The 72,089-nt window shown below is 35.4% G+C and overlaps 2 protein-coding genes and 1 long non-coding RNA gene across 4 annotated transcripts in view; 2 read left to right on the forward strand and 1 right to left on the reverse strand.

Annotated features, from left to right (window-relative positions):
- Positions 1 to 36,488: 36,488 nt before the first annotated feature.
- LOC141664144 (uncharacterized) lies at positions 36,489 to 40,199 on the reverse strand. 2 transcript variants are annotated; one of them, XR_012551852.1, is made up of 5 exons: positions 39,697 to 40,199; positions 39,256 to 39,546; positions 39,084 to 39,149; positions 38,757 to 38,978; positions 36,489 to 36,749 (listed from the first exon to the last, which is right to left on the reverse strand). It is a non-coding gene; the product is annotated as an uncharacterized LOC141664144 (long non-coding RNA). The 2 variants fall into 2 exon arrangements; XR_012551851.1 differs by having other exon boundaries at positions 39,709 to 40,198.
- A 20,802-nt stretch (positions 40,200 to 61,001) lies between these two features.
- On the forward strand, positions 61,002 to 62,062 carry LOC141668523 (uncharacterized). Its single transcript, XM_074475422.1, has one exon. The coding sequence runs from the start codon at positions 61,159 to 61,161 to the stop codon at positions 61,894 to 61,896; it is 738 nt and encodes a 245-aa protein (XP_074331523.1). The 5' UTR covers positions 61,002 to 61,158; the 3' UTR covers positions 61,897 to 62,062.
- Positions 62,063 to 71,836: 9,774 nt separating this feature from the next.
- Positions 71,837 to 72,089, forward strand: part of LOC141665978 (uncharacterized) — a 711-nt gene continuing 458 nt past the window's right edge. The window contains exon 1 of the mRNA XM_074471965.1: positions 71,837 to 72,089. This exon is cut by the window's right edge and continues 458 nt beyond it. Within this exon, the coding sequence (XP_074328066.1) occupies positions 71,837 to 72,089 (253 nt within the window).

The raw sequence follows: 72,089 nt of genomic DNA on the forward strand, positions 1-72,089 counted from the left end.
TCTTTATTTTTCCTGCAAAAAGAAGCAAGATGGTTAGAGTTTCCACAGTTGTAACATTTCTTTCTAGGAGCATTAGGAACATGCATATAATTATTGCTTTTATTCACACCTTCCTTTCCATTCCTATTTTTCCTAGCTTCCTTTACCTTGTTCACATTTTTAATCCCTTTCAGCTTATGCTTAAGCTGCTTCTTTGTCATTAAGTCTATATTAACTTTGGCTGGTTTATCCTGTTTTAATTTTTCATAAGTTGACTTTTCTTTGACTTCTGTCCTAGACTCTTTCATCTTTTCAGAATCAGACTTTACAGTTTTTGCTACAAACTTAACATGATTTACCTTCGGCTTAGCAGTCTGTTTAACAATAATTGGCTCAATTTGCACAGTTCCTTTCTCACTTTTATCATCTCCATAACCTAAGCCCTATTTCCAGTTTCCACTACTTAGTAAATTTTGAGTTGTTCTGCCTGAGTTAGTCCAAGTTTTGATAATCTCTCTTTCCTTTTCTAAGTCAACTTTTAGAGATTCATTCAATTTTAACACTTCATCTCTAACATACAAAGCATCATCTCTTTCTTTCTTAGTTTGATAAAGAAAAACTAACTCCTTTTCTAAATAGTCATTTCTCTTTTTAAAAGCAAGATTTTCAGATGTTAATCTTTCACATGTTAAAGTCTGATCTCTATAACTAATGAACATGGTTTTAAGATATAATCTCAACTCAGTAATATCATCAGTATGAAAAGCATAAGTTATTTGAAGTACCTTCAATTCAGCAGTTTCAGTACTGCTATCAGCATTTGCCATCAAGGCATAGTTCACCTCATTTTCAAAATCTGAAATGTCTGTCCAGCTTTTCTTCTTTGTGACAAACGCCTTGCCTTTGTCACTTTTTTCTTTCTTGCAGTCAGGAGATATGTGGCCTCTTTCACCATAATTGTAGCATTTGACATTTGAGTTGTCTCCTCTGTCAGACTTTCCTTTTCCTTCAGACTTTCTGAATCCTTTCTTACCAGAACTTCCAACTTTCTTGGAAAACTTCTTTCCCTTTCTAAATTTCCTGTAGGCTATCTTTGTGATACCCTTCACCATAAGAGCACACAGTTGCATCATCTCTGCATCAACATCAACTTCAGCTAAACTTTCAGTTTCTGAATCATCATCATCAGAATCTGATGACTCTGAATCAAACTTTATGATGAGAGCCTTTCCTTTGCCACTTTTTGAGGCAACCACTTTAGGAGATTCCTCATCAGCTTTAAGAGCAAATGTCCTTGACTTTCTTCCATGCTTCTTGCTCCTTTGATCCATCTCAAGTTCATAAGTCTTGAGCATACCATAAATTTCATCAAGAATAGTAGACTTCAAATCTCAATTTTCAGGAAGAGCTAAAAGGAATTTTAGATTTGAATCTTCAAGATCATATTCCTTGTCCACCAGTGACAGATCATTCAAGAGTTTGACAAACCTGTCATATAAGTCAGTTAATGACTCATCAGCTTTTGAGTCAAAGTGCTCATACTCTTGAGTGAGTATAGTCCTCCTGTTCTTTTTGATTGCATCAGTTCCCTGACATCTTGTCTCCAAAGCATCCCATATCTCCTTTGCAGTCTTGCATCCAATTACCCTATTTGACAAGACATTATCAATGGCACTATGCAGCAAATTCCTTACCCTTGCATCATTGGCAATAGATGAGATGTCTTTAGCTGTGTAATCACCTTTTTCCTTTGGTATGGACTTGGTGATTGATCAGCAACTGCAACAGAGAGCTTGGTAGGCTTATATGGTCCTTCATTAATTCTGTCAAGGTATTCTGGATCTGTAGTTTCCACAAACATAGCCATCTTCACTTTCCATATGGGATACTCAAAAGGTCTCGGTATGGGAACTCTAATAGTCTCATACCGACTGTGGGTTTGGGTGTTTTGAGTTTTTTGAGTTTTGGTGGGCTTAGTTGGGTTTGTGTTTCTTCAGACATGATTGTTTGAATCTTTATTGTATGTGTGTTAACAGAAAAGCTCTGATACCACTTATTAGGTCACACAACACTGTAGAATGAGGTTGAATACAGTGTTTATACAATCAAATCGATTTCAACACAAGTATGTAACAAAGATCAAGTATATTCAATAAACTCTGTTACAATATGAACTGTTGTTCTCTCTCAGTGATGAACAAATATCACTAAGAGCTGCTAGGTTACAAAGAATAATGTTCTCGATAATGATAACGCATATAGTGTAAACCCTAAGTCTGTGTTTATATAGTACACAGTTACAAGATATATTCTAATTGATATAGAATATAATTCTATAACCTAAAATATATCAATCAAATATCTTTTACAAGTATTCTAGTCTTCTAACTCTTTCCATGCACATCTTCTATTGTTTTAGTCCAGATCTTCTCTCCTGTAAATCAGCCGCATTCCTTATCTGAAAGTCTTCCTGCACTTAAGTACTGATATGTATCTTCTGACACTTTAAGTTCTTTTATTAAGTTTTGACTTCAGTAAGTTCTGATTTCAGTAAGTCCTGATATGTCTTGTTGTTAAGTTCTGAAAACTAAACACAAATTATATTAGACATGACATCTCAAATATATCTAACACAGCTACAACCAAATTTTGGTCTTCTCCTGCACTAGCACCAGTAACCTCCACTGGTCTAGCAGGCTTCTTGAATACAATTGGACCATCATTGTCACTTTCAGTGTAGATGATTAATCAACCAGCCTAATATCAGCTCAAATTTTCCTTTTCTTTCTTTCTGCAATCTTCTTGACTTTTGGTACCGAGGAAACACTTTTCTTCCTTACTCCGCCTTTTTGCTCCAAAGATATAGGTCAGTGTGAAATATCCTTTAGACCTGATTTTCTCTGAGACAAATCAGACTTAGCTATTGTCTTTGATTTTACAACTGATTCCTTTTGAGAAGAATCAGAGGTGATATTGTGTTTCGATTTAAGTGTAGAAAAATGGACACTTTGGTCAGGAACAAGGTTGGATGTGCCATGTCCCACAGCGTCAAGATTTGGAAAATTATATTTGTCAGGCATTTTGTTAGACATAAAAACCCACAATTGCATAATACACAACGGCTTAGAATGAAACCTTTCATCAATGACCATCTATTGTTTCTTGAAATTTTGGTATATTAACTGTTCTTATTTTGACATAAAACACTCAAGTAAGTTTCACACATGTATTATCAAAATATCAAAGTTTAAACATGCAGTGTAAAAAGAGATATGAACAGTCATAGTATAAAGCACATAAAAGAAAAACAAGTTTTCTAACATGGATCAAACTTAATTATATCAACCAAAATATTTCATTGATATTAATGAAGATGGTTACAAAATTTAGAATTACAAAAGATTCCTAACTTCTAAAAGCTAGAACATATTCTATCTTCATCTTCTTTGTAGCCTCCTGACTCTTCAGAGCTTTACGACGGTAAATCCGCGAGATTGTATTTGGAATAAAAATAATGTTCTCTTGCAGCGTAAGAGCATCATTCTGACGCCTCTCAACTTCTTTGGCCCGTCGTTCCCCTTCAACAATAGCCTCCAGTTGGAAAAACTGAAGATCAGTCTGTTGTTCAAAGGACAGCTCCTCATAAACTGACGATGGAACATCATGAGGACTATGTATTTGGTGGTTAATCTTAAGTAATAGATACGACCCTCATCCAACTCAAAAACTCTAAGTCCCCACGGGTCATAATAGATACGACCCTCATCCAACTCAAAAGCGAGAAAGTAAACCCCACCCTCCGTGCGAGTAAAAAATTGGTCTGAATTCATGGTGAATGTTTTGAGAAGAAAAAAAATTATGTTTAGAGAGAGAGAGAGTGAAATGCTTGAACAAGATGTGATATTTCCAAGAGATAATAAGGATGATTTTATAGCCAAAACCTACTGGGAATCTAAAAAGATACTTTGATTAACCGTGTAATAATAAATACTACATGCATAATATTACGCGTATCTAGATAAATAAAACAAAGTTTCTTTACATGCACATATTCTCAATATAAAATGAATAATGATGACAAGTTTAACATGATTATCCAAAATAGAATAAACAAATTTGTAACACTTAAAAAATTACGAAAGAAATAATGTTATCGTCTTTTTCAAGAAAAGTCATGTCTTTTCCGTCACTCACTGGGATAAAATTTGTAAGCCGAAATCAAGAATTTAATCATGATTTCTCCCCCTTAGTATTTGCATTGTTGAAATTATTAGCAAAATCAAGAATCTTTTCTCCACTGACCAATCTGTCAAAAGTTGACAAATCATCAGCAATAAAAATTACAGGATTAGTTCCATGCAAAACTACCCCTGTAACTATGCTATCAGTTCCTGATAAATTTTACATTTCTCCCCCTCAACATGCATGTGCATTTCATCAGGATTTGCCTTCTTTCCTGATTTAAGACTTTTATCCACAAGTAGACCTCTTGCCAAATCTTTCTTCACCAATTCATTTAGATTATTAAAGTTTAGATGAGAAAGCTTCTTATGCCAAATCCAACTTTCATCTACTAATGCCTTGGTTACCAGAAAAGTTTCTGGACTATTAGTATTTGCATACAGTTTGGCTTCGTAAATATTTCCATGTCTATAAGCTTTGAAAAAAGCTTTCTTTGTGATCTTATGAACAACTTCACAGTGTGTATCATAGAACACGACATAGAAACCTATGTCAGTGATTTGACTAATGCTCAACAAGTTGTGCTTCAGTCCATCTATCAGAGCTACATTTGAGATGGTGACATTTCCAATGATAATATTGTCATATCCCGTTGTTTTTCCTACATTTTCATCTCCATAGGAAACCATTGGGCCAGCCTTCTCCTCATATTCTGACAACAGGGATTTAGTTCCAGTCATATGTGCTGAACAACCATTGTCCAAGACAAGCACATTCTTCTTGTTTCCCTGTAATCAGAAATATGGAAATCAGTTAGAATTTTTAAGAACCCGCACTTGTTGGGTCCTTCTTGACATCTTATGCATTCTTACATTAGCAGACCTCTTGTCAGGATTTGATCCGTCAGGATTTGATCCATCAGGATTTACTCCATCAGGATTTGTCTTAAAAATTTTGACTCTATAAGATGTATGCACATTCAGTTTAGTAGTTCTATTTAAAACATCACTTCTATTGAATTTTGGCAAGGGATCATAATTGTTGTGATACAAACTATGATAATCTTTACAAGTATTAATAGAATGCCAAATGCTACCACAGTGAGAATAAGGATTTTGTAGTTTATATAATACTGATCTACCACTAATATCATATTCACGAATATTAGAAACTTTCTTTTTAGGATTCCTGCAATCAATAGCAATATGATTAGTATTACCATAGTTAAAACAAGCTTTCCTAGGAGCATTAGGAATGTACTTATAGTTGTTTGCCTTGTTTATTCCTTGTTTTCCATTTCTTCCTCTCTTAGACCTAGGTTTGGGAGCCTTAGAAGTTACTTCACGCGTCTTCTTGTCTAACTGACTCTAAGAGAGAAGTCCTATGTTTTTAGCTTTCTTTTCTTGCATTTTAGGATCTTCTTTCTTCTTAGCAGGGACTCTAGGTTCAGCTTTCTCTTCAGCATTGTTCTTAGAGGTAGAACCAAATTCATAGACTGACTCAGCTCATCTTTCATCAGTAACAACAAACTTAACTGGGGTAGTGTTATTAATAGATTTATTGATATTCCTATCAGTAAATTTGTTATAACCTAAACATTCTTTCCAGTTTTTATCTCTGATAAAAGCATGAACTTTATTTTCTGAGGTCATCCAAGTTTTAAACACCTCTATTTCCTGTTCTAGAACTTTCTCTAGTCTAGCATATCTTATATTTATCAAAGTTTCATTATGTTGTGCCTTCTTACATGCTTTTTCATGCTCATTCATGCCAACTAACTTAGCTTCTCAGAAATCATTTCTTTCTTTAAGCCTCTTGTTATCAGCAATCAAACTATTACTTTCAATAGTCTTACTTTTAAATGTAACATACAAAAGAGTATAAGAAATTTTCAGTTCAGACAAATTGTCAATATCAACAGGAAATATAACTGAAGGTACCCTATCAGTTCCTGAGGCATTCTCTCCATGAGCTGCCATAAGTGCATATCATTCATCATCATTGTCAGTTCCTGATGAATTCATCCAGTCTCTGTTGGAGTTTATTGTGACCAAAGTTTTTCCGGTTGTCTTGGAGCACTCACTAGTCAGATGTCCCCTTTCATTACAATTTTAACATATCACCTTGTTCATGTCAAACTTCCTTTCCATATTGTACTGACCATCACTATTTCTGAACCTGTCTTTTCCTTGACCAGAAAACCTTCTATTGAAATCACCTTTTCTCTGTGGTTTTCCAAACCTCATCCTTCTGAAGCCTTTCACAAGAATTGCAGCCATTTCAACCACTTGAGGATCATCCATATCAATCTCAGAATCCTTGTCAGTATCTGTATCAGGATCTGATACATCATCAGTATCTGACTCTTCCACAATGTTCCTTCTCCTTGACCTCTCACTCATCTTTTCCTTGCCTTTGTGAGTCTCAGCATTAAGATCCACAGCCTTCATCTTCTGAACCTTTTCTATTCTTCCTTTGTTGGATCTCCAAGTCATGAGTCTTCAGCATCTCATACACTTCATCCAGATTCAGAGAATCGAGATCATATTGATGCCTGATTATTGAGGCCTGACTATCCCAATCTTCTGGAAGAGCTCGGAAACTTGATATTTGAGTATTATCTTTCATATTCTTTTCCAACCAATGATAGATCATTCAACAGTGTCAGAAATCTATCATAAATGTTAGTAATTGACTCATCAGCCTTGGCATCAAATTGCTCATATTCTTGCACAAAAACATCTTTTCTGTTTTTCTTGATTGCCATGTACCTTGACATTGTATCTCCAAGGCATCCCATAACTCCTTTGTAGTCTTGCAGGCAATAACTCTGTTTGACATTACATTGTCCAAACTGTTGTGTAACATATTCCTGACTTTAGTATCTTTAAACATCGCAACTTTTTCAGGATATGACCGCTTTGATTTTTCCTTTATGGCATAGTGTTCAGGAGCATATGTAGTCATAGCTACAATTTCCATAGGATATGGAGGTCCTGTTTTGATGATATCAACATATGAATCATCAATAGCTTCAAGAAACATAAACATCTTTACTCTCCATGTAGAGTAATTAGCTTTCTTCCGGATGGAAATTTTCATGCTTTCACACTTACTTCCAGACATCTTGACCTTTACAAATTAACAGTTAATTTGACCGCTCTGATACCACTTATTGCCCAGTAAAGTAATTGTTTAAGGGGGGTTGAATACAATTACTAAATAAATCGATATATATGAAAGTAAAGTAAGAAAAAATGAATTAAATAACAGTTTATATTGATCTTTAATAAACTGTTACAAAACTCTCTCAAGAACAATATTCTTAAGAGCTTCTAGGTTATACGAATACTCGAGTTGTGCACCACACATTATGATAACCTATTCTTGTTTATATACTACACAGCTACAAATCAGTCCTCTGTCAATTACAAGATATGTGATAATATAATTCTAACACTTTACATATCTAAATCAACCACGATCCTATAAATCAGCACCTTCTGATTTATCTCACAGTCTTGACTTATTATCCAAGTCATTCTCAATGGATAGCCTTGATCAACATATAAATGCTTTAGCTTCAACGGATAATCATTTATATATATCAACGGATGACTAACAATCGTCAACGGATGATATCGAAGCTTTCAACAGATAATCATATCACATCAGTTGATCATATCCTAATTGTTAGACAAATCCTGATCTTCGACTTAGCTAATTCTCAACATCTTGTTATGTACAGGCATGTTTTGCACAACACTTACTAGGCCTACTTTCTCTTTCTTGATCAAACTTATTTCTTCGTTCAACAATAAACAACTTCTTTTTAATCCATTCCCTTGTTACAAAAAAATTATATTTAAATTATAAGATTTCATGAAAGTAAATATCATGCGATGCACATTATATATATGTTATTATGTTTATTTGCTACTTTAATTATTTGAACAAAATTTTATATTTTATTTAATATTATTTATTGAAATAATATAAATTTTTACTAATATCTTTTGATTACTTGTTGTTATGCATATGTATAAAATTATCATAATTATATATTTTAATTTGGCCCATGATCCAAAATAGTGATCGTCTGATCCATCAAAACCCAAGCATCGATTAACAAATACTTATTATTGCTGTAAAAATTACGTAAATTTTGAATTTGCATTTAATATATGCATTTTCAAATTTTAAATTATAAGAACCTCGCATTAAATTACTCAATTTCGCTAAAAAAATAATTTTCTGATAAAATAATATGTTCACTTATAAGTAATTAAACAAACACTTTAATAACTTATAAAAAACAATTTACTTATAACTAAACTTACTTATTTTATGTAAAAACTAACTTATATTAAGATAAGTGAAACATGCTTGAAGAATTATTGTGGTTTTTTCAAAACTACGACTTTTTGATTATTATTCTTTTTTGCAATAATGAATTTTTAAAAAAAAATTAATTTGTAAAAATAGGATTATACAATTTTTTGGCAAAACTACGATTTTGCAACCCGATGCAACCTAAAATGCAACCAGATGCAACCTCAATTGCAACCAAAAAAAATTCAGTACTTTTTCAGAGAAGTTGCATATATGGTTGCTTTTGGTTGCAAACCATATTTTTGTATTTTTTTAAAGACGGTAAAATTGGAAACAATCTTTAAAAAAGCAGTATTTTTGATAATTTCTCACTTCACTCATTCAGTCTTTGCGTGTAGTTTAACTACACTCAGACATAGTTAAGTGACACAGTTAAGCATGGGCTAACGATTATGTCGTGTTGGAGAAAGATTTCACACAGGTTGGATACTTAGAGTTACGCTATCGTCTAAACTTGTAAACAATAATGCAAACATGCTAATAAGATCCGGTTTTTAAGCACTGTAGAATTATCACTTATAGTTTTTCATTAAAATAAGTTCTCTTGTCTGAAATTTATGTAAGATACTAATATTTTGACGATGTGCTATAATTAACATTCTACCCTCTTTATTTATTGATTGAATCTTTACAGATGCCATGATACAAGCTTAATTCCATCAATTGTATGTTCTTGTATTTGATTTTTTTAAATAGATTTTCAATATTATCATAAGTTTATTGAACATGAACAAGAAAAATATGAACTCATAAAGGAGAACGGTCGTGCCTTGCATGGGTTATAGGAACCGATAGACTGACAGTGTGTGTGTGTGTCTATATATATATATATATATATATATTGAGAGAGAGAGAGAGAGAAAGAGAAAAGAGAGAGAAAGCTACTCTAACGAGACGCTCCTTATTGTGAGAACTAAGAAATGGTCTTATTTTTGTAATAAAATTGAATAACAGGGACATATCTTATTATATACAAATAAATATAATTTTACGTGTCAAACACGCTCATTATTGCTTATTGAAAACTATCACCTAGTTACCGACATTATCATTGCTACAAACACTCCACTGTCTCTCCCCTCCACATCCACATCAACTACACCACTATTATAACCAATTGTAACACATCATCTACGCAGTCACTAGAGTCAGTAACTTCAAATCAAATTACCATAATAAATCATCATTACCACTATCATGACCTATATGGCTATATCAACACAAAATCACTGAATACAAAAACAAATGACTGAAATCTACACTATTATAATCAGATCTGTATACAAGTCAACAAAGAACACCTTCACAAATCACCATATTAAAAAGGTGATTTGTTCTTAAAAAGTAATTTGTATCTAAAAAAGGTGATTGTTATCTAAAAAAGTGATTATGTTCATGCAAGATTGTACCGATAATCCAGATTACAAATGACAAAAATAACTTTACCCAAAAATATTCAAAATTTGTAAAACTTTAATCCTCCATCAACAGACCATCAACTATCAGCAAATTAAAAACTCCCATATTTTTCATCTCCCACATCTTTTATATCAATTTATTCATAAGTCGCTTCTAGACCAAACTCAGGAAATGGTCATGTTCTCCGAAATAGAGTAAATCCCTGAAGTCTTATTTCACTTCAAATTTATGTCTCGATTTCTGGAATGATTTTTAGATAAAATGAGATATAGGGCCAATCAAAAGAAATTAAGTAATTAATATTGGAAAGAAGATAAGAAAACAGAGCTGAAATCATGCGAAGAGAGAGAGGGGGGAGGGGGGAGGGGGAGGGAAGGAGAGAGAGAGAGGAGGGAGGACGTGTATGAGATGAGAAAATAATAGATTGGGGTGGGTAGATCAGTATAGGCGGAAGAGAGATAATAACATATGAATATATGTACGTATTTTATGTGGTCCCCATAAAAAAATTATATAAAAATTGGACTGCTAAGATTGGGTCTTTGTTCTCATTTTAAGTAATGGTCTTATTTGAACATTTGTCGAATCCTTGCACCATCTGAGTCCCCTCTATGGCTTTTAATTAATTTACATAAACATAAACTTACACATACATCAGTAGTTTCAATTCAAAGGAGATTGAAAGTGAGAAGAAGAAAATGGAGATTTGCATGTGTATTTTGTTGATGTTGCTTAGGATTATAGAAAATTAATGTATGTTTTTTGTTCAATTAAGACTGAATTTTGCACCAAACGATCAATTGTCTAGTGACCCAAATAAATCTGCCTATTTTTCCATGTTGATCGACTAGCGCACAACAGAATTAATAAGGAAGGTACCTGTAATATTAATATGAATTAGTTGACGTGTATCTTGTGTGTGTGCATGTTTTTATTATATACATTCAAATGAATGCAGTCCTACAGTTCTTATATTTTCTGTTGAGAAATTAATTGAATCTCTCTGTTAGTTTTTTCTGATGTAACTTTAATTGTAACTAGTTCTTATTGATTAGTCTGTTGTTCATATTTTTGGAATTCAAGATTGTGTGATATTCTATTAATAGGAGCTGAGTACATGAGCATGTCTAATCAATATGTCCTTGTTTGTTTAAATGACATATGGCCTTGTGCTTGCAAAATATGATTATCATGCATGGGGCAATTAGTTACTGAATGAGGAAGACAATGTTGCATTTAAATTATGTTTATGACTGGTCATTTGTTTGATCATTTGGGTTAAAAGATTATCTTGATGATCAATCTCAATGGTTTTAATTTGTGTTTATGAATTGGTCATATTCTAGACCAATTGGATTTGAAAAATTAATTGATATCCAAACTTGTAACTTCTAAGATTCTGTATATAAGTAATCTTCTAAATTTATAGTAGTGTACAAATTTCTTTTAATCGTGATAATATATTTAGTTGAAGTCTTTTTAACTATTAATTCTGTCATATAATATCTCAGCAATCAAACTTCACATTTTGTGGAAAGTTATGATATTGACTACTTTGGTCACTTATAGTCTTGTTTGATTAATCTATAAGCCTCATAAGTTGTATACTAAATTAGGTAATTCCGGAAAATTTATATACAAGTAAGCTTACAAATCAGTTGTACACTAAATTAGGTTATTCCTGAATATTCAGATACATGTAAACTGAAAAAACCATAAGAATGTGCCAAATATGAAAGGAAGTGAAAGTATATGTTATTCGGGCGGCGATCTGTATGAAGTGTGGTATTTGATCCCTATAATAAATGGAGTATTATGATCACGTTTACGAGCGCAATTTAGATAACTAAGTTAATTTCATTTGAAAGTTCTATTTATTTTTATTACCATTTTCTTGTCTTGTATTGAATGAAATCTCCAACTTTTTAATTCATTTACTAGGTTTTGTCATTCATTAAGAGCAAAAAGAATATCAAAATTATGGCTTATTAATATAACCTATGAAAATCTAGCTCTGGTTTTATTTTTCCCTATATAAATATTAGTATAGAAATTATGAATTAAATCAAAATATGTTTGTTTAGATTTTTCCCCAAATGAAAAATTATAGTTTGCGTGTTAATGCAAATGTTCATGCACGACGAATGACAATTTTAATTACTTTGTAACCGTAAATTGCATCATTGCAGATGTATGTACATTTTAAGCAAAGAAACAAAAAAAGGAACAAGCATATAAAATAGTCGTGATATAGTTGAATAGATAAATTGATAGTTTGATCATGCATTCAGCGAACTTTATTATTTCCTATATTTATGCAAGGTGAAGTTTTTTTGGTGCACATAGTTTATCCACCAATTGCTTACTGCACAATATATGTCAGTACACTGCAATATAACTTTGCTCAAGAAAGTAGGGCATGTCTTCCTCACGAATTAAATTAATGCAATCCTATATATAAGTTGAGCATACTTATGGAAGATCATTTAGATGAAATAAAAGTGCAAGTTATAATAGATTGTAACATCTAAAGCATACCATTTGTTGCATTCCAATTCTCAAATTAACATTGTACTTAGTTTCATTGAAACACTTTACAATAAGTAAAGTTTAAAAAAGGGAGAGTTGGGCAATAAATTAGCAGTTAAATTGATAACACTGTACTCATTTATATAGGTCTGACAAACTCTTTTCTTTTCCAACTTTAATCTAACAATTCACTCTCTAATATCATTAAATCATCCATTTCTTTCGATACAGATAACTGTGTGTAGCTTAATTTTGTACAAGTGAAACATAAATTAGTCATGTCCAATACAATAATGAAATACTTTTACAAGTAACACTCCAAATGAAAGATTTACCACAGTAATTACAAATTTAAACTTATAATAAATATAGAAAAACATAATTGCTATAAAACTTTCTTAAAAAAACCTTTACAATGAAAAAAATATCTACTTTTCTATTTTACCAATTTATATTGTAGTGTTAATGTATCTTATAAATTGAGTTTGGATCCCTTTGAAATAACATTATCCCTACAAAAGACAAGGTCAATATTTGAAAAAATACAACGGTAACAAAAACATATAACTATTTTATTAGAAATTATTTTAAGAATTTCAGTAAATCTAATTCTTTCATTTAATTACTTATATTTTATATGTGTATAGGCGTCGCCCTTGACACCAACGAAATCAAGTTAAAGATATCTCAACTCAGTAAATACAACCACAATTAAAAAAAAAGGATGTCATGTGATTAATAAGTTCTACACCAATCGAAAATGATTTATATGTTCAATTTCTCTACAAATAAAGATTTAAGATGTAATACAGTGTTACAAAATTCAGTTCTAAAATTTAGTAAAGTTGTGTCTGGTTGATCTATTTTATAACAATTTCTTAAATATGCAAAAAAAATTATAGGATCGCCACGAGGTTATCGGAAAAGAACACACATAATTTATAAAAAAAATGTACAAAAAATATGATGCTAGACAAGACTAAAATTACTGCGAAAAGAATTTGCATATCAAAAAAACATACAACCACAAAAATATTATTGACTTAAAGTTTGGGTGTTAGAGATCTTAATTCACACAACACTGTTAAAGAGAGCTTCATATTTCCAGTAAATCTCGACTAAATCTGACATCACATAACATTGTTATAGAGAGTTTCATATTTCTAGTGAATTTTGATATTTACTTGAATTACCATGATTTACCAAAGTTAAAGAGTTGTACTGCAATTGTGGATGCAAAATAGCAGACACATTTATGCAAAAAAATTTGTGCAGTACACATGGGTGAGCATGCCTTTAAAAAAAAATTTGAAATTGGATTTTTAATTCAATTTAAAACATGCATTATGGAAAATATGCAGTACGATACACGAAGATACGCTACTCAGACATCCAAATGGCTACATAAAAGAATTGAAGCAATACAATTAGGCTAAATTAACTTTTTTAAATCTTATCCAAACATGGTCTACTATTTTCTAATTTTATATTCAAGATGCATTCAAACCATATATATCAAAATTAGTATGATACAGATTTTAATCGGTTCAATTTTATGCAAGAACACAAACCAAACTAATTACTGTACTTTCTAAAATTTGTAGCCACAACCAAACAAACTGATTAGTAAGGTTGCAATTTTTATAATTTTCAATTTGATTTTAATTTTCCTATCAATTTTTACTCATCACTGCTATTAGGTACTATTCATTCTAAATTCGATGATTTCAGTTACAAATTTATAAGAATATAGTTTAGATAAAAGGGATCTTAAAATTAACCTTAGAAAAATTCCATGAGGCAATTAAAAAAACTGTTATATCCATATTTCAAATAAAACAAGCCTTTTTTGTTACTTCTAAATTAAAACTAATTAATTAATTAACTATTCACATATCATGACTTTATATTGTATTAGGGTTTAAAAAGGAATACACGTATTCCTCGTAACGTTGACGTCGATAGTACTGTGATAGTAGAGTTGCTATCCGGTTTTGCTTAATTTATTGCACAACATGCATCTATATATCTCCCGTACTACATGTGTTTATACTAGTAACACGAACAGACTTGGACACCTTGGATATATTTTCAATGGCTAAGAGAAGGGAATTAATTGTTTACGTGCAAAAAGCGTGTTACACTGTACAATTTTTCGAAGACGTTAAGAATGTTAATTAAATGAGATTATACAAAGATACTGCCTAGTAATTGTGGATGATTTCTCAAAGTTTTCTTGGACATATTTTCTAAAATCCAAAGATGAAGCTATTGAAATCATCATCAATCACATAAGGCAAGTTAACAATCATCCTGATTTCAAAGTTAGATGAGTGACAATAGAACTGAGTTCAAGAATTCTGTGATGAGGTTGTTTTGTGAAGAGAATGGGATCATGCATGAGTTTCAGCAGCAAGAACCCCACAACAAAATGGAGTGGTGGAAAGGAAGAACATATCTCTTATTGGAGCTGCAAGAATAATGTTAGAAGAATCAAAGTTACCAAGATATTTTTGGGCAGAAGCTGTAAATACTGCATGCTACACTCAAAATATTTCTTTGGTTAATCAAGAAAAATGCATGATACTCTACCAATTGTTCAAGAACAGAAAGCCAACATTAAACTTTCTTCATGTCTTTGGCTGTAAATGCTATATCTTAAGGAATCAAATTGATCAGCATGGAAAGTTTGATGCCAAAGCAATTGAAGGCATTTTTGTTGGATATGCAGTTGGAAAAACATACAGAGTCTATAATCTCATAACCAACATTGTTGTGGAATCTTTGCATGTTGTGTTTGATGATAAAAAGATTGAAGGACTGCAAGATGGAGATTTCCATGAAAGCCTCAAATTTGATAATATTGAGATGATTTGTGATGATGAAAGTGATCAAGAACCAATATCTAAGGACAATGCATAAAAGTCTACAACTAATGAAGCACATAACTCAACATTCGTCGAAATACCAAATGCCTCATCCGTTGAAAGACAATCTGTGTGGCGCCCCAAAATCCGGGGTCAGGGATCTCAGAGGCCACGCCATCTAAACCACTACAAATCACATACCTCATACCACAATATATAAATACTCACACCTTATGACCCTACACTTATCACACACACACACTTACAGGTTATTGTCTTGGAAATGAACCATTCATAACTAGAGTAAATCAAACCACCAAGTGATAATTATTACAACCCAAAAGTAATTAAGTCTTACCGGGGGATAACCTTTAAGTAAGGCTAGTCTGTCGGCCAAATATATGTTTCTTGTTTGTTACCTTACATAAGTCATACTTATAAATAAGCCGAACTAAAAACAGCTGAAAACCAATCCAGCTTATTCGGACTACCTGCGGTACAACGCCAAATAACCTATGGAACAGTTGGCCACTTCCTACCCGTTTCCTGGCTGTGGTTCTCATGGTAGGCATCTTGATTCACTGTTGTGTTGTGTCAATTTAATAAAATAAGTGTGAGCTATAATGCTCAGCATAATAATGTATAGTATGAAAATGATTGTAATGATAAACTCACGTAAAACATCTTATAAGATAATTACGTTTTATTCGAACATAATTTTCCTTGGTGATACACACCTTCTTATGAAAACAATCCTTTAGTGGATTTTATTATCCTGCGAATACATTAAAAGTAGACCCAGCACCTAGGCTTGGGTTACGGTATTGCATCACAATTCCAATTGGCAGAATAGGACACTCGTTGGAGCCACCGCATACGATGATCAGTCACACTACGATAAAAGTAACCTTTTCTACTAGTAGAAGGACGACACCTTCGTATCCCGGTTATCATCCTTGCCGCATACGGGCTATGTGTCCTCATTTCGGGTATACACACACTTCACAGGTCCTTAGGTACATATTGTACCGTCTCCTACGGTACCAGTAGTCTATCCAATACACGAAGTACTTGGATCCTACCCCTCCTTTGTCCTTTAGGAAATCCTATCATATCTCGAGAACTTGAACCACATTGAAGTTTCCCCAAGCATTTTGCTTGTTGATAGAAACAGCTTGATTTATTAGTGTATAGATGTATATGTATACGTACTTCCGAATTTTTCGGAGGAAGTACTAAGGATGTGAGTTGACCGTTGTCAACAGATAATTAAATAAGGGGGAGAGTTTCTCTTTGAAACTATATTCAAAATATTTAAAAATAAGTCGAGATGATATTTTCGACGATCCGAAATTATTCGAATACTTTTCCGAAAATCAGAAAGTATTGTAAACCAAGTTCTATGATTTTTAAATCATAGATAAATCCTTTAATAAATAATAAATAATTAAATATTAATCGGTAAATAATTAAATCTCGAATGAGTTTACTTGAAAATAATATTTAAATAATATTCCTCAACTAATTTATGTTTACGTAATATAATAATCTTTAATATTTAATCGAGTTTGAAATAATAACGTTGGTGAATAATTCTTCCATAATAAATGAATAGTTAATAAATATTTCTTAATCGAACAATAAAGTATTGTTGAGGGAATACGATCTTTGGAAATCGTTTTAATAAAAGTTCGAGGTCTTTAATATTTTGTAAGTGGACGTCGAGTCTCTTTAAATCGTACTATTATGGACTTTTAATTGTCCTAATAATATCACCGGAATGATACCCGGATTTTCATCTCAAAATCTTGACCGACTCTCGGTCTTAAACTTATATGTCACGCTTAAAGCGGAATTAAATATTTTACGATATATACTTATCATACAACATCGCTATATTATGCGGAAAATTCATTTATTGCGTATCATGGAAAGCATGGTATTTATGCAATGATAATATAACAATCCTTTCACAACACAACAGTAATTGAGTTGGGTTCGTAAACTTGCATGGGTATCTCGAGGTGGAGGATGCTCTAGGTTCCGCTCGGAAATCTATAATCATAACACAATTCATTTCGTTAGGTCACGTTCTAATTTACGGCGACTCGCACTCATGTGCTACTTATTACGCACCCTCTCAACTTATATTACCCTTATTATTTCTTTAAGTCCTTATTAACATTATGGTCGCTTCTTTTTCTAAGTATCTTAAGTTCATTTTCATTTTCGTCGTCGGCTCTGCTTATGGATTCTACGGTTTCTAATCGCGCGGTCTCGGCTCCGATATTTTTATAAAATTGAAAAATCATTATTCTCACTTGAAATTTTTATGGCAGTTATGAAACTCAATATTCTACTCTCTGTAGAAATTTCATGATTTATGAAGCTTCTTAAGTCGATCCTTTATATTTTCATAGTTCATAATTCGCAACAGTTTTTGTCACGTAAATCACTTTTAGTAAAACGGTCATAACTTTTGATCCGTAAATCGGAATCACGCGATTCAAGCGCTAAACAATCCTTATAACATTGTCTATCATAATAAAGGTTATTTTTGAAGAAACTACAGCTTAAATATTCGGGAATTTCTGCAGAAACTTAAAGTTACGTTTTGTTCGTTTTAGCGAGATTACGTTTACGATTGGAGTTTCGTTTATGCTTTAAATCATTATACTACTACCAACAATGAACATATCATCATCAACACACTAACTCCTCTCAAGAACATCATGTTCTTGAGGCAACAGCAATTAACTTTAAATCTACTTAACTAAACATCAAGATTACCACAATACTCCCACCAAAACTATGTTTACAACTACATACTAAAAGGATCTTGAACTTAATCTTAAATAAAGTTGGGTTCAAAATTTTTACCTTTCTTGAGAGCTTGAGATGTGTTCTTGATGATGGTGAAGTATTGGGAGTGTTTAGTACGGTTTTCGGAACCTAAAACAACCATTGAAATCAAGAAACCAAAGAAGAGTTACTATTCACACTATTCATTATCAACTTTCTTGATTTTATTTCACCCATCAAACCTTGATAAAAAGAGCTTAAAGATTTATCATACCTTAGTTTGATTGTTAGAAAGCTTGAGAATTAATGGGAGGATTTATCCATGGCTAGAGCTTGAAGGTTTGATTTTGATTTCCTTGGTTGAAGGTGAAGGGCCGAATGGAGAGAAGTGGGAGAGAAAGAGAGAAAATTTGTATTGCTTCTTGGTTTCTTATTGGAATAATGAAAGTGATGGATTGTGATATCTTATATTGATTGATATTCTCTAGTTTATATCCTAGGATTAATTTTTGTTAGCAAATCTTGGGGACAAATCCAACTAGCTTCCTAGTTTACAAGCTAAGCCACTTGTTTAGCCCCTTTAGCTCACTATTTGCTTAGCCCTGATTGATCATCCTATCTCTAACTCCCTATTTGATAAAGTAACCATGGTTACTTTCTTACCATGGTTAGTTAGTGCGTTACGTTTATTTAATCATTTACGCGTTCGCTCGGTTGCTTAAACATTTTCGTAATACTTCTTCGTAAATGGTTCGCGACGTAATTCCTTTCGTATTTATTCCTTATGTTTTGAATTATCATACTTGGATATAAATCCGTAGGGTTTTAAATTTGTAATTATATTGTGATTCCCGTAATCCTTGATGATTCGTAAATATGGTCGTTTTTGAAAGTTCGTTTTCTTCGAAAACTAATTGCGTTTACATACACTCATTTAGTACGTATAATCATACTATCAACTCTGAAACTCATTTTCTCATGCACTACATAGTGTGGGCTAAAAAGTTTTTCCCCGTCCGTCAGGGTTACTATTCGTTAAACGTTTTACAAGGTCTCAAAAATTCGACTTATTACAGTCTTCCCCTCTAACAAGGATTCCGTCCCGGAATCAATTAGAAAATAAGTGGGGGTATCTATTCCTTATTATGTCCTCAAGTTCCCAAGTAGACTCTTCGAGATTTTGATTTCTCCACAAGATTCTAACCAGCTTCACAGTCTTGTTCCTCAGCACTTGTTCTTTTTGGTCCATTATCCTTACTGGCTGCTCGATGTGGGTCAGGTCTGGTTGTAAGTCTACCTGCTCGTATTCTATCACGTGTCGTGCATCTGCATGGTACTTCCGTAACATGGACACGTGGAACACATTGTGCACTTGTTGCAGATTAGGGGACAAGGAGAGCTCGTAAGCTAAAGGTCCTATTCTCCTCAAAATTTCAAAGGGTCCTATGAATCTGGGACTCAGCTTCCCTTTCTTCCCAAATCTCATCACTCCTTTCCACGAAGATACCTTCAATAGCACTGAATCTCCTACTTCATATTCTCTATCCTTTCTGGTCTGGTTGGCGTACTTCTTTTGTCTGTCCTGAGCTGCTACCAGTCTTTTCCTGATGAGTTCTACCATTTCCCTGGTCTGTTGGACTAACTCTGGTCCTATTATCTTGTGTTCTCCAACTTCATCCCAACATAGGAGAGAGCGACATCTCCTTCCATAAAGAGCTTCATACGGAGGCACTCCTATGCTAGCGTGATAGCTATTGTTGTAAGCAAATTCGATCAGGGGTAAGTGGTCATTCCAATTTCCTTTAAAATTAATGGCACATACTCGTAGCATATCCTCTAGGGTCTCAAATAGTTCTTTCGCTTTGTCCATCAGTCTGGGGGTGGTAAGCGGTACTAATGTTTAGTCTGGTGCCTACATAATCCTGTAAGCTTCTCCAAAATCGGGAATTAAACCTTGGGTCTCGATCTGATACTATGGCAACAGGGACGTCGTGTCTCATTATAATTTCCTTCAGGTAAATATCCACCAGCTTGTCTACGGTGTACCTTTCGTTGATTGGTAGGAAGTGTGCGGACTTGGTCAACCTATCTATGATAACCCATATGGCGTCGTGATTGGTCTTTGTCCTTGGTAGGCCTGTCACAAAATCCATGGCTATATGCTCCCATTTCCATTCCGGAATTTCCAGGGGCCGTAATAGTCCACTAGGTCGCTGATGTTCAGCCTTCATTCTCTGACATGTCAAGCACTTGCTGACCCACTCTGCTACTTTTCTCTTCATTTTAGGCCACCGATAATATTTCTTAAGGTCATGGTACATCTTCGTACTTCCTGGGTGGATTTAATATCTGGAGCTGTGCCCCTCGTGCAGCAGCTCGTCCTTTAACTCTTGCACATTTGGTATCCAAATTCGGGACACATACCTCATGATCCCTTTATCGTCCTTCTCGCATCTCACTTCCTCTCCGGTCAATGTTCCTCTTTCTTCACTCATCTTCTTTTCGTGACATACTCGTATCTTTTCAGTCAGTTTCGATACTAGATTAATCTCAAATAATCCTCTGGTTCCTTTACCGGTCGTCCTCACGTCAATTTTCATCTTCTCAAATTCTTTAATTAATTCCTCAAATGTCATTATCATTTTGAGTCTTTCCTTCCTACTAAGGGCGTCGGCCACCACATTGGCTTTACTCGGGTGATACAAAATTTCACAGTCGTAGTCCTTAATCAACTCTAACCATCTCCTATGTCTCATGTTCAGTTCCTTCTGAGTAAAAAAATATTTGAGGCTCTTATGGTCTGTTTAAATCTCGCATTTCTCACCGTATAGGTAGTGTCTCCAGATTTTCAGGGCAAACACTATGGCTGCTAATTCTAGATTATGCGTCGGGTATCGGCTCTCATACTCCTTCAATTGTCGAGAGGCATACGCTATAACTTTGTTGTGCTGCATAAGCACACATCCTAATCCTTTAAGTGATGTGTCGTTGTATATCACAAACTCTCCCTTTCCATCGGGAAGAGCGAGCACCAGTGCTGACACCATCCTCCTTTTCAGTTCCTGAAAGCTTTCCTCACATTTCTCTGTCCTTACAAACTTTTCTTTCTTCCGGGTAAGTCTAGTCAGTGGACCGGCTATCTTAGCAAAGTCTTTCACAAATCTTCAGTAATATCTTGCTAAACCCATAAAACTCCTAACCTATGTTGGGGTAGTTGGTCTTTCCCAGTTGGACACCGCCTCTATCTTGGCGGGGTCAACTAAAACTCTTTTGCTACTCACCACATGTCCTAAAAACTGAAATTCCCTTAACCAAAACTCGCATTTCGAGACTTTGGCATATAATTTCTCATTCCTCGGGATTTCTAAGACTATCCTTAGATGTTATGCATGTTCTTACTCTGTCTTTGAGTAGATTAGAATATCATCTATAAAAACTATCACACATATATCTAGGTACCTTTTGAACACTCTGTTCATCAAATCCATGAAGGCTGCGGGTGCATTGGTTAGCCCAAATGACATGACTAAGAACTCATAGTGTCCATACCTAGTGCGAAAAGCATTATTCGGTATATACTCAGGTTTGATTTTCAATTGGTGATACCCTGTCCTCAAATCTATATTAGAAAAATGCACAGCTCCCTTGAGTTGATCGAATAGGTCATCAATCCTAGGGAGAGGGTACCTATTCTTAATAGTCAGCTTATTCAGCTCTCGATAGTCTATGCATAATCTCATACTGCCGTCCTTTTTCTTTACGAACAGTATTGGCGCTCCCCATGGCGATACACTGGGTCTTATCATTCCATTATCTAATAATTCTTGCAGTTGAGAAGCTAATTTCTTCTTTTCAACTGGGGTAGCCTATATGGGGCCTTGGACACTGGTGTCGTTCCTGGTGCTAATTCTATAGCGAATTCTATTTCTCTGTCGGGTGGCAACCCTGGTAAGTTCTCTGGAAATACATCCTCGAATTCATTTACTATGGGCATGTCCTGTATGTTAGGAACTTCCCTCTTCCTATCCATTACATAAGCTAAATAGGCCTTGTTACCTTTCTTTAACAATCTTTTTGCATGTAGCATGGTCAGAAATTTTTGGGTCTATCATTGACCTCTAAACACTACTTCTTTTCTATTTTCCGCTCTTATCTTTACCGTCTTCCTATTCTCTTTTTCCTTCACACTCTGCTCACTGCCAGCTTCAATAATCGAGGCTTTCTGCACTAAGGTGGCATAATCTGTCAGCTCTAGTACTGCCACTCGGTTCTGAATCCACTGTTTCAGACCAAGCTGAAACCTTCACATTTTCTTCTCTTTGGTATTCACGAACTCAGGCACAAATCGTGATAGCTCAGTAAACTTGGCCTCATACTCTTCCACAATCATATTATCCTATTTCAACTCTAGAAACTTAATCTCCATCTGGGTTTCCATAAACCTAGGGAAATAATTTTCTAAGAACAATCGGGTAAACCTATCCCATAGAATCACAGCATCAGTCTCTAGGTTTCGTTTGGACTCCCACCAGTAATTAGCTTCTCCCTTCAGCATGTAAGAAGCGAAAATGGTCTTGTGTCGTTCCTCTACACCTAGTATCTCGAATGACTTTTCTATCTCTTTGAGCCAGACCCGTACTTCAACGGGGTCGGCATATCCTAGAAATTCTGGCGGTTTGAGAGATTTAAATGCCCTGAAGGCAGTGGCTGCAGTCTGTTAGGCAGCATGCGGCTGTTGTGGAATAGGCTGTTGGTTTAGATTTGCTCTTAACAGTTCCATAAACTCATTCATGGGGTTCCCTCCCTGAAAGGTATCCTCAGCCTCTTCTTCTACATATTTTTCCTCATCATATTCATTATAGTCTAGGTCCTCTTCACTTTCTTCATTCATTACAGGGTCAGGTTCATTCCGTTATTGGTTAACAAATTCTGCGGGCTGTGCCCTGGTTCCTCTTCTACGGGGTGGCATTGTTCTGATAAGGAAAATTTGTCAATATAGTTGCAATATTTTTCGATTGGATTAATTTATTCATATGTAAGCATGTTATTTACTATTTAGCATGTTTTTATTAGGTGCAGTAATAGGGAAATTCATTTCTAAATAACTGCTAGATATATATATCATAGGGTCTCCCAATTATATCTTGGGGACAAAATAACTAACCGAGTTCATACATGCCTTGATTATAATACATCACTACTTGTCCTGAATACTGAAATGTAAATACATAAGTCATGCACCCTGAAGGGCTAGGAATGCTATCTACTACTAGCTATCCTATTAAAATTGGTGACAAGTCACCCAGCCTTCTTCAAGGTCCATAAATAGTCACTAGTCCCTCAGTCACTGTCACTACGTGTGAGGTCACGCACCCTCCTCATCGCTCTTGCCAACATCAGCTCTGCGTCAACTATCGGGATGTATCCTCTAATAGCCGTCATCCTCATCTGAACCCGGGTAAGGAGCTCGATCTTTTCAATCTCTCTACGGGCTATGGCTGGGGAAGCAGCTCTGAAGTCCCCTGGGTATCCTAGTCTGATGGCTCTCTCAGTTGTCAGTGCCTGGCGTAACTCCACAATGCGGGCAGATGCCGCAGTGATCTCAGCATTAAGCTGAGCCACCATCCAGTCGTGTACAGCTACATGTATGGTCGCCGGGGGTGGTAGAGGTGAGTCTGGGTCTCCAGAGGATATATCATAAGCCTCGTAGACCTGTGCATATATCCCATCCTCCTCATCATCATCAGTATAGCGAAAAGGGCTCTGCATCCCTGGGTGTGGTGTAGGAGAGTGAATAGTCGGGAGAGGATACATCTCTACATCCCTCCATCCTAAGTAATCCCCTTGGGGAATCTCTACGTCATCAGCTATGGGGACAGGAAGGTCAGTCTCCTCCTCCGGGGCATCCTCAGTAGGGTCATCGTCTGAGCCATCAATGGGTGGGTCCTCCGGCTTGGGAGTAGGGTCACGCTCAGGGACCATAACATCATCAACAGGTTCAACCTCCCTCATAGGCTCCACTGGTACCTGACACAATAGGCAAAGTGTTACTATCTTAGAGTCGAAATTCCCTTGAGGGTAAAACTGTCAAGACTACCCGTGTAGCCTGACGACGAACTCGACTTGAGCTCTAATTGATTATTTATTATTCTTATGTCTACGTATTTTATATCCTATCGTTCCCAAGATCTGATAACCTAAGGCTCTGATACCATTTCTGTGGCGCCCCAAAATCCGGGGTCAGGGATCTCAGAGGCCATGCCATCTAAACCACTACAAACCACATACCTCACACCATAATATATAAATACTCACACCTTACGACCCCACACTTATCACACACACACACACACTAACAGGTTATTATCTTGGAAACGAACCATTCATAACTAGAGTAAATCAAACCACCAAGTGATAATTATTACAACCCAAAAGTAATTAAGTCTTACCGTGGAGTAACCATTAAGTAAGGCTAGTCTGTCGGCCAAATATACGTTTTTTGTTTGTTACCTTACATAAGTCGTACTTATAAATAAGCCGAACTAAAAACAGCTGAAAACCAATCCAGCTTATTCGGACTACCTGCGGTACAGCGCCAAACAACCTACGGAACAGCTGATCATTTCCTACCCATTTCCTGGCTGTGGTTCTCATGGCAGGCATCTTGATTCACTGTTGTGTTGTGTCAATTTAAGAAAACAAGTGTGAGCTATAATGTTCAGCATAATAATGTATAGTATGAAAATGACTGTAATGATAAACTCACATAAAATATCTTATAAGATAATTACGTTTTATTCGAACATAGTTTTCCTTGGTGATACACACCTTCTTATGAAATCAATCCTTTAGTGGATTTTATTATCCTACGAATACCTTAAAAGTAGTCAGCACCTATGCTTGGGTTACGGTATTGCATCACAATTCCAATTAGAAGAATAGGACACTCGTTGGAGCCACCGCATACGATGATCAGTCGCACTACGATAAAAGTAACCTTTTTTACTAGTAGAAGGACGACACCTTCATATCCCGGTTATCACCCTTGCCGCATACGGTCTATGTGTCCTCATTTCGGGTATACACACACTTCGCAGGTCCTTAGGTACATACTGTACCGTCTCTTACGGTACCAGTAGTCTATCCAGTACATGAAGTACTTGGATCCTACCCCTCCTTTGTCCTTTGGGAAATCATATCATATCTCAAGAACTCGAACCACATCGAAGTTCCCCCAAGCGTTTTGTTTGTTGATAGAAATAGCTTGAATTATTAGTGTATATATGTATATGTATACATACTTTCGAATTTTTCGGAGGAAGTACTAAGGATGTGAGTTGACCGTTGTCAATAGATAATTAAATAAGGGGGAGTTTCCCTTTGAAACTATATTCAAAATATTTAAAAATAAGTCGAGATGATATTTTCGACGATCCGAAATTATTCGAATGCTTTTCCGAAAATCAGAAAGTATTGTAAACCAGGTTCTATGATTTTTAAATCATAGATAAATCCTTTAATAAAAAATAAATAATTAAATATTAATCGGTAAATAATTAAACCTCGAATGAGTTTACTTGAAAAGAATATTTAAATAATATTCTTCAACTAATTTATGTTTACGTAATATAATAATCTTTAATATTTAATCGAGTTTGAAATAATAACGTTGGTGAATACTTCTCCCATAATAAATGAATAGTTAATAAATATTTCTTAATCGAACGATAAAGTATAGTTAAGGGAATACGATCTTTGGAATTCGTTTTAATAAAAGTTTGAGGTTTTTAATATTTTATAAGTGGACGTTGAGTCCCTTTAAATCGTACTATTATGGACTTTTAATTGTCCTAATAATATCACCGGAATGATTCCCGGGTTTTCATCTCAAAATCCCGACCGAATCTCGGTCTTAAACTTATACGTCACGCTTAAAGCGGAATTAAATATTTTACGATATATACATATCTTACAACATCGCTACGTTATGCGGAAAATTTAATTATTACATATCATGGCAAGCATGGTATTTATGCAATGATAATAAAATAATCCTTTCACAGCACAACCGTAAATGGAGTTGGGTTCGTAAATTTGCCTGGGTATCTCGAGGTGGAGGATGTTCTAGGTTCCGCTCGGAAATCTATAATCATAACACAATTCATTTCGTTAGGTCCCGTTCTAATTTACGGTGACTCGCACTCATGCGCTACTTATTACGCACCCTCTCAACTTATATTACCCTTATTATTTCTTTAAGTCCTTACTCACATTATGGTCGCTTCCTTTTTCTAAGTATCTTAAGTTCATTTTCATTTTCGCCGTCGGCTCCGCTTATGGATTCTACGGTTTCTAATCGCGCGGTCTCGGCTCCGATATTTTTATAAAATTAAAAATTAATTATTCTCACTTGAAATTTTTATGGCAGTTATGAAACTCAATATTCTACTCTCTGTATAAATTTCATGATTTATGAACCTTCTTAAGTTAATCCTTTATATTTTCAAAGTTCGTAATTCGTAGCAGTTTTTGACACGTAAATCACTTTTAGTAAAACGGCCATAACTTTTGATCCGTAAATCGGAATCAAGCGATTCAAGCGCCTAAACAATCCCTATAATATTTTCTATTATAATCAATGGTTATTTTTCAAGAAACTACAGTTTACATCTTCGGGAATTTCTACAGAAACTTAAAGTTACGTTTTATTCCTTTTAGCGAGATTATGTTTACGATTGGAGTTTCGTTTATGCCTTAAATCATTATACTACCACCAACAATAACCATATCATCATCAACACACTAACTCTTCTCAATAACATCATGTTCTTGAGGCAAAAACAATCAACCTTAAATCTACTTAACTAAATATCAAGATTAACACTATACTCCCACCAAAACTATGTTTACAACTACATACTAAAAGGATCTTGAACTTAATCTTAAATAAAGTTGGGTCAAAAAACTTTACCTTTCTTGAGATCTTAAGATGTGTTCTTGATGATGGTGAAGTCTTGGAAGTGCTTAGTATGGTTTTTGGAACCTAAAACAACCATTGAACTCAAGAAACCAAAGAAGAGTTACTATTCACACTATTCATTATCAACTTTCTTGATTTTATTTCACCCATCAAACCTTGATAAAAAGAGCTCAAAGATTTATCTTACCTTAGTTTAATTGTTAAGAAGCTTGAGAATTAATGGGAGGATTTATCCATGGCTAGAGCTTGAAGTTTTGATTTTGATTTCCTTGATTGAAGGTGAAGGGCCGAATGGAGAGAAGTGGGAGTGAAAGAGAGAAAATTTTTGTTGCTTCTTGGTTGCTTCTTGGAATAATTCAAGTGATGGCTTGTGATATCTTATATTGATTGATATTCTCTAGTTTCGATCCTAGGATTGATTTTTGTTAGCAAATCTTGGGGACAAATCCAACTAGCTTCCTAGTTTACTAGCTAAGCCACTTGTTTAGCCCATTTAGCTCACTATTTGCTTAGCCTTGGTTGATCATCCTATCTCTAGCTCGCTATTTGATAAAGTAACCATGGTTACTTTCTTACCATGGTTAGTGCGTTACGTTTATTTAATCATTTACGCGTTCGCTCAGTTGCTTAAACATTTTCGTAATACTTCTTCGTAAATGGTTCGCGACGTAATTCCTTTCGTATTTATTCCTTATATTTTGTATTATCATACTTGGATATAAATCCGTAGATTTTAAATTCGTAATTATATTGTGATTTCCGTAATCCTCGATGATTCGTAAATATGGTCGTTTTTCAAAGTTCGTTTTCTTCGAAAACTACTAGCGTTTACATACACTCATTTAGTACGTATAATCATACTATCAACTCCGAAACTCATTTTCTCATGCACTACATAGTGTGGGCTAAAACATTTTTCCCCGTTCGTCAGGGTTACCATTCATTAAACGTTTTACAAGGTCTCAAAAATTCGAGTTATTACAATCTGCATCATCCGTCGAAAGGCAAAAAACAGCATCTGTTGATCCATCAATAGGAGTTGAAAACCAATTCAGATCACAATCAGCAAGAACCCCAGCTTCAAGTCAAAGATCCACAAACTCATGGGAAGTTTCTTCTAATCAAAACTCTGTCACACATCAAGACAACAATGAGGCCTCTTCATCTAGAGCTAATCTACCACAACAGAGAAAATGGACTAGAGATCATCCATTTGAGCTAATTATTGGTGATGTATCTTCAGAAGTGCAAACTAGGAAAACAACTCAAAAAGAATGTCTAACCAGTAGCTTTCTATCACCGGATGAGCCTAAAAAGGTAGAAGAAGCTCTATTGGATCCCGATTGGGTTTTAGCTATGCAGGAGGAGCTAAACCAATTTGAAAGGAAAAAAGTATGGAAGCTGGTACCCAAGCCTAAAGGAAAGAATCCTATTGACACAAAGTGGGTATTCAGAAATAAGATGGATGAAAATGGCATAGTAGTCAGGAACAAAGCTAGATTGGTTGCTAAGGGCTATTGTCAACAAGAAGGAATAGATTTTGATAAGACATTTGCTCCTGTTGCAAGACTTAAAGCCATCAGAATTTTTCTAGCCTATGCATCCCATGTCAATTTCAAAGTCTATCAAATGGATGTCAAAAGTGTCTTTCTAAATGGAGATTTGGAGGGTGAAGTCTATGTTAGTCAGCCTCCTAGTTTTGAAGATCTCAATTTTCCAGAATATGTCTACTATCTTTTATAAGCACTTTATAGACTGAAGCAAGCAACTAGAGCCTGGTATGACACTTTGTCAAAATTTCTCTTAGAAAATCATTTCACAAGAGGTACTGTTGACAAAACTTTATTCAATAGAAATATTAATGGCTCTAGTATACTTGTTCAAATTTATGTAGATAATATAATACTTGGCTCTACAGATGAAAAGCTTTGCAAATAGTTTGTCAAATTGATGCAAAGTAAATATGAAATGAGTATGATGGGAGAACTAACTTACTTTCTTGGTTTACAAGTTAAGCAAGTTAGTGATGGAATATTCATTAGTCAAACCAAATATATTTATGATATTTTAAAGAAGTTAGATTTAATGGATTGCACATCTGCAATAACTCTCATGGCCACTGCAACTAAACTTGAATTAAACACTACTGAAAAGTCTGTGGATATTTCAAACTATAAAAGCATGGTTGGCTCACTTCTATATTTAACAACAAGTAGGCCAGATATAATGTTTGCTACATGTCTTTGTGCTAGATTTCAAGCTAATCCTGGAGAATCTCATTTAGTAGCTATTAAGAGAATTTTCAAATATCTCAAAGGAACACCAAAACTTGGCATTTGGTATCCTAGAGATTCTTGTTTTGATCTAACTGGTTATTCAGATGCAGATTATGCAGGTTGTAAGATTAATAGAAATAGTACTACAAAAACCTGTCAATTTCTAGGAAATAAGCTAGTATCCTGGTTCAGTAAAAAGCAAAACTCAGTCTCTACTTCTACAGCTGAGGCTGAATATATTGTTGTTGGTAGTTGTTGTGCATAGATTTTATGGATGAAAAATTAACTGTTGGACTATGGTCTACAAGTGGATAAGATTCCTATTTTCTGTGATAACACAAGTGCTATTGCAATTACTGAAAATCCAGTACAGCATTCAAGGACCAAGCACATTGACATCAAGTACCACTTCATTAGAGAGCATGTTATGAATGGTACTGTGGAACTTCATTTTGTTCCAAGTGAGAAGTAACTTGATGACATTTTTACCAAGCCACTTGATGAATCCACCTTTACTAGGTTGGTAAGTGAGTTAGGTATGTTTAATTACTCTTAATTTGTTATGTTGTCTAAGCAATTTAAAATGCAGCTAGAGTAAAATTTGATATTTCCTGTCCAAAAATGAAATTTTGACTAAGTCAGAATTTACATCTCGATGGATGTTGATTATCGGTTGAATTCTATCATCCGTTGAAGTATCAAATATTACTCTGGGTACTTTATCCTTATCCGTCGAATTGCTACCAATCTTAGCCATTAATTCTAGGTATCGTTGAATTTACTTACAGCCTGTATGTATACTTCGATGGATAATCATTAAAATTTTGACTGTTTTCTTTATTTTTAAACGCCTATTTTGGGCTAATTTGATTGGTTACTTTATTTTACTTTTTAATTTTTGACAGTTTATTTCTGAGAGAGTATAAAAGCCAATTTCATTTGCACTTTTACTTTTATCTTTCTCAAGCAATTTAATTAACTCTTTCTTCTCCAAAGAAAAACCTATTCTCTCTGCAATTACTCTTATTCTCAGCAATGGCACCAGTAGTCAAGATCATGTCCCAAACTAGGTTTGTTTATGAAAAGAATAACTTTGTCGCACTGGTAAACAAGGAGATTGCAGTTTCAGAAGATTATCACAAAGTGATGGAATTCATTCGAAGTTGCAAACTGAAGTATGCTATGCTAGAGTCTCATGTTATCTACTGCGAAGTGGTTGAAGAGATATGGACCACTGTTGTTTACCACTAGTTGAAGAGATATAATTCGTGCCTATTTTCAATTGCCTGAGAATAATACACTAACTCCACACACAGACACGGATGTGAGCTCTATGCTCATTTCTATGGGCTATGCTTTTAACCCTGCCAAGCTATATGAGGTTAGGAGAAAAGGCCTCAGAAAGGAATGGAGCTTTTTCTGTGACTCTTTTATTAAAGTGTTTTCTGGTAAAGTTAGTAATTTTGATGATGTAACTTACTCACTTATAAACATGTTATATATGCTGCTTAGTAATAAGTATCGTAACTTTAGTGAGTCTGTCTTGTTTGAATTAGGTTATAAGCTAGGAGATATTAAGAAAAGAACTAGGAACATATATTATACTAGATTCTTTATGTTACTATCTAACTTTGTTTCTGAGAATCTTATCATTGAGAACCCAACCAACAAACTTGATTGTTGGGTTCAAGAAAGAAGTGCCATTGTTGACCTGAACAAGGCGAACAACCTCAGTGAGGTTCCTCTAGTCTACCTGCCAATCATGGAGGGGCCTCAGGTAGGTGCGAAAAACACTACTATCCCTGCTACTTCTCTATCACAATTTTTTTTGCCAACAACTGTGGTTATGGCATCTGTTACAGTGACCAAACAGGTGTTTACCCAAGCCACAAAACCAAACACTTCCAAATCCAAATCTAAGAATGCCCACTCTAGTTTCTCTCAAAAGAAGCCAGTTTCAAAATCTACCAAAACCAAAGAGGGGAGTGTGAAGGGAAGTGATTCTGGTGAGGGACAGGGTGAACATAAAATAAACCCTAAGAATAAAGATGGAGATGTGTGTGTAACTCAACCTCGCCACACTGCAGTTTCCCAACAAACTGTAGTGCTTAATAAGGATTTAAGCTCATTACTAGTTTCATCCTCCCAAAAGGATGTTACTATTGAACAAGATCTCAACCAAGAGCACATGCCAAAAAGGTTAGGGACACAGACTCACCCCAAACTTACAGTAGAAAGAAGAAATTCAAAACACTTGGGGATATACAGGGTACACACACAGTACAAACTGCAGTCAAAGACTCAGTTACAACACCTTTTCAAACTCAGTTTGATGTGTCTCCTATAAATGTGGAATCACAACCAAAATCTTTAATCATAAAAGCACCTCACACACAAAACTCAACCACAAATTCTCTGGATATGGATATGATTCACACATCAATTTCTGATTCTTCATCTTTAACTCTCATGGAGAAGCCCAAATCTACAGCAAGTGAGCATCATCTTTTAGATGATTTGTTGGCTCACTTTCCATTTCTTTCTGATTCTACTGAGAAATATGTGCCAAATCTCAAATGAATCACCACAGATTCTACAGTAGTTTCTACTCCAAACTCTGTCATTTTTACTATCTCAACGGATATTGTTCATCCGTTGACTAGTGATTGTATCTTGACGAATGTGTTTCACAGCAGTCATCCGTTGACACTCTCAATTACTACCTCAACGGATGTTTCTCATCCATTGACTATCACTGCACCACTTGAAATCTCAACTATTTTTACAAGTGCAGATGATTTAGTAGTTGTACAATCACTCCAGGAATTAAGGGAAGGTAGTGAACAGAGTGAGAGGCTGAGTTGCTCTCATGCAAAAGGAGAGGAAAAGAGTGAATCTATGCAAGCTACTTCTTCCATCTTGGCAAAAGTGAGTGAGTGGAGTCCCACCTTAGTAGGTGAAGGTAAGGGTTTGAGGGTGGGAAGCTAAGGGGATCCCTTGTTGCAAGAAAAGAGAGATCATGAGAGAAAAACAGGTACAGAAGAATGGGAAGAGCCCATTGTTAGTGAGTTAAGGGATATCAATGAGGCTGAAAAGAAACAACTATTTTAGCAAGATTATCAAACTATTTTAGACTATGTTTCTTATGAAGCTGAGGCATTTACTCACCATGTCCCAGTTTATCAAGTTTTGGCTGAATAGGACAATGTGGCTACTGAGAGAATTATCAACTTGGTGCACACAACTGCCTCAATGCAAAGGGCCAAAGATGCAATCACTGTCATGCCCTCCATAGCTGATGCAGATTTTGAATATGCTGAAGAATCCTTTGGGGATGATGCACAAGGAATGCTCTTACTCACATCTCCAATCCACATTTTTCAAGCTCATTCATGACATCCAAACAGCAATTCAAGCATCCACAAGTGCCAACACCAAAAGTTTACTTAAAGCTCACCTGGAATCTCTTCAACTACACAAGATACAGGCTCTCAAACAAATTCAAGATGTGGATGCTCTAAAGTAAGAACTTTCTGAAGTGAAACAAGGCTTTGTAGCAAGGTTGGATGCCAGGCTCCCTAACACCACAATGACAAAAATAGCTCAAAAGCTAAGGAAGGAAACTGATTTGAACAGGAAGGTTGAGGCCATGGATTCAAGACTGACAAATGTAGAGAAATCAATGGTCAAGATACTTACAAATCAGGAAACTCAAACAAGTTTGCTCCAACAGTTGGTGGTTGTACAGATCTCAAACTCTGCTCAACTTGATGCTAACAAAAAGAGGGAGACTGACTCTATCTTTCCAATTAGCTAGGGAGAGTCAGTTAGTGAGGGGGAGAAAATGCTCAACATAAATGTCATCAAGGTAATAGTTCCACCAATTACCTTCACAAAGCCACCAATGCTTGACAGCATTGATTTAATCAACATAGCAGCAGTTGAATTGGAGCTGAATGAAAAAAGAGAGAAGCTTGATGAGAACATCAAGAAGAAATTTGGTCCAATTGAGAAACAAGACAAAGCCTTTTCTCATTTCTCTCGATTGAGACCAATTTCATCCAATGACATGAGTTTAGGGAACATGGAAACGGGTCAACCCTCAACAATCAAATCTCCAAAGGCCAATGTGATTTTTCTTCCAAAGAGAAATTATCCAAAGAACTCAGACAAAAATCCATTGGACCTGGCCTATGAAACTCCCAAGCCTGATGAGAAAAAGCTACTTGGAAGGTCTATTTCTTTCTTCAAAGATCCCATAGATTCAGTCCTAAAGAAAAGAATTACTAAAATCTATAGGAAAGGCAAATAAATCTGTGTGGTGCCTGGACATCCACAGTTTGCAGAGGTTAAGAAAGAAGAAAAGGTGAGGCTCGAACAACAACAAAAGCAAGCTGCTTTAGATGCCAATAACCAAGCTAAGAAGCCTGCAACCACAGATCATGTAGTGCCCACTATGACAGCTCAGACTCATATTGAAGAAAAGCATGCAGAACCAAAGCAGATTAAGAAAATGAGATACAAGCTCAAACCAAAGTGGAAGCTGGATTTTGATGAAGATAAGGATGAATATATGCCAACCCAATCTACTACTTCAAGTCAAACAGCCAAACCTACATTGAAGGAGGTTGAATACAAGGTTAATCCTGATATGAATTTCCATGATGAACCCATGATTCCCAAGGATGAACCTATAGATTGGGATAGTCTGCCTCTTCCTGATCTAAATATTCCAATCTTATCCAAGCCAAAAAAGATAAAGAAAAGAGCAATCAAGAAGGTCAAGCCTGTTAGACTTCAATCCAAATCATTAGCCAAACCCAAACCTACTGTCAATAAGGGAGATCAACTCTTCATTTGTGACATCAAAGAATTCTCAGACATAAATCTTTATTTGGATGAGCTAGAAGAAGTTAGAGCTATTGATGCTTACAAACATCTTCCAGAAAGATTAGTCTTCAGGTACAAGGGTGGAAAAGAGATGACTTGGCCACTTCACAGAATTTCCAATGAAGGCTATTCTGTTTTGGTGAAAATTTTCTCCTCAATAAAGAAGAAATTTGGTTTCAACATTGTTTCCAAGAAAATGGTACTGAACAAAATTGAGGAGAAAATGAATTGCAGAAGAAACCCAAATACACTCCCAAGAATATTAACTATTCCCATCACTGGAAATAGAGTGCATTTGAGACCTTACTGGATAATGGAGTTCAAAGATGAAAAATACATCAGAAGATTCTTCAATTTGGAAGGTCAACTAAAGATTTCAAGCAATGAAACTCTCATGGAGATGCAAGAAAAGCTGGATCAGAAAAATGAGGATGAATCTGAATTCTACAGGCATCATCAACACCAGATTGTAAAAAATAATGAGAAGTTGGGTAAGAAGTTTAGATAGTCAAGGAAATATTCTAAATATGCTCAGTCTAGAGGAGCACCTTGAAAATGGCTTATGAGACTCTCTACAAACCTTCCTCTGTATGTTTGTCAATAATTTACAGTACTTGTATATTTTATCTGCTTTAATTCAGTCTCTATCCATAGGGTGTTATGTTATCATCAAGTTTCTCTTAATTTATGGCTATAATTTCAATAGACATAAATTGGGGGAGATTGTTAGGAATATGTTGTGTACTTGATGATAAGTTAAACAAAACACTTAGTAGATTTTATTTAGTAACTTTGTAGCTTTCGACGGATGATCACTTCAATATCCGTTGAAAGGGTAGCTTATGTATTAATAAGTTTAGTAGCACATTTCTGCATATTGTAATACCTTAGAGAACTAGATGTTGTAGAATGTTTTAAGTCATGTTGACTACTAGATTGATATACAAGATATGTTGGCTAATTGTAAATATTAGATGCCTTGTAATCTTGTATAAATGAAATGGAGCTAACTTCTATGAAGATAGTCTCAACGGATATTTCACAAGGCTTCAACAGATGATCAACTAAAGTCTCAACGGATGATCAACCAGACTCTTAACGGATGATCCAACAAAGTCTCAACGGATGATCCCACTGAGTTTCAACGGATGATCTAACGGAGTTCCAACGGATGAACAAATTCAAAAGAGCAGTTGATAGTGACTTGACAGTCACATGCGTTGATTGTATGCAAATGGAATGTGGCAGCCTATTTACAGGTTTTAGAGAACAAAGAAGTATTTCCATTTTCATGCTAAACTGAAGATATTCAAAGATGATGGATTGAGAAATGAAGAAGTATGAAATTAGACTAGAAATATTTTATCTTATTTGTTGTCTTTTTATCATGTAACTTGGTGATATATAAACCAAGTGTAGCAAGTAGAACAGTATCCAAGTTCGTAAGCAATTATCAGAGAAATAGATAAAACTATATCTGTAAAGAATGTTTTTGTTCTTGTAAGTTCAACTTGTAAGCAGCTGTATGCTAAGACATTGCATCACAGAGTTCTCATATTAACATATCTCTGGTGGATAAATTCAATTCACCAGAAAGTTTTTAAATACTTGTATTTATTTACTTTTTATTTGATTTCTTCAATACTCTCATTCCGCACTTTAGCTAAATCAAACACTGATATATTCATAGTAGAACAATTTTTAAAATTGAAAAGTAGCCAGAATTACATTCAACCCTCCTTTTGTAATTTTTTGTTAAATTGTTTTGGAATAACAATGTAGATCAAATGAATGCCCATAAAGGGAGAATTTTTGCTGCAGCAGAGGCTAGTTCATCATTACAAAGGACGGGATTCGATTCGAAACGGGTTATAAAAACGGATACGTGAAATGTTACTTAAAAGTGAATCCGGTTCGATGGCATGGATAGGTATGTTGGAACGGTTGAGTACAATGGATATTTTGTTAATTAATTAATTAATACATGTATATTTTCCATTGAAATGTGCTTAAATTAATTAAATTTTTAAATAAAATAATAAATAAAAACCATATTTTTAATGAAAAATTAACATTTATTAACGATTATATCTTCATTAACTGAATTATTTTAAACATAATGAACAACTTTAATTATATATGCAGATATATAAAGTGTTTAACAAATTAAAATTTGAGACTGTGAAGTGTTGACCCAATAACAATTAATAAGCTCAAAGGCCCAGGAACAATTTTAATACTTTTTGCTGGACAATAATACAAACCCTAAACTAAACATAAAGAAGCACCTGCTCGCAGTTTCACTTTTCAGCAACTTGTCTTCTTTCTTCTCAAAGCTTCCTCGAAATAACTGAATCGTCAAAGTCTTGATCATCATCCCTCATCTATATTGTCTTCATCTTATTTTAGTAAAACAATGTAGAAAGTAAAAACCTGAAGGACATATATATTAATAGACCATGTTAAATCATGTCATATGCATACATTCTAAAACAAATAAACATCCAGCTAGCAAGCAACAAAGTACAAGACAGCTCGCAAAAAACAAAGGAACAAGTTAATGCAAAAATACAAAAGAACTGATGCAGACTAATATGGATAATGATGTACTCCCTTTGGCTTGGATGCACACAAGTACATTTAAGCCGTGCAGTAATTAGCTTCTCATTTAACCTTTTTAAGTACCTTTGCCCCTTTACAATTCTGCAAACCTGAACAATAATTACACGAGTATGCCTCAAATTTGAGAACAGAGAAAGTGGACAAAATACACAGCTTCTGGAGTTGTGACCAAGGATAATAATAACACATAATAACATCTAATGCAGGTTTGATTAAATTACATTTTACATACATTTGACTAATGCTAAATGGGATCTAAATATTTTTTCTCGATGATCGATACTAGCCAGTTAATTAAATTTTTTGAATATAAACCTTCAGACAATAAGCATTTGACAGCAGCCTGAGTGAAACATTCCTATTGAACCTCTCCGAAGCGAAATCAACGACAGGAAGAGGCTCAATTAACACAGTAAAGGACATATATCACGGAAGTTAGCTGCCATCGTTGATACAAAAGGACATTCTCATAAAAAATGTAAAAACAAATGATCATGTCATCAGTACAATTAAAAGACATAATTTCGAACCAAAAAAGGAATCATACACAAAGAAAAGAAAACACAGACCAATATTTAGGGACAATCCTATCTGTTTTGGGTGTGTCAATATTTAGTAGTATTATAGGCCAGTAAGGGCATTAGTGCTTGCAAAATGGAGCTTTTTAGACATGTCTGCATTTTTTTTTACAAGTTTGGACAACACCGTAGCTCTAAGCATATAACTTGTGTCAAAGCTTTCCCAAAACTACAGAATTGTTAGCCCAGGCCTAACTATGTTTCACAAAACAAAACATAACCGTAGAGTGTAATTAAACTACACACAGAGCATGCTCTCTGAATGGGTGAAGTCTGATGAATAGCAGTCTTCGTCAAACCAACCACATTTTCTTTTCTTTTTTTTATTTTGTGTCAATACTAAATGTTTGTCACAGATAACTATTCTCCCATGCATAACTAATTTGACACACCCGAATACGCACAAAACAATTATTTGACAGACTACATTGTAAGTCACAAAACATATATTTGACCAACTAAATTGTAAGTTGTAAGTTGTAAGTTGTAACCAACTAGTTCAATGAACAAGCTACCATTCCAAGCAAATAACCAGATACAGCTGCTCCAGACAGTTGTAGCAGAACAGATAATGTTTAAAGAATAAAACCTACAAAGGTTTAATAATTAACTGTAGGTGGTTTCCATCTTAAGACTTTTCAAGTATGCAGGCAGAGTCAGGAGTAGTGAAAAGCAGCCATTGGTTCATTGTATGCCGATATTACAGCAAATCCATTGCTAGCTATATCCAAAGATTCTGACAGTCGAGGAGAGTAAATTGTTGGTTTCTTGGGTGTGAAATTGCATTTCCTAACTGAGCAAGAAAACTACCATCGCAATTCCTACTACTTTATCCTAATGCATATCCTAAGGTAACAAGAGGTTAAGGGTTCAAATCTCAATAGTGACGGCACTCTTTCAGTAGTTTCAGGCACACCAAAAAGTTTAAAATCACTTGGAAGTTAAATGAACAGAGAAGATCACACACACACACAGACCACTAAATATGTACAAGTAATAACTATGGAAGAATTATCGAATTCTAGTTCCCTACGGTCCTCGATAAACTTCACATATACAAAATTGACGGTTCTATGATAATTTGTCAAACTATATCTGAATATAAAAAGGCATACTCATAAATCCTTTTTAAAAAATTGATATATGAGAGAAAATAAAATTCAGATTTAATTCGGCAATGAGCCAACATAATAAATCTGTGATAAACTGATAAATTTAAAGGGATGCAGGATGGAATTACCTGTAATCAGTCAGTCTTGATCTTGAAGTTTCAAAACTCTATTGTTGTAGTTGGGAAGAGGGCGGGCATGCATATTTTTGTTTCCAAAGTTTCAACCTTCTTGTTGTCATCACACAAAGAGGCTTGGAAAGTAAGGAGGTATGTCATCTGCTTCCTAGCATGTTCCATTGGCTTGACAATTTTCAGTGATGGAATGTCATGCCTTGCAGCAGGTACATGTAACTGTGTGTGTCAAATGTTAAATGATTAGATGATGATAGTAAGAATAACTGAGTGTGTAAACTGAAAACCAAATAAGTAATAAAAAATAAAGAGTTAGAGATTTACGTCAAGAATGTTGTAATCGTTGAGAGCAAACTGGGAGAGATAGACAGGCAGCTTGAATTGAGAAACCTAAGTTACTCGGAAGTTAAATACAAATAAATCATTTGTGTAAATATAAAACAGAGACACACAAAAATATAAAACAGGTAAAGCCACAGGAAGTAAGTACACATACATTGGTTTGTGTTTCGATGAGATGAGAGAGGCGTTGTTAATACATTTTATCCTTCAGACGAATTGAAGGGCGATCGTTTTGGGAGTTTTCAACAAAGTCATCAGAAGTTCTGATCCTTACAAAGATAATATCAACTTTTGAACATGGTTTAGGGAAATAATAACAAATTTTAGTTTGGAAATTAGTGGCAACCCCTTGAGGAGAGAAGGCTTTAAAAGTGATATAATAGTAGAACTTGCTAGCCATAGATCTTTTTGCCTTGAGTACTTGGACATTGTCAAAGTTTGCCTCCTGTTAGCATGTGGATGATGTTAGATGTATAGATATAAGGACCCAGGGGGAGGGAGGGAGAGAGAGAGGGAGAGGGAGGGAGGGAGAGAGAGAGGGAGAGGGAGAGGGAGAGGGAGAGGGAGAGAGAGAGAGAGAGAGAGAGAGAGAGACCGAGAGAGAGACCTCCACTAAAACAGGCTGGAATGCCTGGATGCCTAATCTATGCAGAGTAGGAGAGCACCTCCTTGAAGTTATAACTCCAAAGAGCCAATTGAGAGAAATAAACAAGTTCATCCTTTCTGATGGGATGGATTACCGGGGGTCGAGTATAAACGTAATAATTAAGTTTTCCTATATCGGAGAGTAACTAATTTGTCATTCCAAGTTGCACACTTTTCTTTTCCCAATTCCCCCTTACACTTCCCCTCCACCTCCTCAGATCTCTGTTTCTTACCAGAGGAATCATCATCATGCTTACTTGCTTCCCATTTTTCCTTGTTATAATTCCCCTCCTCAAATCTCTCTTCAACAACCGCGCTTGGCCTTTCCATCGTCAAACCCTATTTTTTTTTTCATTTATTGAATTCTATTGTGGATGTCCTCGACCGCGGCACTTTGACACCTTTTACTTGTGCACCGACGCACGCATGGATTTTGATTTTGCAAAAGAGGACCTCCCTCCACTTTTTACATTTTATAAACTAGGCACGTGATATGTTGCTATTCCCATTTACTTAAAAAATGTGATTTGTCGTCTATTCTGTTACTGTTTAGTGTTTACATGGTAAATACGTCTTTTTCACTTAATATTTTTGATTTGAAGAACAAGGTCGTTAGAATCTGAGAAGCCCGGATTTCGGTCACCACTAGTCGTATACCGACGACCTCCATCCCTTGTAACAGTCTTTTTCTTGACATTTTTCACAACAGTTAAAATACTCAATAACTCATACCTAACCACTACGATAAGTTGATAACTATACATGAACATTCAATTGATTCCTTTCGATCCTCAATCAAAATCATACATTTTTTGGGTCAAAACACAATCAAATATTATGATTCATATCACAAAATGAATCTCTAGCTCTTAACATTTTATTAAACACATTATTAGCAAGAAACGTCAAACCAGTCAGTTGGAAAATCGAAACATATCATGAAAAAAACCCATGACTCCGAATATCGATTCCAATAATCCAACAACATATATATATACACACAAATCAATAGTAAATAACGAGATAAAAATATTCATAATACACTACGCCAAAAACGGCCTTATACAACATAATTATGTGATGTTGCCATAGATAATGTTGTTGTATCATTATGATACTCTACCATATTACAACATGTTTTAATTATTTTAGCATAGGTCTCGTAAAGTGTTGTCGATCCATATATAAATTAAAATATTCAAATTTTTATTAAAAATGATTAAAATTATGTTGACGTGTCACATATGTGTCCCACATGGGTTCCCCACTGCTGACTTGTCGCTGGTGTGTCCTAGCTATGGGCCCCACTCTCCTGACGTGGCAGGTATGGTCTCCACATGTGGGCCACACTCTGTAGACGAGGCAGATGTGGTCCCTACATGTGGATCCCATTATGCTGACGTGGCAGATGTTGTCCCATCATGTGGGCCTCACTCTGCTGGCGTGGCAGTGTTGTCCCCATTCTGCTGACGTGGCAGGTGGGGGTCCCCGTGTGGGCCCCACTCGGCTGACGTGGTAGTGGCGAGGTCGCACTCCAAGCAAGGTACTTAAGCAAAAATTATGTGAAATTATACACAACCTAGGAATTGAACCCACGACCTCCCAAATAACAAAATGATGTGCAATCCACTACACCATATAAGACAATGTGTTTTATTCCAGATTATTTGAATATAATCTTATAGAAATAACTCATTTTTACTTAAAAGAAAAGACTCTTTAACTCCTTTAATTTTTTTAAAATAAAATTTCGACGATTCATCCGTACAGATGTTAGAAACTATCGATTTTAGAGGTGTACCGTCATTATTAGGATTTTATATATTTATTTTGTGAGATAATATAGCAGTCAAAGCAGTCAGAATAGACTAAGTCTTGTATGCGCTAGTGTCCCGAATGAAGTATCAATTCTTTTAAATTAAAATTTCGACGATTTGTCGGTACGGATGTTAGAAACTATTAATTTTAGGGGTGTACCATCATTATTAGGATTTTATATATTTATTTTGTGAGATAATATAGCAGTCAAAGCAGTCACAACCTAGGAATTGAACCCACGACCTCCCAAATAACAAAATGATGTGCAATCCACTACACCATATAAGACAATGTGTTTTATTCCACATTATTTGAATATAATCTTATAGAAATAACTCATTTTTACTTAAAAGAAAAGACTTTTTAACTCCTTTAATTTTTTTTAAAATAAAATTTCGACGATTCATCCGTACAGATGTTAGAAACTATCGATTTTAGGGGTGTACCGTCATTATTAGGATTTTATATATTTATTTTGTAAGATAATGTAGCAGTCAAAACAGTCAGAATAGACTAAGCCCTGTATGCGCTACTGTCCCGAATGAAGTATCAATTTTTTTAAATTAAAATTTCGACGATATGTCGGTACGGATGTTAGAAACTATTAATTTTAGGGGTGTACCATCATTATTAGGATTTTATATATTTATTTTGTGAGATAATATAGCAGTCAAAGCAGTCAGAATAGACTAAGCCCTATATGCGCTACTGTCCCGAATGAAGTATCGATTATTTTCAATTAAAATTTCGACGATCCATCCGTACGGATGTTAGAAACTATCAATTCGATTCGATGTTTTGATTATTATTTTGTCTATGTATATATCGTCATTTCGTCTTTGTACGTGTCAATCGGGCTCGATTTTTACTTCGTGTCTATGTGTTCATCAATAATCGAGCTCGATATTTCACGTTTTCGTCTCTGTATGTGAATCGATCAAGCTCGATATCTCTTTGTTGTGCAAATTAAGTTTACGTATCTCATTGTTGTTGGCATTTTTCTTCGGTTATAATTCTGCAATTAATTTTTCGGTTTGTCCGCAGCATCTCTGTACACACATGTGTGCACATATATCATTCACTGTTTTGATCCAATTGTTATTGTGATTTGTTAGTTATATGATTGATCATTTATTTTATCTTATCGATTGATTATGCCTAATACGGAGATTACATGAAATTGCGATAACATGAAATGCGTAAGTTACAAAGTGAATGATGCTTTTGCATTGTGTTTTCAGTGTTACCTAGCCACTGTAATCAAATTTGTGTAATCAAGTCATTATTTTGGTCCAATTTATCTTTAGAAGGTTATAGGGGTTTTAAATGCCTAATTTGTTTTCCACGAGTATAATTTCATTTAAAGTCTAATTGCTTTGGTTCTGTCTACATGTGTTTAATCTTAAAATTTAACAAAATTCTTTAGTTTTAGTTTTACAAGATTTCACAATTTAACATAATATTATTATCTTTTTTATAAATTGAAATGTAATACGCCACTGACATTAAGTTTAGGACATTCTCTTTTATAATGACCGTGTTGTTTACACTCGAAACACACATCTTGTGTTTTCTCCGGAGATGGATCTTTAGGTTTTGGAGAAGTGTAAACATGATGGTTTGTAGAGGCATTGGCACTACTATAGGTATTTATATTTTGATTGCCTTTGCCTTTATTGTAACTCGTTGACGGATAATTACTCTTATAGTTGGAAGAATAATTTTGAGAGTAATTTGGCCTTCCGTTAGAGTTAAAAACTCTTTGTTGATTATTTAATTTTAGGAAGCCTTTTCCGTATCTTTGAGCTTTGCTTTGAAGCACACGACGAAGTTGTCTCGTGAGTAGAGCAATTTCACTCTCATCGAGATTTTGGAGTTCCTCGTTTAACTCCTCGTCGTTTTCATCTTCATCAATTAATATGGCTTTTAGAGCCATATTTTTCTTTTTATCCTCCACCTAACATTATCTTCTTCGTAAGCACGAAGATTTCCGAATAGGTTATCAATCTTATACTCATTTAAGTTGTGCATCTCTTTTATAGTAGTGACTTTAACCTTCCAACTAGGAGGTAGAGATTTGAGCACTCTTCTATTTTTTCATTTTGAGTATAATTCTTTCCAAGTTGAGATAATTCATCGATAATACGAGTAAATCTTGTTTCCATATCGATGATATTTTCTCCTTCTTGGAGTTTAAAGTTCTCGTATTCTTGGATCAATGTATGCATCCGAGAATCTTTTATATCAGTGGTTCCTTCATAGGTTACCACTAATTTGTTCCACATTTCTTGTGCCAACTTGTAATTATTTACTCTTTTATATTCTTTTTCTGCAAGTGCACTTGTGAGAACCATTTCCGCCTTTACGGCTATATTCATTGTGGCTTCTTCCTCTAAGTTGTATTCAGTAACCTTCTTTTCGACGATGATGTCATCGATAGTTTTGGTAGGAATGCGAACACCGTCTTCGATAGCCATCCAAACTTTGACTCCTTGAGATCTGGCATAAATGCGAAACCTCGTTTTCCATGTTGCAAAGTTGGTCCCATCAAATAGAGGAGGTCGTGAGCTAGATAGACCTTCACCACATCCAACGGGATTAATATACGCCATTCCGGATCACTTTTTGTTGTGCTTGTAAATCTGCAAATCACTTAACAAACACGTTAAAAAGCACTGCTCTGATACCAATTGTAAGGTCCCGTAAGAGGGCTATTTTAAGCTAGAAGGGAGGTTGAATAGCTTAATTACCAATTTAAATATTGTTGTGGTGTTTTAAAAATATTTTATCGCTTTTTAAAATTTTACCGAGTGGTTATGCAGTTTATAAGTGCGGAAGATAAAGTGCAAGGAAAGAAAATACCACACGATGATTTTATCCTGGTTCGCGATGGCGCAACCTCTAATAGATTCGCTCACCCCTACTCCAGTCCCCGAACTCCTCTCCCGGACTTGGGATTTTCCCTTATAATAAACTCGCTCCTTTAGTAGGCGGAGAAGCTTTTACACCCTTTACAAGTATTTGTCTTGGTGCGTAACACAAGGGTCACCACCTCAAAATAAATGTAATACCTACACAACTTATCTTAGATAATAACTCCCCGCTATTTCTTTAAAGTTGTTGTAGAGCCTTTGTGTGGACTTGGCTTCCTTAGCTTTTGTCGGTCTTGGATCTTAGTGATCCGGTCTTGGGTCTTTCCTCTTCTTCACGGTGCGAAGACTACTAACTCTCCGTTAGTACATCTAGGACTTGGGTCTTAGAACGAGAATTACCTCACGTCACTTCACCTCACTACAAAACTAACAAGACAATCCACGAAACAAACCAAGTATAGAAAAGATGGTTTGAACTAGTATGTTACTGTACTAGCCCACAATTAGTATAATATTCAAATAAGAATATTAAAACTAAATAACAATACTTGACTTAAGAATAATACAAGTTGGTCAAGTATATTTATAATTACTCTTTTATAGATTTAATAAAGTTGTGGAGTAATATGAGAAGTCCCTGTTTATGTTAAGCACTTATGGCTTATGACTTCTTTAGTATTCTTCTTCTTTCGATTACGTATTTATAAATCGAAGAATACTTTAGTTACAATCTCGGAATTGTAACTTATCCTTTACGCTCGTAGGCTTAATGATTTTAGTATACTTCTGTTTTGACACTTATGTGGTCAAAGTATACTTTTAACTTCAAGCACTTGTATAAGTTTTATGATTCTTAGCCAAGATCCAAATAATAGAAGTGCAAGTAATTGGCGTAAGATCGTGCTTTTGAAGTTTAGACGAATAATTACGAGTAGTTTTTATATATCGTATAATAACCCCACGGAACACTGAAAGATGTTAGAAGGGGCTTATACGATATGTCTCGTAATTGTTTATATACACGATATGTGTTAGCCAAGATCCAATTAAAGAGCGTGAAAATAATTGGCTAACTCGTGGATTTGATTCGTCTTTAAATAACGGATGATTACGAAGTAGTTTATATGAAACAAGCTATAATCCCCCGAAACACTAAAGATGTTAGAAGGGATTACATTTTTACTTCATAATATTTTATATATACGTTATTAGTTAGACAATATCCAATTAAAGAGCGTTAAGTAATTGTCTAACTCGTACGATCCGTTTTAAGATTTGACAAATTACGAAGTGTTTATATGAGACAAGTAATAATCCCCCGGAGAGCACTAAAGATGCTAGAAGGGATTACACTTAAACTTCGTAATTATTTTATGAACACGAATGAGTGTTAGCCAAGATCCAATTAAAGTGAAAGAAATAATTGGCTAACTCGTACTTGTGTCAAATATAATCTCCCCTTGGAGATAAAGTACTTTTCTTTTTAGATCTTCTTGTCGGAATGATTTTTATAAAGATCAAGTACTTATTCGAATTCCGAGTTCGAATCTAAGTTCTCCCCGAGAACTTCCTTTATACGAGAACTTGTATTAGAGCTTAAGATGAATTAGAGAAGTTAAGTACAAGGCTTAAATACAAAGAACTCAAATAAGAAGCTAAAACTAACAACTTTTGAAAAACGATCGGAAAAATTCGCCGGAGGTTCGGCCGGATTTTGGCACTTTGGTCGAACTTGGGCAGCCCTTCGGGAGGCCGGGAAGTGGTAGTGGATGATCTCACTTGGTGGGATAAAGCTTGGTTGGGTGAAACTAAGCTTGGGTTACAAAAACCTTGTATATATGTAAGTATATAGAAGAGAGAGAAGGTTTTTGAGAAGAAGTGTGTGTATAGAATTTGAAAGAGATGAAGAGAAGCACTTCTTGAAAAAATCCCAGAAACTTTGTGGCTCTTTAGCTTGAAGAAAATGGGTTGGGGTGGGGGTTTATTTATAGGAGGAGTTGGGTGGATTGAATGGTGGAGATTTGAGAATGAATGAATGGTGGATGAAGTGTATCACATGGATTGATGACATGACAAGTAGGTTGTGTTTCTTTGCAAGTGGGAAGGAAGCACAAGCTAGTATTCATTCAAATCTCAGCTGATATATATATATATATATATATATATATATATATTAAATATATATTTTTCTTTTCTTTTAATCATTCTTTAATTACTTTAATTAAGGATTAAGCACCATTAATTATGACCACCCCAAAAACTCTTAAATAAATATCATAAAAAATATGATAATTACCTAAATATTATTAAATGATTTCCTGCAAGTTTTGGTCAACTTTAGTCAATGGTAACTAGGTCAAATGTGGTCAACTGTGGGACCAACTGCCTTGATTTTTGTGCCAGACAAATATTCTCTGAATGCTACGAAATTTTTATCATACTTATAAAATACCATTTAAATGATCCATACCAAATTTAAAGTCATTCTAGCATGTGGAAGTATTTTATCTAAAAATAAAATTGTTCTGTCAGTCTTTCTTCCGAATAAAAATATCGTTGGTCTTGAAATAAAGGAGATGGATCTTTTGACCAAAGTTTTGACTTGTATAAATACTTAAAATATATTTCCTAATATATAAAATATATTTGAGTGGTGGGAAATATTTTTGAGTATTTTTGAATAATTTTCCCCGAGGAATACTAATTTTACGAAACAGGAGAAAATTACTTTACGAACACACATAATGGGTGTAAAAATGGATATTAATACTTCAACCATGAATATAATAAAATTTGAGAAAAAAGTCTTTTGAAGGATGTAAAAAATATTTAGGAGTGAAGAGTAAAACATTTTTGATATAACACGAGATCTCTAAAGAGTATTTCTGCAATATTCCTTATTCGAGCTTGTTGCCATATTCCTGTTGCAATACAGATCTAAGAAATATCATATCTTGATGTTTCTTATTTGATCATATTGCCTTAGAGATATATTCCATAAGGATATAGTTTTGATATTTTGCAAGAATGGAATATCTCTTTTATCTGTTTAAAAGACATGATTTTGCTAGTTTGACTTTTTGACTTTGATTTGGATCAATTAAATTCATGTCCTAATGGAGAGGATCTATGTGTTCTTAATTTTATATTTAATCATACAAATACCAAAATAAATAATATATCGAAGATATCCTTTCAGTTTATAATTACAATTAACTAAGAGATTATACTAAATATCAATAACTAAGAGAATTAAGGTTGAATTATTTATATGACACAAACATGGGATTATAACTTCATTACTACTTCATTCAAAGTCATTGTTCTTAAACTTAGCATGCAATGGTGGTGACAACTAATCAGATAACACGAAACTAGTAAACGCCAACTTTCGTTATACCCTACTACCAGACATCCACAAAAGAGATAGAAGCGGAATAGATACCAATTATATCGAGACCCTATATGTCTATAGAATTTGACAACATAAAATTTTAATGCGCAAGTTATCTACCATGATTACATAGGAAAAGTAAGATGGTTAAAATTACTTACGAATCATGCATAACAAATATATGAACCTATGCTAGCATGGCAAGTTCTAAACCCTTATATTCACTTTCACTTCAATAGAGATTAACACGCTATCTTATAAGTTCGCGACGCTCATAAGACGAATAAGCACAACCAATCCTAGGATATCATACAATCACCACACACTAAGATATTGAAACAGTTTAACTAAAGAAATCCAAAAGTAAATCCGTTCACACGACAACGATTAGTTCATAACCGAACTCATCATCACCGTGGGTTTCGATGAAAGCATGGTACAATAAACTAAGTCTTTATAAACTGAATAATAAACCAAAGTACGATCGCAAGAGTAATAGGTTCAACAAAATAAGAAAACAAGCATCCAAGATTATAACTCAATCAAATAATCACAAATAAAAACAAGCTTTTCTTCTTTTTCATTATATTTGTGCTCCTAGGTCTTCTCACAGTCTTCTCCTTAGTCTTCGTTATGAAAATCGTCTTTAAAGAGTCTTTATATAGCAGACTATTCAGAAGAGAAGTCCATGAAATCAATCTTCTATTTGAATCAGGAATCTTCAGAATTGACCTGGCGCGGCTGCGCGCTATCCCAGCGTGGGCGTGCTGTAACTCTGCCAACCGGCGCGGCCGCACGCTAACACAGTACGGGCACGCTAACCTTCTGGAAAATCTGAGTTTTTTTCTTCTTCTCTTGCTTACAGCTGCTGGTTTCTTGTGCAAATTGATCGATGCTTCATTCCTAACACTCTTCAATCATAAAATCATGTAAAATCCATTACTGCCTTCGATTATGCCCTGAAATTCAAAACACTACAAAAATACATCAAATACACAAATAACTTGAGTACAAAACACCAATTCGAGTCTTAATAAAGCGTTCTAAGTGGATATAAATGCCACTTAATACACCCCCAAACTTGAATCGATGCTTGTCCTCAAGCATAAACAGACTCAAAGAACAAGAAATAAAAATGCATAAATGCAACAAACATGAATGCAACTAACATGATATTAGATATATTTGATAATGTCATGTGTAATGTGATTTGTGTTTAGTTTTCAGATCTTACCTAACAGGACAAATCAGTACTTAACTGGAAATCAGCACTTATAATGAAGACATAACTTAAGATATCAGAACTTAAGTTATCAGAACTTAAGTTATCAGAAGATATTTATCAGGAGATAATATCAAGACTTAAGATGACTTTCAAATAAGGCAGGCGACTGATTGAAAGGAAAGAAGATCGAGACTAAGACAGAAAGAAATATGCATGAAGAAAGAATTCTATGAAGAATAGAATACTTGGAAGAAAAGATAACTAGTTGATATATTTTAGGAAGCAGAATTATATTCCATATCAATTAGAACATTATCTTGTAACTGTGTAGTATATAATCACAAGCATAGGGTTTACACTATAAGTGTTATCATTATCGAAGTTATTATTCTTTGTAACCCTAGCAGCTCTCGTGATAATTTGTTCATCACTGAGAGAGGACAGTTTCATATTGTAACAGAGTTTATTGTGTTGAATAAAATCTGTTTTATGTTACTTGAGTTCTTATATTCGATTTGATTGTAGTAAACACTGTATTCAACCCCCTTCTACAGTGTGTGTGACCTAACAAGTGGTATCAGAGATCTGTTAACACACATACAGTTTAAGATCCATAAACAATCATGTCTGAAGAAGAAACTCCAACCAAGCCCACCAAAACTGAAGAACCTCCAAAAACCATAACCCATAGTCGATATGAGACTATAAGAGTTCCCATGTTGAAACCTTCTGAGTATTCCATATGGAAAGTGAAGATGACTATATTTCTAGAAGCTACAGATCCAGAATATCTCGACAGGATTAATGAAGGACCACATATGCCAACCAAACTCTCTGTGGAAGTTGCAGGTCAGCCAACAAAGTCTGTACCAAAGGAGAAAAGTGATTACTCTGCTAAAGATATCTCATCAATTGCAAAGGATGCAAAGGTAAGACACTTGCTGCATAGTGCCATTGATAATGTCATGTCAAACAGGGTAATTCAATGCAAGACTGCAAAAGAGATATGGAATGCTTTGGAAATAAGGTATCAGGGAACTGATTCAATCAAGAAGAACAGGAAGACAATACTCACTCAAGAATATGAGCACTTTGACTCAAAGCCTGATGAGTCATTAACTGATTTATATGATAGATTTGTCAAACTCTTGAATGATTTGTCACTATTTAACAAAGAGTATGATATTGAAGATTCAAATCTTAAATTCCTGTTAGCTCTTCCTGAAAGATGGGATTTGAAGGCCACAATAATAAGAGACAACTATAATCTTGATGAAACAACTCTTGATGAAATTTATGGGATGCTCAAGACTCATGAACTTGAGATGGAACAAAGAAGCAAGAGGAATGGAAGAAAGTCAAGGACAATTGCTTTTGTGGCTGAGGAGGAAAGTCCCAAAGTTGCTGCCTCAAAGAAAGGCAAGGGCAAGGCTCTCATCACAAAGTCTGATACTGAGTCATCAAGTTCTGATAGTGATGATGACTCAGAAACTAAAAGTATACCTGAGATGGACCCTGATGAGGAGATGATGAAGCTGTGTGCTCTTATGGCGAAAGGAATCACAAAGATTGCATACAGGAAATTCAGGAGAGGAAAGAATTTTTCCAGAAAAGGTGCAAGTTCTGATAAGAAAGGTTTCAGAAAATCTGAAGGCAAAGGAGGAAAGTCTGACAGAGGAGATTACTCAAATGTTAAATGCTACAACTGTGGTGAGAAAGGCCACATATCTCCTGATTGCAGAAAAGGGAAGAGTGACAAAGGCAAGGCTCTTGTCACAAAGAAGAAAAGCTGGTCAAATGCTTCAGATTCTGAGGATGAGGAAAACTATGCCTTAATGGCAAATGCTGATAGCAGTTCTGATATTGCTGACTTAAAGGTATCTCAAACTACTTATACCTTTCATACTGATGATATTACTGAGTTGAGAAGATATCTTAAAACCATGTTCATTAGTTATAAAGACCAAACTTTAACATGTGAAAGATTAACTTCTGAAAATCTTGCTTATAAAAAGAGGAATTATTATTTAGAAAAAGAGTTAGTCATGTTCCATCAAACTCAAAAAGATAGAGATGATGCCTTTTATGTTAGGGATGAAGTGTTAAAAATGAATGAATCTCTAAAAACTGAGTTATAAAAGGAAAGAGAGATTATTAGGACTTGGACTAACTCTGGTAGAACAACTCAGGATATTCTTAGTAGTGGAAACTGGAAAGAGGGCTTAGGTTATGGAGATGATAAGAACAGTAAGGGAACTGTAGAAACTAAGCCTATAGTTGTTAAACAAAAACCAAAGGTAAATCCTGTTAAGTTTGTAACTGCAAAGACTGATATTGAGAAATCAGAAGTTAAGGAGAAATTTACTTCTGACAAACCTAAACAGGATAAGCCAACTGAAGTTAAAATAGGCTTAATGATGAAGAAGCAGCTTAAATATAAGCTGAAAGATGTTAAGAATGTAAACAAGGTAAAGCCACCTAGGAAAAATAGGAATGGAAAGGAAGGTGTGAACAAAAGTAACAATTATAAGCCTGTTCCTAATGCTTCTAGAAAAACATGTTATAATTGTGGAATATCTAACCATCTAGCTTCTTTTTGCAGGAAGAATAAGAACATAAACTCCTTACCTTCAAAATCAGGAGTTAAGAGTTAGTCTGTTAGATATAAGCCACAAAATCCTTGTTTTCATTGTGGTAGTTTATGGCATTCCATTTATACTTGTAAGGAATATCATAGTTTATACTATGATTATTATCAAATAAAACCTTCTGTAAAGAAAGTTAGCATTATTCCTTCTAGTTTAAGTTCTGATGCAAAGTCTGATATTGCAAATTCTGATAAGAAAACTGTTAATATAAACTCTGATGCTAAATCCGCTGAAAATGTTAACAAATTTAAAAAGGCCAAAGGATCCAAGCAAGTCTGGGTCCTTAAAACTAATCATTAGTGGTCTTTGTGATTGCAGGGCAACAGGAAAAAAATCCTAGTTTTAGACAGTGGATGTTCAGGACATATGACTGGAAATAAAGCCCTGTTATCGGACTTTGTGGAGAAAGCTGGCCCAGGTGTTTCTTATGGAGATGGCAACATTAAAAAAACTCTGGGATATGGCAATATCAATCTTGGGAATGTCATCATTAAAAATGTAGCTCTGGTCTCAGGACTTAAACACAATCTGCTGAGTGTGAGTCAAATCTGTGACAGAGGTTATCATGTGGATTTCTTTGAAGAACACTGTGAAGTTATAAGCAAATCTACAGGCAAAGTTGTTCTGAAAGGATACAGGCATGGTAACATTTATGAAGCCAAGCTTTCAACAAGTACTGATGGTTCTGCAATCTGTCTATTAAGTAGAGCATCAATTGAAGAAAGCTGGGATTGGCACAAGAAACTCTCTCATTTAAATTTTAACAATATAAATGAACTAGTCAAGAAAGATCTTGTGAGAGGACTGCCAAAATCAGTATTTGCTCCTGATGGCCTTTGTGATTCATATCAGAAGGCAAAATAAAGAAAATCTCTATTCAAGAGCAAGACTGAATCATCAATTCTTGAGCCTTATCACCTACTACATGTTAATCTATTTAGTCCAATGAATGTCATGTCTATTGCAAAGAAGAAATATGCTATGGTCATAGTGGATGAGTTCACCAGATACACATGGGTGTATTTCTTGCACACAAAAAGTGAAACTGCATCTATCTTGATTGATCATGTCAAGCAACTGGATAAATTGGTCAAAGATTCTGTGAAGATCATAAGAAGTGATAATGGTACTGAGTTCAAGAATTTGATCATGGAAGAGTTCTGCAAAGACCATGGAATAAAGCAGGAATTTTCTGCTCCTGGAACTCCACAGCAAAATGGAGTTGTTTAAAGAAAGAATAGAACTCTTATTGAAGCTGCATGAACTATGCTTGATGAAGCAAAGTTGTCAACCTACTTTTGGGCTGAAGCTGTGCAGACTGCTTGTTTTACTCAAAATGCAACACTTATCAACAAGCATGGAAAAACACCATATGAGATGGTGAAGAAAAAGAAGCCAAATCTGAAGTATTTTCATGTATTTGGATGCAAGTGTTTTATTCTTAAGACTCATCCCGAACAGCTATCCAAATTTGATCTAAAAGCTGATGAAGGAATTTTTGTTGGATATCCACTTTTCACAAAACCTTTCAGAGTCTACAATTTAAGAACAAGGGCTGTCATGGAATCTATCAATGTCTCTTTTGATGATAAGAAGATTACTGAACTTGAAGATTTCAATGATCATGATCAGTTGAGATTCGAAAATGAAGTTTTAAATTCTGATTTTGTAAATCCTGACAGTCTAAATCCTGATACTGCAAACTCTGATGGATTAAACTCTGATGTCATTGAAACTGTGGTGACTATGCCTAAGGAAGATGCACCTGTGCAGGGGGAGCATACTGAAGATCCAACTACATCTCAAGAAGCATCAGAACCTACAACAGGCTCTTCAAGTTCTGATGGGCCAAGTTCTAATATTTCTGGAAACTCAAATTCTGAAGGATCCAACTCAGAGAGCATAATTTCAGGGGTAGCATCAGAAAATATTGATGGAGACGGCATGAATCATGGGGGAGCATCCAGTTCTAGAGATAACCTTCCATCTGCAAGAAAGTGGACTAAAGCACATACCCCTGACTTAATTATTGGAAATCCTGATGCAGGTGTCAGAACTAAAATAGCTACATCAAATGAATGTCTCTATCATTCTTTTCTTTCTCATACTAAACCAAAGAAAGTGGAAGAAGCTCTTCATGATATTGATTGGGTGCAAGCAATGCAAGAAGAGTTAAATGAATTTGAAAGAAATAAAGTCCAGACCCTAGTGCCAAGACCAAAGAATAGGTCCGTTGTTGGTACAAAGTGGGTGTTCAGAAACAAAACTAGCAGATATCTTCACAAATCAACAGATCAACTAGCAGATATCTTCACAAAACCACTGTGTGAAGCCACTTTTACAAGATCGGTAAATGAACTTGGAATGGTTTCAGGTTCTTTCTCTAAATCTGCTTAGTTTATGTTCTGATACATCAGACTTTATGATCAGTATTTACAGATATTACTATCTTTGTGTATTCTGTGCTTAAATTGAAATTTGCTTAAGTGTTGATTGTTGTCTGATGTGAATTTCTAAACTCTGATAGTGATATGAATGTTTCTGTGACTATTCAATCCAATGAGGATAACTGTGCTAGATGTTGACCTAGTAGTCTTTAATATACTAAAGATCCCATGTTTGAAGTAATTGTTTATGTGGAAATCTTTTAACACAAGCAAATTCTGATATTGAGCGTAGTTAAGTTTACTTTGTCTATCTTATTACCAAGTCAAAAACTAGAATAATGCTTCTGATCTGTTAAGTTCTGATGTTAGTAAATCTGGTGGATGTACTAAGTGCTGATAAGCCTCACTTATCAAAAGAAAAAGAAAAGAAAAGAAATAAATATCAGGTACTCCTTTGAGATTTAGAGTAAAAATGTCGAAGGGAAGACCCAAGTGCATTGCTGGTATTAAGTAATATGCATTAGAAAAGCAAAATAAAATTTTCTTGGTGACTTTTCACACTCTATAATTACTGGAAAAATACTCTGATAACAGCATAAATTCTGATAAGCAGTCGTGACTCACTTACACTGAGAAGCTACTGTAAAATGGAATTTCAAAAGATGCATAAAATGAGCACAAAACAGTTGAGGTGGACTCATGCATGAACTCATTCTAAAGTAGACTTCAGAATAATGACAGATTTTGAGCAAAGTTCTTAGTTATGCCTTATTTCTAAGATGTACTGAAGTGAATCAGACTTTACTCTTTGTCTGATATTTAGCTTAATGCACACACTTACACTCCATATGAATGATGAACATTACTGTGGTGATAAATGTTGTTTTAGATGAACAGTTTATGTGTCAGATTGCATAAATTCTGAGGACAAGTTCTGATTGAAGTTCTGATGATTAAGTTCTGATGAAACCATATCAGTATTTGTGTGAAGAATTACAGGGATAAACATTCACTTTTCTAGTTAAGGAGCCATATTCTGATGACTTTTAAATCCTGATAATAATCAAGTTCTGATGCTGACGTGGCAGTATTTATTTACTTGGTTTATTTTTGGTCATTACCTGAATGATAATATTTTTACAGAATATTGGTTAATATGAGATAAAATGGTCATAATAAGTATGGGTTAGTGGTTAACGTGTATGTCTTGAAAAACTACATGTGCACGGTAATTATTGCTTATTTTACGTGCCCATTAACTCTTTTTCTAACCGTTTACTGGCTGTTCACATGGTGCCAGGTGTAAAGTGTATCCCATGCTTCAAAAATACAACTGTTGAGTGGAGAGAGTATATATATGAGAGATAAAAGATTTACTAATCTTTTACTTACTTTTCTATTCTAAATCTCTTTTACTCTCTCTCTCTCTCTCTCTCTTTTATTTTCTGAAGTTGTCTTTCTCTCAGGACTTTCTACAAACACTTAGCAAACATTTTCTTATTCACTTAATTTCTTACAGAGATGGCACCAAAAGACGTAATTTTTGATGGAGCTAAGTTTGTTCCTAATAACTTCTCCGTTATTCTTAGCAAGTCAGAAGCCCCATCAAAACTTCACTTCATTCAGGACTTTCGTACTAGTTCTGATATTGGGTACGCTCTGACCGAACTGAATGAAGTCTCTGGTACTCAAGTGCTGGAGTTTTGGAGAAGCGGAGTATATGATGATGGTGGTGCTCAAGGGTCCCCATGTATAATTTTTTCATCAGGGGAGGATGAGCATGTCATGACATTGGCTACGGTTCGAAGAGCACTGCAGCTGCCTGAGAACTGTGTTTATTCTACTGTTGAAGAGCCAGTTCTTCAAAACATGATGGTCAGTCTAGGGTATGAGAGGACATTGACAAAGCTGGGTCAGTTGAAGAGATCTTACATAAGGAGGGAATGGAGTTTCTTCTTTGACTGCATAACCAAGGCTTTTGCAAACAAATGTTCTAATTTCGATGCAATCCCCATATTCAGCCAACAAATCGGGTATGCTCTCATAAATCAAACTGATTTTGATTATGCAAGTGTTGTCTTAGGTTTTATTGGGGATAGAATGACAGAAAATAGAAATACTGTTTATTTTTCTAGATTCTGTCATCTTATCTATAGTTTTTGTTGTGATGATAAGCCCCAATCAGCTAGTGAATTAATTTCATCATTCAGACTAGCTAAAAGAGCTTTTAATGACTTATCATCTACTGATAATAAGAAGGTTGTGTTATGACCCCTCCTAGTTCCTTTATCTGTCAAACAAGCCTTAATAACCTACGATCCAGTTAAATACACTGAACTATATCCTGCTGTCCAACCAGCAGAACCTCATCCATCAGCACATACCACCTCTACACAAACACCTCAAACTTCTCAACCTCAACCTTCAGATCCTACAGTGAAGCCTTCATCTTCCAAACCTAAGAGGACTAAGAAAGTACCTCAGCCTCAACAGAAGAGAAGGAGAATTATTCTACGAGATGAATCAGATGTTGAGGAACAGGTTCCCATATCAGAACCTGTTGTTGTAGAAGCTGAGAAGGTTTCTTCTCAGAAAGATACTGTAACTGGGAGTTCTAGGCCCCTCAAAAGGCTTAGAAAGTTAAATTCTAATGATAAAGCTCCTAAAGTGTCTCCACCGTTGAAGAAATTAAAGAAGCAGAGAGCTCACAGGGACATAGTTGAGTCAGATTCAGAGGATGTAGTGGAAGCAGCTAAGGAAGGGGATCAGGAATCTCTGATCTCAACTGAACCAATTGTTATTGAATCACTTCCTTCTGCACAACAAGAAACTGCTCAAGACAGAATTCCTACACCTCCTATGTCATATATAGTTGACCAGTACATACTGAAGAACCAGGTACAAGTGCTGAAATTGATATTCATAACTTGATTGTGCCTGAGGTTTTGTACTTGGAAGCTCCACCAATTCAACTCACTCCACCAACAACATCAATTTTGGATGTTGATCAGAAGCTGACTGCAGATCAGAATTTAGAGGTTGATGTAGAAGCCTCTATAGCCTCACATACTGCTATTTTATCAGAGGATGATGATACTGCAGTATCTACAAGTTCTGATGCTGCCAATGAAGAAACTACTGGTGAAGCTGCTGCTAATTTAGATGCTGATGCAGCTGGTCCATGAGGACATGCACCTCAACAAACAGTTAATAAAGCTGATTTAGTCAAGAAGTTTGTTACAGGGGAAGCACCAGTACCTTGGAGTGAAACTCCTAGAGGAAAGGAGTGGACTAAGGAATGGAACACAGTTAGTTTTGTTCCTTCTGAAAAGATTCTTGCTGAGCATTTGGCATAGCTGAGAGTTAATGCATTGAGTACTAGGCACCTTCAGGGTCAACACTCAACAACTCATGCCAAGGTGAACAAAATTCAAGAAACCTTGATCCAACAAGATATGAATGTGAAACTTGAAAAGAACAGATTTTTCAAGCCAGCCTTTGACATAATTGCTTACATTGAGAAAACTCAGGAGAAGCAACAAACTCAAATTGATGAAATTCTGAAGAATCAAACTTCTCACCAAAATCAACTCAATGAGATTCAATCCTCAGTGGAATTGCTTGTCTCTCTTCTTTTACCTACTGATGCCAAAAAGGGGGAGAAAGTGATTAAGTCCAAATGCAAATCTATTCAGACACTGAAGGGAAAGGATGATGGAAATGATGACCAGGGAAACTCTAACAAGGGTAGAGGTCAAGGTCAAGGCAAAGGATTTTCATCAAGTAAAGCTAGAATTACAAGTCAAGGAACAAGTTCTGATACTGGGAGAAGAATAAGTTCTGATACTGGTAAAAGGATAAGTTCTGGTGAATATCTGGAACTTGATGAAGAAATTTCAAAGCAGTTATTTCTTAAAGAAAATCCAGGAATGGACTTTGAGAGTCTAAAGGAAGAAGAAGGTAGACTCAAAGCAGAAGGTGTCAAGACAAAATATAAAGCTTCTATTGTTGAAAAGAAATTTCCAAAGCCTAAGGGTATTGTGATAAAGGAAAGAACAAATTCTGAGACAACCAAAGCCAAATCACAAGTGGAAATTGATCCAAGGTCCAAAGGCAAAGAAAAAGTTGATGAACCTGTAAAGGTTTATATGCCAGTCATGGATGAAGAAATAATTGATGATGAAGAAAATGCTAATCTTACTCTGATGCAAAAGAAGATTTTTCAAACAACCTCTGACATGGCTCATGTTGTTCAGAGTCAAGATGTAGTAAGTTCTGATATGACAGTGAAGCAAACAACCTCTGACATAGCTCAAGTTGGATTGATATCAAAAGATAAGGAAAAGGAAACCTCTGACATTGCTCATGTTAAACCTTCAACGATACTCCTACCAGGATTCACCAAAGCTAAATAGGCTCAACCTTTAAAGACTGCAACAAGTGGTTTTGAAGCAAGAGTTGTTACAGGAAAGAAAGCAAGAGATAAATCTGGATTGGGTAGTTCTGATGAAAGAAGAGTACATTAAGTGAACCAGGTGTTGGAGCAACTCCTGAAAGATTGAATCAACTTGAATCTGTACAAATGGTTTACCATACCTTTTTGAAAGAACATATCTTGTTATATTTTATGACAGATGGAAGGGTATACCAGATTAGGCAGAATGTTATACCACTGAAGTATTTTGAGGAACTGGAACATGTTTTATTTCTACTTCAAGTGAAAGACAGATAAACAGATAGTGCTGCAGGTTATTTAAAGTCTCAAATTCAAAGACAGAAGAAGCTTTATTCTGTAAAGTCTGACAGCACATACTGTCCCAAGTACAGAGATCACAAAGGTGATATTGTCGAAATGAAGCCTAACTCTGCTAAGATCATAACTACTTTTCTGGGTTATAAGGCTGTGAAATTCAATCTAGAGTCTGACAAGGCATATCTGATCAGACTAGATCAGGAGATAAGAAAAGTTAAGATAAATGATCTTAGAGCAACTATTTTTCAAATTGGTAAAGATACAGCTGAATTGATAAATGCTAAAAGGAGGATGGTCAATGAACTTGAATATGATGAGAGATGTTTGTTGAAGAAATATCTCAGAACAACGCCTGATGTCAAAGAGATCAGAAATTGAAGCCAAGTCAAAGATCTACAACTGCTTAAATTCTGAAGTGTATACAGACTGAAGCTGTTATCAGACCTTAAGATGGTAAAGCTGAAAGGACTGTAAGTTGTAGTTATCTAGTCAAATTCTCATGCATTTGTACTTAATGTTTTTTACATCATCAAATATCTGTTAAACTTGTATATTATGCTAATTTACAAGTTGGGGGAGATTGTTAGATATATTTGATAATGTCATGTGTAATGTGATTTGTGTTTAGTTTTCAGATCTTACCTAACAGGACAAATCAGTACTTAACTGGAAATTAACATTTATACTGAAGACAAAACTTAAGATATCAGAACTTAAGTTATCAGAAGATATGTATCAGGAGATAATATCAGGACTTAAGATGACTTTCAGATAAGACAGGCGGCTGATTGAAAGGAAAGAAGACCGAGACTAAGACAGAAAGAAATATGCATGAAGAACGAATTCTATGAAGAATAGAATACTTGGAAGAAAAGATAACTAGTTGATATATTTTAGGAAGCAGAATTATATTCCATATCAATTAGAACATTATCTTGTAACTGTGTAGTATATAAACACATGTGTAGGGTTTACACTATAAGTCTTATCATTATCGAAGTTATTATTCTTTGTAACCCTAGCAGCTCTCGTGATAATTTGTTCATCACTGAGAGAGGACAGTTCCATATTGTAACAGAGTTTATTGTGTTGAATAAAATCTGTATTCTGTTACTTGAGTTCTTATATTCGATTTGATTGTAGTAAACACTGTATTCAACCCCCTTCTACAGTGTGTGTGACCTAACACATGAATGCAGCGATCCCCTCAGAATAACTAAACCAACCAATGAGCAACATCTCGATAAATGCAGTTATTCGCACAAAGATCAATCAATCCCACAACTCAACTCACAAACCAAAAACATGCGTGTGTGCAATTGTTTAACAGATATACTCTCACAACTAGATCAATAACCATGACTCACTACTCATCAAGGCAATCACAAGGTTATAAATAGAATTACCGCTAAACTCAAAATAACTGATAAATTTCAAGTGTAATTAATGCGATATTTATTATGGTTTTAGGGTTTATTTTTAACCCATTTCAATAGCTAAAATTAACTTTTTTACGTTTGATTTTTATTTAAAAAAATTTATATCTTGAATGAATTTTAAGGCTTAGTAATGTTACATTCTTCTTTAAATAAATGTTTGATGTTCCTATTTGGGGTTAATCATATAACACATTATTCATTGGACCCAAATATATCACTTGAACCACTCATTGCAAATTCGACTCAATTTGGTCACTAATTTGAAATATCGTATCAATGAGATCATTTTTCAATTTTAAATAATTTTTTAAAATCTAAAGGTATTCAACAAGGATTGGAAAAAGTCTTTTAAAATATGAGTGTATTCAATTTTGATTTTAAAAAATCCATCCAAATCTCATCGTATTCAAAAGTTCATGGTTTTTTTATTTAAAAAGGTTGTGAATTTTGATGGATTTACTAGTACATTTTTAATATCTTCAAATTTCTTCAAAATACATTAGATTTTGATGAATTTCTGAAAAACTCCACAAAATCTGCAATACTCTACAAGATTTTTGAATCAACTCCATCGAAATTCACGAACAATTAAAATCAATATTTTTTTAAAAAAATCCATAAATTATTAACAATCTTTCAAAATTTAACATAAATAGACCCCGGATAAAAATGTGTCCTACTATTATAATTGAAGGAGCCCGTGACCTTCAACAGCTCGCACCCCCTCCCCCTGTTTTTTTTGTCAAGTACATCTTATCTTTACAAAATTAATAAAAAAGTACATAATTTAATTAATTTCTTTGTGACGAAGGTTTACAAATAGTAAGTTACATACAGATCTCGGAAAAACTTGCCTCCTGTTTACATCACCGATCATGGCCAACGACTTCAAATTCCCACCCGTGGTTTTCCCATCGGGCGGCAACCCGAATCCAGGAACCCAACCCCGCCGACCCGCTACGGCGCCGTTTCAATCCCCTCGTTCCTCTAACGCCGGCATCCCCTTCTTATCCTTCGACGTCGGCGCCGCCGCCACCTCCTTCCCTCCTCCCCATTTCTCCAATTCGGGCACCATTTCCGGCGCCTCATTCGACGACGAACCACCCCTTCTCGAAGAACTCGGCATCAACACTAAGCAAATCTGGAACAAAACAGTTTCAATTCTTAACCCGTTTCGTGTTAAACCCGATTTACACGAAGATGCGGATCTTTCGGGTCCTTTTTTATTCCTTATGGCATTTGGGCTTTTTCAATTACTGGCGGGAAAATTACATTTTGGGATTATTTTGGGGTGGGTTACTGTTTCCGCGTTGTTTTTGTATGTTGTTTTCAATATGTTAGCGGGTCGGAATGGGAATTTGGATCTTTATAGGTGTTTGAGTTTGATCGGGTATTGTATGTTGCCTATTGTGATTTTGTCAGCATTGTCGTTGTTTGTTCCGCAAGGTGGGGGTGTGATTTTGGGGGTTACCGGTGTGTTTGTGATTTGGTCGACGAGGGTTTGTACGAGGCTTTTGGTTGAGTTGGCGTCGTGCGGTGATGAGCATCGCGGTTTGATTGCGTACGCTTGTTTTTTGATTTATGTTTTGTTTTCGTTGTTGGTTGTTTTCTGAGGTGAATAATGGAAGTGAATTATTGGTTGGGTTTTGTATGGGATTTTTACGGATTATTACTAATTGACTGATATTTCGTTTTCTGTATTTGGTTTTTGGCAATTTTTTCTGTGATTATGAGTAATGTGGTTTGATTTTTATAGGAAATGTGGTTCGGATTTTTACATTAGCTCCCTATATATTGGATATGGTGGTTTGAGTATTCTGTTTTGTTACTGTATTGCATTGTAATATATAGACTATAGTGCTATGTGAGCAAGACTATAGATGAAGATTGTTATACACTCCAGTATTTTATCCAGCTGATGTTGGTTAGTGTATCTCGATTATTCATGATAGCTCTATCTATAGCAGTGTTCCAAAAATCCCTAGGCGTGCAAGAGTTGTGAGGGTACTTTTGAGAGATTAATCGGCAAGTCGGAGATTAATCGGAACATTAATCGGAAGAATATAAATATTATTTATAATTTTTATAATTATATAATGATCAATATGTAAAATATTTGTTTGAAAAAAAAATAGAATGGTATTAAACAATATCTAGACATTTGACATTTGTTATATACTAATTATTGAGTTTACTATATTAACTATATTTTAATTCACACTTTTAAACTAATTAAAATATATCATTTTTATATTTTAAGTGAGAAAATAGATATATTAGATTACCGGTTATTTTTTACCAATACTTTATATTAGAAATTGACATGATATTGTGTGAAATTTGGAAATTAATCAATTAAAATTATAAAAACATAAAAAAATGTTTTTTTAATTATTTTCCGCCTCGACCGTCTAGGACCGATTTTTGACCGTCTAGCCCGCCTAATCCCAATTTTGACCCGATTTTTAAAAAAAACGCCTAAATCACCGTCTAGGTCCGAGTCGGGGCGTTTTACCACCGCCTAGCGCATAGGCGCCGCCTAGCGGCGGCCTAGCGCATAGGCGCCGCCTAGCGGCCGCCTAGCGCCTAAGCGGCCGCCTAGCGCCTTAGCGGCCGCCTGGACCGATTTTTAGAACACTGACCTATAATACACAAGTAACTAGAGTCCAAAGATCGTCCTAGTTTATATAAGAAACCAACTTTATGATAGACTTTTACTTTATTTAAGAAGTTGCAAACACTTGATTCAGAATTTGTTAGCACTTGGTATTGGCGAAAAACCCTTGTCCGTACATCAGAATTCAGAAGTCACTCCTATTGTTTAAAATAATGAAATGTCCTCCCAGATTAGTGAGATACTAGAAAGCGGGGATTTTTTTGTCACCCCACAAATCCCCTGTTGCCACGCAGCTCGCACATTCCAGTACTGAATACTCGGATTCTTGGAGATGTTTTGATGCTCAAAAATCTCAACTGAAATTCATCTTTTTCACAATTTGTACTATAAATATAATTGATTTTGATTTAAATTCTTGTGTTTTAGATGCTTCTATCATGTATTTAATTTAATTTGCAAAAAATTATTAGACTCGTTAATGAATTTGATCATTCATAACATGAATTACATAGTTGTAATATTATGATATGTGTCATATCTCCCGAATCCCCATATTATTTAATTTTACGAATCCCCAAATTCCAATATAGTTTTACTGTTGCATGGTACCCCATGTTGTCATATACGTAGGGGTGTACACGGTTTGACCAACCCGACCAATCCAAACCGAACCGACCCTATTTCGGCCGAACCAAACCGATTTTTTTCAACCCGATATATAGTTGGGTCAAAAAAATGTCAACCCGATTTAATTGAGTTGGATATGGTTTTCGATAATTTTAAACCAATCCAACCCAACCCGATTAAAATATATATGTACATGCTAATAAGTTAATCCAAAATTATATTTAGGCTATTTACATATATCCATATATCTCTAACTCTAAATGTAACTTATAACCTTCATGTTCATAGTTCATTTCGTAACAACAATAGATGTTTGATTAGTGTTATTTTTTTTGTATTTATGATTCATTCCAATATTTAAAGCGTAAGCAATATTATTAGTACTTTTGATGTCGAAAATTATATGCTTAAGACTATTTAAAGAGGATTGTAATATTGTTTTGAACTATTTTCAAGTATTTTGAACTTTGAAATCTTATGTTTTATTATAATTTTTTATATTAATTTTGTATATTTAATAAACCGATCAAACCGATCAAACCGATCCAAACCGAACCAAACCGAAGTATACAAATTGGTTTGGGTTACGAATTTAAACGGTTTGGGTTGAGTTGAAATTTTGAAAACCCGAATTAATTGGGTTGGGTTGCTAAATTCTCCAAACCCGCCCAACCCGATCCGTGTACACCCCTACATATATGGAGATATATTGGACTCGGTCCTTAAAAAACTTAAAAACTTATTAACTTTGGTGCAATCATCTTTATGTATTTTTTACTACTAAATTTTTGTAATGTCATTATAGGTCCAACAACCCTACCTCGGCCTTGTGGTGTTGTAAGTTAAAATTTTCAATCAGTTTACTGCTTTTTTAAATAAATATGCTGTACAAATTATGATACGAATGTTCTATGTTTTTAATACCTGGACCTTTAGGAGTCTTTTGAATGTGTTACATGTAATTAGGATGAAGCCGGAAAGAAGTCTTAAGAGTATCTGCAGGGGTTGTATATCCTTTGACAACAGACACTGTTAGTGTTTCGTCCAGAGCTTACAAGGTTCTATCATCTATGACATCCCTATTATAGCTGTATATCATATCTACTGCTAGAAATATTTTCTTGCCTTAGAGCCCCTACTTCACTGCAAGGGGACACTAAATGCTTCACGTGCTGGACACTTTATAAAATAAGAGACACTTGAAAGTGGCTGGAGATGGTTAACTGGGTCGACAATTTATTTTATCTAACAACAGTTATTTAAATTTATTTTAGAGTCACGTATCCAATTTGGTGCTCTACCAACTTATGATGATACAACAAATGGCTTACCGGAACCAAATTTAGGGGAAGAACCTTTTGGGCCGTATGAAACATATGTTCAAAATAGTATGCAGATGCGTGATAGACAGACACATCATCAGCTAAAAAATGACCTTATTGAACATATTTGCAGTTTCATAATAATCGTTATTTTTTTTAAAATTGTAATATTTAAATTTAATGTATTTTTATTTCATGTTTTAGTAATATGCTAGATTTTAATTACATTTTTTTGTCTATTTAATTAGCATATTTAAAATTTTAATCACTTTTATTTGATTATTATAATTTATTTCAAATTGTTACTTAATTAAAATTTTACGCTAATACAATTGAGTTATATTTGCAAATTAAATAATAAGTTAATGATCGAGTTAATGAGAATGTATAATTAAATTAGTGTGATGAAATTTAATAAAAGAGAATTAATACATTTATATATATATATATAAGTAAATGTATAAAATATTATAAAAATGATTTTAAAAGGGGGCTAAATTGACCCTCCATCACACAAACTAGTCCACTTGATTTTTAGGGACATATTAATTTAGGTGGACATTAAAAGGGTCCACTAAATTTAAAAAGAGGCACTCCCCACCGTGGACGCTCTTATTATGACATTATAGCCATTTAAAAAGTAAGCATTGACGATAGATTTCCAGAAACCTGATGCAACTTTTACGTCCACTCGTGTATTTCAACAAAATCTGACAAAATGTCAGATATTTGCAAACTTTGTTCACTTGGTAGCTTTACTTGCAAACTGCTATATTTGCTTGATTGTACTAGAGTGCAATATATTTACATATATAACTATTTGATGGGATTGATAACTGTTATATGCCATGGTCTATGGTTCTTGTTTGTAAAATATTTGATCATACAGACCTGGTGAGTTATGTCGGTAACAGTTCACAAATGTCAAGTTTCTCCTTTGATTTCATTAAAAAAACATAGTTTTCTGGAAGACTGCTTAATATATTGACTTGGTAAAGATACATAATACTATCATGTATGATCGAAAAAATTTGAACCGAAATACCAAACATGTTGAATAATCTAACGTCGAGAAATTGATAGTTATACTGAATGATAGTCTATATTAATACAGGCCCAATAGCAGAGGCTCAGGGCCCAATAAGAAGAGTCCAGGAAACTCAGCTTTAACCTTAAAGAGCCCAGGACGCGTGGCAACATCACCACCGTCCACGTACCCCGGATCCAGAACATTCCAACGGTCCGGATTCGATAGTACTCTGACGCATCACAGACGTTCACATGCCCTACAGTCCAAAATGCACACCTACGGTCCAGATTAAAAGGTACAAATCCCTAAACCCTAGTGAGAGGCCTATAAAAGGCAGGACAAAAGGAAGGTTATAGGTTACACTCTCTCTTACATATATTTACATTTACACACACACGTACACACCATAAAAACACTTGCATAATTCCCGTTTTGCCCCTTTTCTCCTTCAAAACCCTTTCTCATTCTCACACCGGAGGTGCCGCGGGGACGCCACCCCCCTCCGGTTCTGCTTTGTAGGTTCCCACCCTACAACTGCACCACACGCCGCCATTTCCGTCAAAACGAAGCTTGAGTCCGGGCCAAGCGAGGAGAAGACCCCGGGGCGAATTGGGATTATCATTGGCGCTAAAAGAAGGGGTCGAACCTCCGACCAGTAGTGTTCATATCCGCCACTTCTACCCTAACCAACAACTCAGAATACCACTCCTCAGTAAGAACGACACTCCCAGTCTCTCAGATCTGTTTTTTACGAATTATAATACTATAGATTCGTGGTATTGTTGAATAACCATGACGACAAGAAAGAGCAAAGCGGTTGTCAATACCTCTTTCCTTCCTCCTCCGCCCCAACCCAGGGATGGAGAGATGGAGGATGTGGATGAAGGGCTCCCCATAACCCAGACTCCCTCTCAAAATCTCCAACCAGGAGACCAGAGACTAGACATCGAGAGAGCTGCCCATAAGCATACAGGAACTTCGGCCAACCCCTAGGAGGACATGACCCCAGATCTAATACGAGCTGCGATGGACCTGTGGAGGGAAAAGCATAATACCGAACCTGAAACCCGCCCAGGGGATCAGCAAAAATGGTCCGGGGAATCCCGGGGATCCGTCATTGATCGGATTACAAAGAACTTGAAGAAACCATCAGAGGATGCCAGGGATGAAATAAAGAGAGCTGCCCTTCGAGAGAGAATCCGGAAGGAAGAAGAAGCCAAAGCCAAAGAAGCTATTGAAAAGAGAATCCGGGAGGAAGAGGCAAAGCTAAAAAGAAAGGCACACCGAATTCATGTTTCTTCCGATTCGGAACCTGAAAAGGAGTCCAAACAAGAACAAATGGCCCGAACTCTCCGGGATCTCAAGAGGAAAGTAGAAGGCGATATGGAAGTAGGTGCGGAAGCCACCCCGTTCATCAAAAAGTTGGAATCTACCCACAGAGAATCAGGGCTCAAACACTTCAACTTTGACTCTTTTGATGGGTTAGCTGACCCCGAGGAGCATCTGAACTACTTCGAGCAAATCTCCAATATTTATGATTATAGTGACCTAACAAGATACCGGTTCTTTGCATCAACACTCAAAGGGGGAGCTCAGAAATGGTTCAGCCGAATTCCATCCCGGAGTGTGGACTCCTAGAAAGACTTCCGGGAGATATTCTTAAAAAGGTTCAGGGCTAACCGGATGAACGAGCTACAAATGTGTCATTTGGAGACAATCCAGCAAAGAAGTAAGAGTCCCTCCTTGAATTTATCAAGAGATTCCAGGAAGCAGTCAATCAACTCTCCAACTTAAAAGAAAAGGAAGCAGTAAACATCTTTCAGAGAAACTTGCATCCAATATCCTGCGAAGGATACGTGAAAGATTTGATTCAATGAGAACCCCAGAGCCTGGCGTCTGCTTATGCCTTGGCATCGAAGTTCATAAAGGAAAATGACTTTCTCAAGTCAATAAAAATGAATCGGAGAATACATCATGATGACGAGTCCTCGGAGCGTCGCTCGTCGTCTCGAAAAGACAAAAGATACAAACTGGACAGACAGGCCAACTACATTCAACAATCCCGGGGAACCCCACCCCGGGAAAGTTACGCTGAATAAAGAAAAAATGAAAGGAAACCTAAGGCCAAAAAGGAACCCAAGCCAGAACCCGAATGGACTCCCCTCAACCGGCCCCGGGAAGACATTTTGCGCGAAGTTAAGGGTAAGCCATTTTATTATCCACCGAAACCTCTACTAGCGCCTCCCGAGAACAGGGCCCGGGATAAGCACTATGGCTATCATGAGGATCATGGCCATACCACAGAAAACTGTTTCTCTCTCAAGATGTTCATAGAAGACCAGATCAAGAAGGGAAACATGAACGAGTATCTTCAAAGGAGGATGAATGACAAAGACAGAGCCCCGGGAAGCGGCAAAAATATGGTGAATGTTGTCTTTGGAGGCACAGCTTCTCCGCCTCGGAGCCCGGACCCAAAAAATGACGTGATGATGATACAGCCCCTGGAAGATGAGCCAATCTGCTTCTCCTACTCGGATTATGAGGGACTCGATCCGGATCACAATTTGGCATTGGTGGTAACCCTGGATGTCGTAAATAACGAGGTAAAAAAAATTTTAGTTGACAACGGTTCCTCTGCTAATATTGTATTCGAGCACACACTTAACCATATGGAGCTTGGGCACCTCCGAATGGACCCCTGTCTTGAAGATCCCTTATATGGATTTGGAAATACAATGATTCCAATCCGGGGTATCATTTATCTACCTATTATCTGAAAGAGATATGTCCTAAGTCCAATCATGTATGAGGATTTAGGAATAACATTTATGTAATCTGTTTTGATTTCATTGATATTAATAAAAGACTTGTATTGTTTTTATTGCGGGCTCTATCTATTTAAATGTTTAAATAAGATATACCACAGTTTAGAGTAAAGCTTTTTATGGATTGTGATGAGATCATAATAATGAGACCTAAAAGATGATAACTCTAAACTTAAATAGTTCCTGGTCGTAGGATTACTAACTGGTAATTAATAATCCGCAAAGATCGATACATACTATGCTTGCTTCATTATGAAGGATGTCTGTTCACATAGACATTTGTGTGGTGATACTATAGCTAGTATGTAGGTGCTTATTATAGAATAAGTTCACTGAACATAACTCATACAGCTGAACAACTGATGGAGTTCACTCACGTGTCAGCAGTTGTTCACATAGTGATAGTTGTACAAGTATCCTTAGACTTGAGGTCATCATAGTCATCTTGTGTACACTGAACTACGCTTTGGTTTAGTTCTTAGTCTCAAGGGACAATTATAAGGGCTCTACTGGGTATAGGAATTTGTACACGAAGATAGTGTATGATCAATAAAGGATCTACCCCTTCCAGTGAAGGAAGAGAATGTTCAATACTGATCCACTTATGCTAGTTCAGGAATCTCTGGCCAGAGTGAATGAGATTAGAAAGGAGTTTCTAATTTACATTAAATAGAACTAAGCATAGTGAATGGGAAAGCAAGTGATTAAATAAGATAGGCTTGACACAAGTTCCATGCCTTGTATTTAATCGTGACATTGCAGGGTAGAAGGAATTAATTGTACGGTAACTACTCACTGAATAGGTTCTTGGTATTCTAAACAGTGAATTCGTATTATCCGGATAGTCGCGATATGCTGAAAAGTATCCCTCACGATGTAGAATAAATATGATTAATTAATTAATCATATTTAATGAATTAGAGAATTTATATAAATAATGATAAAATAGTTTTATTATTATTTATTTCTACTACCGGCTTAATATTGAACCTACAGGGTCACACCATAAAAGAGAATGATTTAATGATGGAGGAATTAATTAATAATGGCTGATAATTATTTATTTATGAAATAAATAATTAATTGGCAAATTTAATAATTGATTAAATGAGATTTAATTGATTATAAATTAATTAAGAAAAGGTTCTTAATATTATTAATTAAGAATTTAATTTTTGGAAATTAAATCAAGTGAGAGAATTATTTCTCAAGAGTTTAGAAAAAGGATTAATAATTAAAAGGTGTTTTAATTATTAGTGAGAATAATAAAGGGTTAATAATAATAATATTTAATGAGAAAATTTTCAGCTGAAAATTTTGCCTATAAATATACTATTATAAACCCTATTTTTGCCTCAACCAAAAAGATTTACAAAACCCTAATTCTCTCCATCTCCTCCTCCTTCATTACATCGTTTTCTTGGTGGATACCGGTGGAGTGCTTCACACTTGAGGAGCAGCTGCTAAGGATCTCCGTTCATCATTCTTGGATCGCTATTAAAGACCTCCATCTTCCATTAACGTAAAGCTTCTTAAGGTAAACATACTGAACTACGAATTAAATATTATTTTTTCGCATGGATCCTGTGGAGGGTTTCGTTTTTTTTTTAAGATTAAATTTACGTTTTTGCTGCGTTTATGTGCTAAAAACCCTTCATTATCTTTGGAACCGCACCCCAGCAGGTCTCTCATATGATGGAGTTCTACGTGATAAGCTCAACCTCATCATACAATATGATCCTTGGAAGGCCCACCATCACCAAGCTCAGGGCAATCCCCTCAACTATCACTTAAAGCTCAAATTCCCTACCCCGGGAGGCGTCGGAGAATTGAAAGGAGACAGGGAGATGCTACGGTCAAGCCTTGGTCATGGAAGAAACGGAACCAGAAAACAGGAAAAAGATAATGTACCTGCCCAAGGGACAAAGCAGAAAGAAGCATCGAGAACATCTCAGTAAAAGGGCTCGATTGGACGTAAATATGATTGAAGACTCCGGGTACAGCGTAACCAACGCTAACGCCCGGATTCAGAAATTTATGGAAAACAAGGAAAAGACAAAGGTCGAACCTGCCCAACAGACAATTGAAGTAGAGTTGGAACCCGGGAACCCCACCCGGAAGATCAAAGTCGGAAAACGCCTGGAAACCACCTTCCAAAAACAGCTTATTGATCTATTGAAAGAATACGCCGATGTATTCGCTGGACCCGGAAGACATGCCGGGGATTGATGAATCTGTGGCAATGCACAGCCTGGATGTAGACCCAAAATAAAGACCAATCAAGCAAAAACGAAGAATTTTTGCCCCAGAAAGGCAACAGGCAATCGATCAAGAGGTTGAAAAATTGTTAAAGGCAGATATTATCTGTGAAATTAAGTATCCGGAGTGGCTAGAAAATGTGGTACTAGTCAAGAAGCCCAACGGAAAGTGGTGAATGTGCGTTGATTACGCCAGTCTCAATTCGGCCTGTCCCAAAGACTCATATCCCTTACCCAACATCGACCAGTTGATAGACGCAACTTCGGGCCATGTTATGCTAAGCTTCATGGATGCTTTTTCAGGGTACAACCAAGTCAGAATGAATCCGGCAGATATCGAAAAGACAACGTTCATTACACACCGGGCTGTTTACGCTTTGTTATGATGTCGTTCGGGCTAATCAACGTCGGGGCAACGTACCAAAAAATGATGAATACCATCTTCAAAAGTCAACTGGGCAGGAACATGGAATCTTATGTCAATGATATGATCTCTAAGTCAGTCACAATCCCGGATCACGTCAAGGACCTCCAGGAATGCTTCGCCAATTTGAGGAAGTACAACATGAAGCTAAACCCGGAAAAGTGCGCTTTCGGGGTCCCCTCTGGGAAGTTTCTTGGTTTTCTGGTCAGTGAGCGGGGAATAGAAGCCAACCCGGAAAAGATCAAAGCTATAATGGAAATGACAGTTCCCCAGAATCAAAAGGATATTCAGAAGCTCGCAGGATGCTTGGTAGCCCTTCGCAGATTTATCCCAAAATTGGCAGAAAGGTGCTTGCCTTTCTTTGAGCTGTTAAAAGGGGCCCGGAACAAAAAGCTGATCGACTGGACCCCGGATTTCCAAACAGCGTTTGAGGAAGTCAAATGACACTTGATGAACCCGCCTATTCTTTCAAAAGCAAAGCCCGGGGAGCCTCTTTATCTCTATATTGTAGCCGGAGAAAGAGCGGTATCCTCTGCACTCATCCGGGAGGAAAGTGGTTCACAAAGCCCGGTATACTATGTAAGTCAAGTCCTGAAGGACGTTGAAACCCGATACCCAAACTTGGAGAAATTCGCCTTAGCTCTTGTGCACTCGAGCAGGAAGCTAAGGCAATATTTCCAAGGTCGGGAAATCAGGGTAATCA

This window comes from Apium graveolens, chromosome 6 (assembly GCF_009905375.1).
Source record: "Apium graveolens cultivar Ventura chromosome 6, ASM990537v1, whole genome shotgun sequence".
NCBI lineage: Eukaryota > Viridiplantae > Streptophyta > Magnoliopsida > Apiales > Apiaceae > Apium > Apium graveolens.

Excerpts from the sequence above, each read along its gene's own strand:
- LOC141668523 (XM_074475422.1), top strand. The coding sequence starts at position 61,159 with ATGGCCAACGACTTCAAATTCCCACCCGTGGTTTTCCCATCGGGCGGC.